Source organism: Leptodactylus fuscus, chromosome 6, assembly GCF_031893055.1.
Source record: "Leptodactylus fuscus isolate aLepFus1 chromosome 6, aLepFus1.hap2, whole genome shotgun sequence".
NCBI lineage: Eukaryota > Metazoa > Chordata > Amphibia > Anura > Leptodactylidae > Leptodactylus > Leptodactylus fuscus.
This window is the reverse complement of record NC_134270.1, coordinates 142,750,574-142,812,680: the sequence shown is the minus strand read 5'-3', so window position 1 is coordinate 142,812,680 and position 62,107 is coordinate 142,750,574. Positions and strand designations below refer to the sequence as shown.

General features: G+C 44.7%; 1 protein-coding gene across 1 annotated transcript; it reads left to right on the top strand.

The window, feature by feature from the left end:
• The first annotated feature begins 10,385 nt into the window (after positions 1-10,385).
• LOC142208784 (protein-glutamine gamma-glutamyltransferase E-like) lies at positions 10,386-59,121 on the top strand. Its single transcript, XM_075277490.1, has 13 exons — positions 10,386-10,443; positions 18,740-18,913; positions 20,598-20,825; positions 22,529-22,647; positions 33,885-34,013; positions 35,456-35,627; positions 38,702-38,837; positions 40,338-40,441; positions 41,092-41,334; positions 51,450-51,770; positions 54,137-54,294; positions 56,593-56,726; positions 58,955-59,121. The coding sequence occupies exons 1-13, from the start codon at positions 10,425-10,427 to the stop codon at positions 59,103-59,105; spliced, it is 2,088 nt and encodes a 695-aa protein (XP_075133591.1). The 5' UTR covers positions 10,386-10,424; the 3' UTR covers positions 59,106-59,121.
• Positions 59,122-62,107: the final 2,986 nt, after the last annotated feature.

Below are 62,107 nucleotides of genomic sequence, written 5' to 3'. Positions count from 1 at the left end.
CAATGAATGGGTCTAGTCCAGAGGGAGGGAGTGTCCGAACCGCGAGGCCAAACGGCCTGAAGAATGAGCATCTCGCTTCTTTTTTCCGGGAGTCGGAAGAAACGGAAAAAAGACCTGAGCATCTCCCACTGATTTCAATGGGAGCCGTCTTTCTGGTCAGGATTTTGAGTTGGATATGACCTCAAAATCCTGACCAAAAAAACTCTGTGTGAACTTAGCCTGATAGGACAGGTGGCTTCTACAGATTCAACGCAACATGACTCTTTTTTGACACTTTTAATGACTTCTGCAATCTCAATATTACAGTATTTAACCCCTTCATGATAAACATCACCACTTTGGAGCAACGGCAATGCCCTTACTGCTCCAAAAAGCTAATTTTCAAATTGAAAAAAACAGATATCTCAGCAGGGTCTTAGGCGACCCTAAGCTATCTATCTGCAGGGCTTGGTTAATACGCCAGGTTCTGGAGACAAAGCCCCTTTAAGCTTGCTATAGTTTATGTATCCCATTAAGTCTCTATTTTATCCTTCTATTAAACCTATGCCACAAACTTATATATTATTATCAGCAGGTCAACCCAGATTTCATCTTCCGAGAAGTGTCACCCACTTGTTAGTACGGACTGTTCCATAGTCCATACAGCGCTTGGACCTAAATGTGTAAGGGGTCAAACCTTATGATTCATTTTGACCCTATGAGTGGTACATCTGGAGCCCCACTCATTGATGTCGCAAACACAGAGGCAGATGAAATTGAAGAAGACAACTGTCTTGATGGGGCAACTGGATAGGTGGGTACATGACAGTTTCTTAATAAGGTTGTAACTTAAAGAACAAGACAAAACAGAATCCTTGAATCCATACAGAGTGGCATATTGTGCACAGGTCTTTATGTCCCCTGTGGCAGTGGAGGACACCCGTAATTCATGATGAGGCCGTGTCTTGTGCATTCTCGGGAAGTCGTTGCATCTAGGCAAAAATCCGTGCCTGCTCCTTGCCACAAAAGTGTTGTAATTGATGGAAAAGGTGGCGTAGGCACGGGTCCAGCCCACTATGAGAAAAGGGTGCTAATTTTTTATTGTAAGTGACGTTAAATAGTAGTAAATCATCAGTCACTCACAAAGATGGATGACCACACAGTTGTGATCCACCGGCTGGCCCACCACAGTTGCACAGTCTTACTCTATATCCCAATATATATCCCAAGGTTGCAGATGATGTCACAACACAACCCGTTCCTGTTGTAGACTGTGGTTTATGGACAGACTCACAAACAGAGCAGCATTTTCTTATGTACTCATTTGTCATTGGACATGGATCCTCACTTCGTGGCCTGCTGGTCAGCTGCTTTCTATACACGTTCTTGGGCAGGTCACCCACAGGCATGGCTCACTTATGGCACAGGACACAGTCACTTTCTCTCACAGGCTCATTTAGCTTCCCTCAGCACCAGGGCAGCCAGGGTTGTCACTCTCTGTGTCACAGAACAGGTCAGTAGTCAGTCCTCAGTTTCGCAGTATCAGGGCTGCTTCCTGCTTTTGCCCACTGACAGTCTTAGGGTGCATTCACACTACGTAACGCCAGCGTGTATCACAGCCGTACACGCCGGCGTTACAGCAGGGCTGCCGAACACTTCCCATTCATTTCTATGGGAGCCGGCATGTGAGCGCTCCCCATAGAAATGAATGGGCTGCTTCTTTCACTCCGTGCAGTCCCATTGAAGTGAATGGGAAGTGCCGGCGTATACAGCTAGCTCTGCTCATGCCGAGTCATACATGCCGGCACTTCCCATTCACTTCAATGGGACTGCTCGCAGTGAAAGAAACAGCCCATTCATTTCTATGGGGAGCGCTCGTATGCCGGCTCCCATAGAAATGAATGGAGCTGCTTTATACGCCGCTTATTCTGAACGTGTTTTACGTTCAGAATAAGCTTCAGTATACGTAGTGTGAATGCCCCCTTAGAGTCAGTGCTTCTTGGTTATGGCACCCTTTCAGGTCTTAAGCAGTGATGTAACTGTGAAGGTTGTAATCATGTAATAAGCGCCGCACCTTCAGGCGGCGCTATGCCAGGGCCTCGGGGAGGGCGGCATTTTTGCTTACCTAAGCAACAAGCTGTCCTGGACTGGCTTAGCGTCACCGTCAGCGAGCGGTGGAATGAGGAGGCCCTGTGGACGCAGCGCTGCTCCAGCGGCCACCCCTCACGCTCAGGCAGAGAGCAGGTCCTCTCCGTGCCTGCTCTCTGCCTGCTAACGCTACTCCGCCATGCCCCCTTCGCTCCGCCCCGCCCTGCTCCGCCCCGCCCCCTCCTTCCGGAGGGGGGGTCAGCTTTCTGTCATCCGCCTCAGGCGGCGAAAAAGGCAGGTTCACCGCTGCATGTAATGTATGAAAAACATTGTTATCTTTAAGAGCTGAATGATAGATGTGGCTGCTTGTGCTTAAGACTGGAGTATGCTGTTATATGATAAGATGGCGTCTGCACCCAGGATAAGACCCTATTGTAAAGAAGAGCACATGCTTGGCTCGCCGCCATGAGACCTCTCTAAGGAGACACCACGCAGGAGCGGAAGCAGCTGGCTATACAATGAACTGTTTAAACTTTCTTTTTTGTGTGATTAAGATGTATTACACCAATCAGGAACGAACACAGAACTTACTCTGTTCTTATCTCTTTTCCTTTGCCTGCTGCTATTTAACCTCACGTTGTCTTATATACTAATACCAACATTGTGAGTGGTGTCATTTCCTTACTGCCTGGCACTCAGCCTCATTAATTAGGATGACGACAGTTACCCAGGATTACTGGTCATTTGGTCATAAATACAGCCTCTGACCTTATCATAATTAAAGACTCTAGGGACCTTGTGCAAAAACCCAGCTTGGGCCCTTCCACATAACTTTTTATAACAGTCAGGAACCCCCCTTACCCCCATTTCAGTAATCTTTATGCCCATGTACTGAATTGCAAGGCCTTCCCTTCTGACAGTGGAGGATATCAGTGTAGAAACTAATGGGACCGATATCTCGAGCACCTGGGCACATAACAGCAAAGCTGAGTTCAGCACACTGTTAGCATTCTAGCGGTCAGAGGCATAACTAGCAAAGATGGCCCCTACAGTGTTCATTGCAAATATTTTGGGCTTGGCAGAGCATGAAATTTTTGGGGTCCACCATCCATGGGATATTATTATAATCTGGGATCTTTTCAGAATGATCAGAGGCCCAGGGGAGGTGACAAATGTAAAAAAAAAAAGTTGTACTCACTGCTCCTGAGCTCCAACGCGACTCCTTACTGTTTTCAGCCCTCTTCAGTGACGTCACAGACATGGGTTACCCCGGCGTTATTATACATTGCGATGCTAACCTTACACATGTGATGTCTGTGATATCTTTGCAGAGGTCAAAGACAGCATGGAGTTATGCCGGAGCCCAAAAGAGGTGAGTAACACTAGTTATTATGTTTGCTCACCTCCTGTGGGCCTCTGATCATTATACTGTGGCATTTGAAGAGATCCCAAAGTGTTTGTTGGGGTTTGCCCAACATATCTTGAAGTACATATTAATACTGTAAGAACGGGAAGCACTTAATTTGGGATTTCTTGCCTAAAAATATTGATGAGCTAAGGATAAGTCATGCATTTCAGATCTGTGGGGGGTCTGACCCCCTTTACCACCAGATTAGCTGATCTCTGCAGCTGACATGCAGAAACCAAATAGCGCTGTTCTTTTTGTAGTGGCTGAACTGAGTCACTGCAGCTTATCTCCCATTCAAGTGAATAGGAGCTATACCTGGCCTGAGCACTGTGCAGACTGTCTAGTTCCTGCTCCATTCTCCATATATCAGCTGCAGAGAACAGCTGATCGTGGGGGTACCAGATTTTGGACCCCCACAGATCTGATCTATTATAGAAATAATTCATCAATATTATTAGCCCAGAAAATCTGTTTAGACTCACCAGTGGTGTGGAAAATCTATAACTGAAGGTTGCAGAAGGAGGAGATCAGTAGAAAGCAATAGAGTGATGGTAGATGTAAGGCAACCAAATCCAAGAATCAACAGAATCAAACTAAGCTCCATGGAACTACAGATTCCATTATACACAAAAAACACTAGACAAGAACACAATCGGAATAACAGAATCTGTAAAAAATACACATGCGCAAACACCACTGTAGATAACACCACATTTGATTCGGCAGAAGATTCTCTGGTAGAAAAGGTTAATAATAACTAATAATAATCCTCTATGATTCACACATTGATGTTATCTCATGTCTGTCGCTGCCTTTGCCAAGATTGATGTTTTATATAATGGTATTTCTGTTGCATAATCACATCCCATAAATCAATGACTTTTTTTTAGTGCAGAAATACCTTGTTATACATCTTTGTTTTTGAGTTGACAATTGCTCTATGTTAGTAAGCACAGTATCAGGGCAAGCACAAGCCCTGAAGACGCCAAGGTTTCTGCTACATCCTCAGGCAATCAGGTGGGTCCTTCAGACAAGTCTATGACAATGATTCATCCACTTATTGACAAAACCTTGGTCATAGTGCAGACAGCAGGGATTTCTAAATTCAGGATCAATTATGTTATCGTGTGTCAATACAGAGTAAAACCTCTTTGAGACGCCAATTCACAATTGTATCAAAATGGGGTCTTCTAGGGGTGAAAAACTGAAAATTGGGAACAGAAATTGTGGCCTTGGTAAGAAGGTGGTCTTGTCAAAGTAGTGGTCTTCTGGAGAGGTTTCACTGTATATCAAATGCATTCTGTTGTCAGATAAAGTAGTCTTCCAAAAATTCTGATTCATGTTTTATGTGTTCTTCTTCCTATCATTATTGCCCATAGTTCCAGTAGTCACAGTGGTCACAATAGTGGCCAAATCTTATAACTTGAGATAGGCAAACCAGTTCGTAATGAGCCAGATTGAACCCGAATATTGCAAAAATTTTGGGGGTAGTAACCTGCAAACCAGTTGTTAAATTATTATACTCTGGGGTCTCTTTAGACTCCAGAGTATAATATGTGGAGACCCAGAAAAGCACAAAAAAATAACAATTATATTCAATGGTCGTCGCCCTTTATCCCAAAACGATTCAGGTACCTAATCCACCCGGACGGAAACTAAATGAATCTTGAGAGGTTCACCCATCTCTACTTAAAACCTTGAGATGGGTGAACCATAACTAAGTATAAACCTATCACTACCAAGGATGCTGACCTATGGATGGCAACATCAACCCATAACTTTTCTTGGTCATCATGGGCGTTAATATAACCCCTTCACTGTCTTAGACCACCAAGCTTAAGGTGTAGGGTTAACCCCTACACAGTCCTAGACCCCCATAGATGCTGCTGTCAACCTCTTTACTGTCCTGGATTACCATAGATACTGATGTTAATCCCTTTGCTGTACTAGACCATGAAAATCTGGTTTAAATTACTTCATCATTTTAGACCATCAAGGATTGCGATCCCCTTACTGTCCTCTGCCGCAGTTGATGCCCGTTACCTTTTTAGATTAACAAATATATTTATTTTAATCCCTGTAATGTCCTTGTCATCCAGTGAGGTTGCTATAAACATTTTCATTACCCTAGGCCAATCCATTCACTGCCCTAAAATAAACCGCTTCAATGCCCTAAATCACCTGGAGTACCAAGAGTAACCCCTATACTGCCCAAGATCCTCAGGAATATTCTCATTGACCCGTTCATTACCTTAGATTATCAGGGATATTGGAATTAACTCATTATCTACCAGGGAAGTTATCATTACCTTAGACCACTAAGGATGTTGATATTAACCTGTTAGCTACCCTAGGCCACCAAATATATTACAGCTGATGATTTTTTCACATAAACTCCCAAGGCAATAAATGGAGATCAGATTTTCCCACCATGACCTTATATCTACACCTTTGAACTTTTAAGCACATTAGGTATATATCAGTCCAAATGTAGCTGTCATTGGCGTATGTACTGGGTTAGCAGCTAAAGTGACTGCCACAGGACCTGGGACCTTAGGGGGCCTGGCAGGGCCATGATGTTTTTTTTTTTATGTTAGTAGTCCATTATCTGCTGTAGTAACCTCAGCAGCTAACGGGTCCGATTTACTTATTAATCCCCAGTCCTGCTCATGGCTGCCTCCACTTCCCCTTCTGCGTCCCATATCATGTCCTTGGGACCTCCTGGAGGGCAGAAAGGGAAGCAGAGGTGGTGTTGAGCAGGAGCGGAAATCGGTAAGTGAGCCGGCTCGCGGGAAAAGTATTTGTTGGACAAACTACATCAAATAGTGCTATTATTATACTCTGGGTTCCTTTCAATCCCCAGAATATAATGATCAGAGGCAAAGGGGAGTTGTCAAATATAAAAACCATTGAAACATTGAAAAGGGCCGAAAGCAGAAGGGAGTACGCTGGAACCAAGGAGAGGTAAGTACCATTGGTTTTTATGTTTGTCACTTTCCCATGGCCTCTGATCATTATACTCCAGGTATAAGAAGAGATTCCCCCCTCCCCAGTATAATAATAGTTTGTGGGTAGTCCACTATAGCAGGGGCGTAACTACCGTGGTAGCAGCAGTAGCAGCTGCCACAGGGCCCGGGCCATTAGGGGGCCCAGTGACAGCCGCTACCGCTGCGTTTTTTTTTGTTTTTTTTTAAATAGTCCGTTACGGGCCCCATTCACTTGCCGATCCCGGCCCAGCCAGGGCCCCACAAACACTATCATTATACTCGGGGGTCTTTGCAGACCCCCGAGTATAATGATCAGTGGACCAGGAGACGTAAGGAACATAACAAACACTGTTACTTACCTCTCCATGATCCTGCCTCCGGCCTCCCTCATTCGTGTCTGACGTCTCTGACGTCACATGACCCGGGTATGCTTCCCGGGTCATGTGACGTCCGACGTCATTAATGCAGGACAAGAGCGGCAGCCGGTAGCCGACAGCCTAGAAGCCGGGCACAGGTAAGCAACTGTTTTTTTAAAAAAATGTTTTTATTCCCCCGGGTCTCCGATTATTATACTCTAGGGTCTGAAAAGACCCCAGAGTATAATAATTGTTTATGGATGTCCACAGTGGGACATAATACTGTGTGCAGGGGTCACTATTGGGGTTAATACTTTGTGCAGGGGCCACTATTGGGGTTAATTCGGTACTATTCCGTTATCGGGCCAGCAGCAGCGCATTTCAGCACCAGCTTTCGGGACAGCAGTTCAGTTCAGCAGCGGGAATTACAATGACATCCGAGGACTGCTGGCCCGATGCTTGTGCCCAGTAGCCAGTACATCAATGACCCCCCCTCCATCTCCTCCTCCTTCCAGTGCTGCCCCCCAGCTCTCCTTACATCTACCCCGTACCCTCTCCCCGCCACATGACTAAGCCGATGCTGGCCCGATGATAGAGGCTGTGCTTGTGTGTAGTAGGCAGTACATCGATCGATGCCCTCATCCTCCTCTTCCTTCCAGTGCTGCCCCCCAGCTCTTCTTACATCTGCCCCGTACCCTCTCCCTGTAATAGGCCTCACCGTAAATCTTGAGCAATGAATGCTACTAGATAGCCGCCGGACGCTGCAGAAAGTTTGTCCCTCCGGCTCGCTGTAGCTCACCGTTCCTATAGTCGGCGTGTTTCTTGTCAGGGCCTGGATTGAGCCCCGGTGTCTTTCCTTTCGGTCTCGGTACTAGCGCTGAGGTGAGGCCTAGTCGTGTGGCGGGGAGAGGGTACGGGGAAGATGTAAGGAGAGCTGGGGGGCAGCACTGGCAGGAGGAGAAGGATGGGGGAGGGGGGTCATCGATGTACTGGTTACTGGGCACAAGCATCGGGCCAGCAGTCCTCGGATGTCATTGTAATTCCCGCTGCTGAACTGCTGTCCCGAAAGCTGCTGCTGAACTGCGCTGCTGCTGGCCCGATAACGGAATAGTACCTAATAGAGTTCTGAGGAGGGGGTCGGTTGAGGTCTTCGGCGTCGATTTGGGGGGGGGGCCCCATGTCAAAAGTTCGCCACGGGGCCCCACCATTCCTAGTTACGCCACTGTACTATAGGGCATAATACTGTGTGCAGGGGCCACTGTGGGCATAATACTGTGTGCAGGGGCCACTATGGGACATAATACTGTGTGCAGGGGCCACTATGGGACATAATACTATGTGCAGGGGCCACTATAGAGAACAATACTGTGTGCAGGGGCCACTATGGAGCATTATAGTGTGTTCAGGGGCCACTATGGGGCATAATACTGTGTGCAGGGGCCACTATGGGGCATAATACTGTGTGCAAGGGCTACTGTGGGGCATCATACTGTGTGTAGGGGCCACTGTAGGACATAATGCTCTGTGGAGGGGCCACTATGAAACATAATACTGTGTGCATTGGTCACTCTGGGACATAATACTGTGTGAAGGGGCCGCTGAGGGACATTATAGTATGTGTAAATGGGGCGTTATACTGTGTAGAGGCTAGGAAAGAGAGCGCCATGCCGTGGTGAGGGGTTGGCCCAAGTCAAAAGTTTGCTAGGGGACCCAATCTTGGTTAATTACACCCCTGGTAGATGTATAAACATAATACATGTCTTACTATATTGGAAGCATCCATACTGTTTGATAGAGATGTGGATATTTGATACAACTTTTTTCCATGTTGTACCTGCATTTCACGGACAGCACTAGCTGCATGAGAACTTCACACACTAAAGACAGTGCATCTGCATGAACTTTCCAGCCATCGATAACATTAACATATATATTACTTATTCTAATTATTATTTCATTAGAAATGTTTCACGCTTTGTGAATAAAACATGTAGTCATGTCATTGCATGTCTTATTTTGCTTCTACGGCTTTTCTAGTTAATTTGTAAATAAAAATGTATATGTACAATTTTGCATTAAAAGTATAATTTAAATAGATAGATAGCTAGATAGCTAGATAGATAAATAGATAGAGAGATAGAGATAGATAGATAGAGAGAGAGATAGATAGATAGATAGATAGATAGATAGATAGATAGATAGAGATAGATAGATAGATAGATAGATAGATAGATAGATAGATAGATAGATGTAGAATTTTGCATTAAAAATTTAATTTAGCAAATTTAAAATACATCAGTAAAGACAGATAAAAAGTATTCGCATATAACTAAATCAAATGTCACAAAATGTTAAGGCAGAAACATAATCTATGTCAACATACCGATACAATAAACTATATCATTAGGAGGTTCTTGTTTCTGTTTTTTTCCTCCGATTTACTATTATTGTGATATATTAAGTATGAATTTGTCCCTGGAGCTCAAGAGCTTCACATTACTCTTACTTGGGTTGGGTTGTGACTCCTAGGTTGCCAGGATTATAACATGACTAGCGTGTAGATCCTGGGCTCATTACTGGGCCAGAAAAAGGTTGCTGCTCCTCCATTGCAGTGCAGTTCCATGGGGTGAAAGGAGATGTATGGTTCTGTCCTGTAACCCTGAGTCTGGTGAGACAATACTGCCCTTATTTTGTTCATGTGGCTGGAAATAAGCTACATGTATAGTTAGGTTAATGTATTGTTTAGTTAGTCACTCAGACGAGCAAGTTTTTATTTAGTTTTTTTTTTGTTTTTTTTGCCTGAAGTTAAGACAGTATTTTGTTGTTTGTTTTGTGCCTGAAGTCAAGGTTTGTTTATTTCCGTTTTTTACCTAAATAAACCACTTTGCTGTATATTTTGTGGCCCTGTCTTGACTGTTTGGGTCCGTACCACTGTTTATACCAAGCTAACTTCCTCACAGTGCATTTGCACATACAGCTGAAAGCAGAAATTGCTCACTAACGGGGAATCCTGTACCAGATTCCCTGTTAGTGGGCGATCTGGGCAATGGGGAGCGTGCCAGCAGATAGTACTCTGTGTGCCCCCTCTGGTACACGCGCCATAGGTTGCCATCACAGCCCTAGACTAATAAAAAGGTGTTTTGCCTCTATCCATTAAAACTATGATGGGATGAAGTGTCCCCCTGTTCTCACTCAATATGTAGGGATCACAGAGTTGATAGGTAAGAAACATAGAAGTTGGACATTAACCTACATTTTTGGGATATACCATAAAGATCGATGGTAGGAAAACCCCTTTAAAGTGTCACTGGTAGTCTAGTCCTCCTACATGTCTAGTTCTTCATAGTCATTATTTACATGAAAACACTCGCAATAATTAATGACTTTCTCTGAGTAATCCTCATTGACATAACCTCTGTGTCAAGCCGTACACACCCAACCTTGTGAAACCCTAAAACAAGTAGATTGCACCTAAAATGATTAAGGTGAGCCATACCCAGCTCATCTACATATTTAAGGAAAGACGCTGGAGGGAGCTTGAGTTATAAGACTGGTACACCGAAGCAAGGAGCAGTCAATAGATCATCTCACCATTCGAACACAGTCATGGGAGGAAGGCTGTCAGGTACGTCTGTGTATTTTCTTAGCTTACCTTCTCTTTAAGCCTATTATGATTCTTCAAAGGAGCTAAATCTTAATGCTTGTTGGATTACATGAAGGATTACACCTTGGAAGGCTAAACCAGTCAAATCTATTCCAAACATATAATGTATAACTACATGGCCATGGACAATACTTTGTGAAGGATTACTGGATATAAAGATTTTCTAGTTTTTAAGACATATCAGAAAATCATATTGGTGAGGGTCCAAGAAATGAAGTAGACCATCATAAATCCCAATATAGACCCTTTCACTGCTCCAGCCCATGAATATTAATCCCTTTTTGATCTATGCTACTAGGAAGGCTCTTCAGTTTTCTAGAAAACCAAAGATGCATATTTTAATCCCTTTACTATCCTAGGCCATCGGGGATGTTAATTTCAATGTATTCTTTAACCAAGAATATAAAAGGACCGCTTTGATCCTTAGATCACTAGGAATTTTTGCATTAGCTCATTCATTACCCTAGACTGTCACTAAGGATGTGAGTGTTACCCCAATGCAAAACAGATAACAGTGTCCCCACTTACCATGTGCTACCTATAATACCGGTGCCCCGTTATATAATAGCAAGTTTTTACCAGGACCCATAAGGTATTAGTTATGTCCCTGGCCTTATTAGTGTAACACAGCAAGTATGGACTTCAACCCCCATAAATGGATCTGGATATTTCTTCAGAATTGAGGAAACAGTCATAGGTCAGAACACAGAAAATCAAAGTAACAGTAATAAATTACAACTATAGCTAGGAACCTTATGGCTCAGACACCTTCCTACATTGTGGACCCACTGTGCTACTGAACTGATTTGGGGATATTTCTAAGGGTATTGTGACCCACCTGGTTTCCACACTGGACTTCACTGCAGGGATCTACCAAGTTCCTACCTTTAACAGTAGTATCAGTTCAGTGGTTAATGAGCCACGTAAGTCAAGAGATGTCAATGTGTAGCACCAAAGAGGCAGGCAGACTTGAGGTCTGTGGATAAGTCAAGTTGAAGGACTCAGGGTAAGCTCAGAGTCAACACCGTTATCAGGCAGAGGTCAGGGCAGGCAGAATAGGCTCAAAATTGAGCATAAAGGCAGACGTCAAAATAGGAGTAACAGAAGCAGAATACCCCTTCACAGGAATCTACAAGCCTGGAACCATATTGCTCAGGCACAGCGTGGAGACCAGCGATTGTGACCAGGCAGTACATCAGTAGAAATGAATGTACAGCACTTGTGTATTTGCTTTTATATAGAGGTTCTTTTGGTTATTTCATGTAATTGATTACAACTATTTGTCTAGTCCTTTCTTTTGAATTACTTTGGATTTCTCTCATGTAGTATGGAAATCCTATTGATATCCTGAATGATGGGGTCTGGCTCAGAATACTAGGCTGGTGACATCAATAGAAGAGGGTCTGTGCAAGAATATTTTAACCCCTAGCTTCCAAACCGCTTACCTGATGACATCATAATAATGCCCCAGATGACATAATTCATAGCTTTGTAGAAAACACCAAGCATAGCAAGTGGGAAGTACCACTCATTTTCTAAAGTAGCAGTGGCCCTCCTTGCCAGCAGGGCCCTGTGTGCAAGTGCACTGGTTCCATATACTGTATGGTATACCTGTTCCTGCTCTCCTCCTGTGACCAGACCTTCACTTGTTAATATCCACTGGTTGCTGTGACGTCAATCTATTATTCGGCTATTTATTCAGAATGTCAGGGCCTAGTATATATGTAATTTTATGATATACTAGCCTCTGCCCGCAACTTCATCTGCGTGTTGTTGTTGGCGATGATCCGCTTATATTTAGCCTATTGCTGCTGTCTATGAACCACCTGCTTCCACGTCTCGGCTCTGCTACATCTTTGCATATGCACATATGCACAGCATACCCAGCTGTATCTACATCTCTGCATATAGACAGCATAACCAGATGTGCTACAGCTCTGCCTAAGCTCTGATACATCTGGCAATTTGGATTACAGGGGTTTTCTTATGTCAGTGTCTGAGCAGCTTCTGTGTTAGAAACGGGGGAACGGATGTTGCTAAAATTTGCCACAGTTCTCCCCTCCTCCTTCAGCAGAGCCTGAACACCACATACCCCCATCTTACTCACACAAACTCTACACCCCATATACTCCTCTTGCCCACACACAAACTGCATGTTCTATACTCTCATGACCTTCCATGAGACTCCATTTTCAGCAGCTTCCACACTATCTGGTTCAATACTATATAGCCCTGCCCACAAAATAGCATGTAGCTCCGCCCACACAATAGAGTGATCCTATCCGAGAACATCTCAAGGATCTGTGATGATGTCATCAAGGGTCCTTTAGTCTAGTATGAACATAAATTCGCTCATAGTGGTTGTGAAGCCATGTGATTTCCTGAGATAAAAAGAGTCCTATGTTTTAATTGAGGTTGAAATCTATGTATGTGGCAAATTTCAGGCAAATCCATTCAGCCCTTTTTGCGTGATTGAGGAACAAACATCCAAACACACGAACACTAATAGGATTAAGGGGTGGTCTTCTAAAGTAGGTGGTCTTTTAGAGAGTTTACTTTGGACATTTCAGCTATAGCATTGGTCTATTTTTCCATTTGCCTAGTCCTTTACTTTGAATTACTTTAGATATCTCTCATGTGCAATGGTTTCTACATCAAGAAGGGATCGGTCCCTCATAAATGACGCTCAAGTGATGAACATGCTAGAAAAGTTGCGAAGCAGGTCTAAAAGTGATTCCAGTTCAGCCTTTCCATTTTGTCAGTGCAAGCTCATAATAACCATCCTAAAGCATTATTACCACCCATAAAAGCATGTCAAGACAATATCTTGGATTGTACTGTAGAGAAAAGACACTATGCCTAAGGAAAACTTCACGTCATTGGCATAACTATATGGTTTCAGTGGCTGCAGGTGAGACTGGGTCCAGAAGCCAAAGAAGCCTAAGTCACCCTCACCATACTAGGGCTGGAAAAACTTCTTTGATCTCCTTTCTGATTTCCTCTGATGCATTGTAAATCTTGAACCCTTGTCCTCTGGTGCTCTGCTGGAGAAGATTTATGATACACAGCCTTCCACTGTCGGAAATGGGTAAATCACCCCATTCAATGCCAAACGTAGCAGAACTGTATAACATATAGTCAATGAAAGATTCTGTGGGGGACAAAAGTGAGCATGATTACTATGTAGGGTCACCAACAGGGATATGAATGGTGGGAAGCTTGTGTGCCCGGACAGGTTGTGGACAATACTGTGCCCTGACAGAGAAGGAACAGGAAATGCGAATGCTGTTAAAACATACAGATGGGGCATGGCTAATGATTTAGAGGAAAAGTTGTACAAGGAAGAAATTGTACAATTTGCACAAACTTTCTGAAATGTCATATGTCAACATGTTACATGTTAGGTATTTTGTTTGTTGGGGGTCCATGGGGTTAGAGAGCTTAACTGATCAGAGAGAACAAAGGAAAAAATTGTTTGAGTCCTGTACCCCTACAGCTATAGGGAACCTATACACTGCTCTGGTTCTACAAGAAGACCCTGAAAAATGCTGATCATAGCCAAATGGGTCTACTTCTTTGTCCCAATACTAGTGGGATCCATCCTCAAGAGGTTCATTACTGTGGATGAAGGAGCACTGGTGATGGGTGAAGACTAATATACTGTCCTGGGAACTCAACTCTTCCCATTTTTTAACCCCATATGGAACAAATTATGTGCCAGATTTTATCTAGAAAGATAGAGTTTGGAGAAATAGAATCTGTGAGGCCCAGCTACACTTAAAGGGATTCTACCATTAAAGCAACTTTTTTTCTAATTACCACGTTGGAATAGCCTTAAGAAAGGCTATTCATCTCCTACCTTTAGATGTGCTCTCCGTCGCGCCGTTCCTTAGAAATACCGGTACTTACCGGTATGCTAATGAGGTCTCGTCAGCAATGGGGACGTCCTTCTTCATCTGCCTCCTCCCCTTGTCTGTTGTCTTCTTTCTTCGTCATGTCTGACGCCTGCGCAGTCGGCTCTGACAGCGAGATCCTGTTAGAGCCGACTGCGCATGCTCGGTAAGGTCCGTACAGCCCTCCGACGCGCGAGTGAACTCATCCAGGCGTCGGAGGGCTGTACGGACCTTACTGAGCATGCGCAGTCAGCTCTAACAGGGTCTCAGAGCCGACTGTGCAGGCGTCAGACATGACAAAGAAAGAAGACAACAGACAAGGGGAGGAGGCAGATGAAGAAGAAGGACGTCCCCATTGCTGACGAGACCTCATTAGCATACCAGTAAGTACCGGTATTTCTAAGGAACGGCGCGACGGAGACCACATCTAAAGGTAGGAGACGAATAGCCTTTCTTAAGGCTATTCTGACGTGGTAATTAGAAAAAAAGTTGCTTTAATGGTAGAATCCCTTTAAGTTAAGGAATTTTCAAGGAAATTTTGAAGCTGCTGCCTTGATGGATGGTCAAGTCCTGGGCAAAGGTAGACTGGTTTATCTTAGTGACATATATATGCGGTATATTGTGGAGCCATTAGCATCTTTTTCTGGGTCTCAAACTGCTGCCTACATTGACCCAGATAAACAAGTCTATATGGGGCAAGATTTTGGGGCACTATGTATAACCTCTGGACTTGTGGTGCTTACCCTTCAGGGTTCATCATCTAGATGGTTCCTATTGAAATACACCGATCTCACCACAAACACATTTCATAGCTTTTGGTCCTGTCTTTGCAACTTCTGTGGGAAAGCAACCTTTCCCAGCATGTTCTGTGAACTCCCAAATATGAACACCTGGAACTATTTAACAAGTTTTGGTGTGCCCAAAGCCAAAAACTGAAAGATGTAAGCAAGCAATCCCAAATGATTGCAACATAGAGAAGTTCATCTGTACCCTCAGGACTCTTGGATGGCAACAGATGCTTCAGCTCCATTTACATCCTGCACAAGTTTCTGCTATATGAATCTCAAAGCAAATGTAATGTTTGTTCTCCTCGGTTACATAACTAATAATTCTAGGAGTGGATACAGAAGTAATAATCTAATCCTAATTTATAATTTATTCTTGCTTTCCTTCATATAAATCCAGACATGTCAAGGACACACCTAGAAGAAGCCATATTCGTGATATTCTGCTTAATAAGCAGCTTGTTCCCATATTGTTTAGTGTCCATACATTGAAAATAATGATCTTAATCTGTTCAATCGGCAGATGAATTTAATGCTATGACTAATATCGTTGTATCATCGTCTAATAAATAGGTGAGGGGGAGAAGAACCCATATTCTGGTCCTCCCCTCTAGGACTAAGTGGGACTTTAGTGGGAACCATGAAGTGCCTTATTTCCCTTATGGTGGCGCTGTCAAGCAACAGAACATAGTGAGGCACGTCTATTATGCTTTGAACACCAGTTGGGTGCACAGATAGGTGGAGAGTGCCCCTAAACTATGATGGGGCAAGGTGCACAATATATGAAGACTGGCATTGAATATGGCAGTCGTAACAAACCCCATTGAATGCACCATAGAACTAATCTATCATGCAACACGGTGGCTCAGTGGTTAGCACTGCAGCCTTGCAGTGCTGGAGTCCTGGGTTCAAATCCCACCAGGAACAACATTTGCAAGGAGTTTATATGTTCTCCCTGTGTTTGCATGGATTTCCTCCCATCCTACAAAGACATACTGATAGGGAAAACAAAATTACATTGTGGTCCCTATATGGGGCTCACAATCTACATAAAAAAAAAAAAAACTGATCTATCATGGCTTTTGCATGTAACTTTCTTCAAAGTGGTGTGGTGAGGGTTAGGCCATTGACATCTTCATATAAAGCAGTTCTTTGGTTTAAATGATGTGAGATATCAATGTCAGCATGGAGAAGGATGCACCTGATTTATGACAACGCATCAGTGTCAATAAGTCAGCTCCATGTTCCTTTGTACAGAGTTGTAGCTAGACTTTCCATTAACTGGGGCAAAAGTGCATTTCATTGCCCTTATTTTGTACCAAAATACATAACAGTGGCTTGTTGATGCCCCCCCCCCCCCCCCCCCGATTAGCAGTACCCGGGGCACATACCCCTCTCTGCTATTGAATGTTGGAATCATTAGGACATATTCTATCCAGTTATTTCTTACATTGTAATTATAGATCAGTCTTGCTTTGGGTTTAGTTGTTATGGTATTACCATGTTATATAATTTATGGCGCTTACAGTTACCTGCGTGTAAGGACTTGATGATAGGAACAACATATAATTATTTTGTCCTTGACTCTTAGAATACATAATATTTATTATGCATACTTATATAGCACCATCATTTTCCACAGCCCTTTACAGTCAATATGCCATATAGGTGTCACAAGCTACATTCCCTATCAGTATGTCTTTGGAGGGTGGGAGAAGACCCTCACAAACACGTGGAAAACACACAAACTCCTTGCAGGTGTTGTCCTTGGCAGGATTTGAAGCCAGAGCTCCAGCGTTGCAAGGCTAGCCACTAAGCCACCATGCAGTCCATGGTTAAAGGTTCTGCTGCAGAAACATGTTGCCTTTTATTATACAGTATTTTATTGTCACCGTACTGATTTGTAGATAGGGGTGAGCCAATCTTGAGATTTCAGGATCAATTTTAAAATCCGATTTCCGATCATTTTCCAGCCAATCGCGATCATGAAATTTCCTCAATCGCCGATCGGGATCCGAACTTTTCCAATCCTGATCGCTCAACCCTACTTGTAGACTAATAAATACCCTTAATGGCAGCACTTGTTTGTAGTTCCATCTTTTATTGTTCTTTTCCATCAGACCCATAGTTATTGAATTGAGAAACAGGACACACGACACATACCATCCCTCCAATGAAACAGGACAAGACTGTCAGACATGACATAGCTGGACAGGCACTGTGCTGACAAAGATGGCAGCTGTCAAGAAAATTCAATTCTCCATCTCAGCCTGTGTTATTAATCAGATTTTTCTAATAGTAAATGTAACTTTCATAACCCGTTAGAGTAAGCGTCGAGGCTGGGAGTAGTAGTACTTGAACTTGTCATGGTGACTAGGAACACTACCAATTCCTCCAGCTAACCTCCTGGGCTGGTGCAGTGCTGAGGGGGCCTGCAGTGCACCAGATGTAGTAGTAGCACCACTAATAAACTTACAAGGGTCACTCAGGGGCTCTTGTGGACCACCTTTCATAATAGCTCTCAGTAGTCAGACACCTATAGAGCTGACACCTACCTTTATTATCAATAGTGGGGAATTGATTGATATGAAATTGTAGGGAAGTAGGGCAGTATGGAAAATATCCTACATGGACTTACATGTCATGGGCTTGCAGCTAATTGTTTAGTGGGATTATTTCTATATTTTGCTATAGATAGAAAGAAGGATCCATCACTCCCTTAGACCTGGAGTATATGCTTTGCCATAGTGTTCCTTTGAATAGGACACGTCATCCATAGAAATGACATTCCTTATCTGATAGGTGCTGTCACCCTGAGCATTTTTGTGTTTTACTAATCCAAATCTGTTCTTCTATTCCAAAGATATAAGCACTTTTAGTGCTAATGCAAACACTAGACAAGTGGGACTGGTTTCTTTGGGGATAGGATTTCTGTGTGCTATATGTAATGTATTACCGCACACTTGGCTATTATATCCTGATTTGCATTTGGATAAACACGCATACAAAGGTATGTTATTGGGCTTTTCAGACCTGGTAACAGGAACAATATGGGCAATACTCCAGGTCTAAGAGAGTGGTCAATGACATGGGGATTCTCTTGTTGGTGATATACAGTACTGTGCAGGTTCCAGGTTCTTTGGAGGAGGAGCCTTGGAAGTGATGATATGGCCCCCACAAAACCCCTGATCGCAACATCATCCAGTCTGTCTGGGATGACAAGGTGAGACAGATGGATTGGAGCAAGCCTACATCCACAGAAGATCTGGGCTTAGTTCTTCAAGATGGCAGAAACAACCTCCCTGCCTAGTTCCTTCAAAAAATGTCTACAAGTACCGAGAAAAACTGATGGAAGGCAAAGGGCAAAGGTCACACCAAATATTGATGTGATTTACATGTCTCTTGTCTTCATTCATTTCATTTTGTTAATTGGCAAAAATAAACTATTAATCCTTCTATGTCTAAAAGCATTCTTACTTTGCATTGTTTATCCGTACGTGCCTAAAACTTTTGCACATATTTGCTGTATATGCATGTAGTAAAACCACTTATATATACAACTGTTGCTTCTCTGTTTAGCCCTACAGCTGGAAAGCACAAACCTGCAGCAAAGCAAAAATGCTGCTGCACACCGAACCAATAGCTTCATCGACAAAGATCTCATCGTGAGGAGAGGACAACCATTCAGCATTGACATAAAATTCAACAGGCCTGTTCAGTCCTCAGACAATCTCATATTAAATCTCGTGACAGGTAAAAATAGTAGTATAAAACATGTCTGTATATAACACCGGATTTATCCATAAGTCTTTGATATTCGGTATTTGTCTTCATATGGTCTGGATCTATATATTTAAGGTTATGGCTTGGTCTACACATGGAAGTAGTGGCCTGGGTCTATATATTTAAGGTAATCGCTTGCTCTACACATGGAAGTCTTGGCCTGGGTCTATTCATTGAAGGTAATGGCTTGGTCTACATATGAAGGTAGTTGCCTGGGTGTAGACATTGAAGGTGATGGCTTGGGTCTAACACATGGAAGAAGTGGCCTGGGTCTATATATTTAAGGTAATAGCTTGCTCTACACATGGAAGCAGTGGCCTGGGTCTACACAATGAAGGTAATGGCTTGGTCTACACGTGGAAGTAGTGGCCTGAGTCTATATATTTAAAGGGATTCTACCATTAAACTACCTTTTTTTCTAATGAACACATCGGAATAGCCTTAAGAAAGGCTATTCGTCTCCTACCTTTAGACGTGGTCTCCGCCGCGCCGTTCCGTAGAAATACCGGTTTTAACCAGTATGCAAATGAGCTCTCCGTAGCAATGAGGGCGGGCCCCAGCGCTGAAAGGCCGATTAGCGCATCCCCATTGCTGCCCGAGAGCTCTTTCCTGTGCCGCCTCCTTCTTCTGCAGCAACTCCGCCTCTTCTGGCTTCTCTTGCTCTTGTAGTTCTATAGAGGAGCATAGAGAGACCACCCCAAAATGGCCAGCGGCCGACTCCTGTATTGAACTGCAAGAGCAGCTACCCCAAAATGGCCGGCGGCCATTTTCGGGTAGCCGCTCTTGCAGTTCAATACAGGAGCCAGCCGCCGGCCATTTTGGGGTAGCCGCTCTTGCAGTTCAATACAGGAGCCGGCCGCCGGCCATTTTGGGGTGGCCTCTCTATGCTCCTCTATAGAACTACAAGAGCAAGATAAGCTCTTGTAGGAGACCACAAGAGCGGCGAAGACCACGTCTAAAGGTAGGAGACAAATAGCCTTTCTTAAGGCTATTCCGACGTGTTCATTAGTGGACTGAGTCTATATATTTAAGGTAATAGCTTGGTCTACACATGGAAGTAGGGGCCTGGGTCTACACATTGAAGGTAATGGCTTGGTCTACATATGAAAATAGTGGCCTGGGTCTGTACAATAAATGTAATGGTGTGAGTAATATAATGTAATGGCTTGGGTCTACACATGGGAAGTGACATGGGTCTTCACATTACGGGTGGGGTTACCTGTTCAGGCTTTCAGATGCAATTTTAGAAATCAAAATAAGGTGTGAATCATATTGAGAACAAAAGTGTAGAGAACAGGGGCTGCATCTGAAAACCTGAAAGTGTAAACAGACCTTAAAGGTTAATGGATTGGTTACGCACTGAAGGTAATGAAGGTATCATTGAAGTTCATGGCTTGGGTGTACACATTTAAGGTAATGTCTTGGGTCTACATATTGAAGGTTACAGGCTGGGTCTATACATTGCAGTTTATGGCTTGGGTTTACACACTGAAAGTTATGGCCTGGGTTTAACATTGAAGGTTATGGCCTGGATCTGCACACTGAAGGTTACGATTTGAACCTACTACACACATGGAAGGTTACATAACCTAAAGCCAAGAAGAATTTCATTTCATTAAGTACATTTAGCATTTTTCTCTAACCCTTTTTCTAGGATCTATAAGTTTGGATTTACCCATTCAAATTCCAAGTTCTAACAATGAAACAACCACTTGGAAGACAAGCTGTACCTTGCAAAGTAACACCTTGACAGTCACCATCACAGCCCCAGTCAGTGCAGTCATTGGGTGTTATGCTATGACACTAAGCTTTACTAGTGGATGGAGTACTGCTTCACAAAACCTGGGAAATGTCTACGTGCTCTTTAACCCTTGGGAAAAAGGTACAGTACTGTGTTATACTTGTATTAGCTTTAGGTATTGCAATCACTGTAGTGAGATAAATGTATATAGAAGTGAACAGATCGGTGCACAGACAACCATACTTGTGATCAGGGGTGAACCTGGGCTTTCTGCCGCCTGAAGCAGATGTCAGAAAGATGACCCCCTTCCCCCCCCAGGATGGGGCGGAGATGAGGGGGTGGGGTCACAAGAAAGGGGTGGGGTCGATCGGAAAGGGGCGGGGCCGAGCGGAGCGAGCGACGTTCGCAGGCAGAGAGCAGGCAGGGAGAGGACCTGCTCTCTGCCTGAGTGTGAGGGGCGGCTGCTGTAGCAGCGCTGCGTCCAGCAGGGCCGCCCCAATACACCGCTCGCTTCCCGTGTCGGGCTGCAGACACAGTGACGCTAAGCCAGTCCAGGACAGCTTGTCCTGGACTGGCTTAGGTCGGCAAAAATGCCTCCCTTCCGAGGCCCTGGCATAGGGCCTCGGAAGAGGTGCGGCGCTGGCTGTGATCGTGAACCCTATAAGAGTCTACAATGGGAAAATCCTTTAAAGGGACATAACATGTACATGCCCTTCCACTTAGTACATGCTACCTCTGCACCAAGTAATCTCCATTCCTTAATCTTTTGATATAATGTTGTCATACCATGTTACATAGTTCTTTAGTAAAGGAAATAGTTTGGTCCAGAGACTGGACAACTTGTATTGGCCAAATGTTCCTTACTGTGCTCCCTACAGTCCAAGTAGGGGCTTTAAGGAGGTCAGCAGCATCAGTGGGCAGGGTTGCCTAAGGTTAGTGAGTCAGCCTCAGTCCTGGCATAAAATAGGCATCAGGACTGTAAAAGTAATAAAGCCTGTTTAGTCAAGCCTGCCACTTACTGTAGGAGATACGCCGGGAGCGAAGAGCAAGTGCTGACTTCTCACCAGGCAGCATAAAGGGCTGGTAAATGAGAATACCATGTACTGCCAATAGACTTTCCTAGTAACACTTATTATTGCGTTGCTAGAGAGAACTTTAGAACTTGTTTTCTGCTACAAGAAAGTACAATAGGTTAATAAAGGATATTACAAAAATGTTCAGCAAACCCAATCCAATAGTAAGGGCTCTTGCACACGACTATGTGCAGTGTACGGGCCAGTAAAAATGGCGCAGATAACACACGGATTGGTATCTTTTCACTGTCCGGTACAGGACCTGCTCCATAATACTGCAGTTGTGTGTAAGGGCCCATAATAATTCATGTGTCCATACTTTGATCTGCAATTGTGGAACCACAATTGAGGGTCAAAAATACGGTCGGGTGCAGGATGACCAAAAAAATAAGCAAAACAACACATTAATGGGGATATCTGGTTTCTAACATAGGCCACCAATGTGAGATCTGCACTGCTCACCTCTCCACTCACTCATTGAAATCTATAAGACAGCACTGCAATACTTAAATTGCCACTACAGATTTTTTGGATACCAGTGATCTTTTGGGATCCCAGGTGTCGGCCTATCGCAGATCTAATATTGATGGCCACCGAATAACCTCTTTAGCCAATTTGGTGCACCACAGGAGGGTTTGTGCGTCTCATTTGCACCACACCAAACTGAGCAGCGTCAGATGTTCCGATGACTCTCTTTCACATTGTGCATTAAGTACATCTAGACTATTCATTGCTTTTTCCATTGATCTATTTGCTCTACATTGAACACAGGTGATCCAGTATACATGGAGAATGAAGATGAGAAAAAGGAATATGTTCTGAATGAAACGGGGGTCATTTTCACTGGCAATACAAGCAGTATAAGGTCAAGGCCTTGGGACTTTGCACAGGTAAAGTCTAGAATTGAGATTTCACAGAAATTCTAGCAAACAGATTTCAATTTTCATATATAGTGTAGGGAAGGTAGAAGCAATGGTGCAAATCCAGGCAGAGACAGGGACACAAATCTTGCAGTAAAGCGGTTTATTTAAGAAAAAACAGCAAAATAAATAAACCTTTATGTCAGGCACAAAAATGAGCAAAATAAAATACAATCTTAACTTCAGGCAAAGTAACGTCAAACAAAATCCTGCTCGTCTGAGCGCTAACTAAGCAGAAAATGCTAATTGTATGTGTACTGGAAATGAACACTATGAATAAATTGACTACTTGGTAGTGCAGGGACTCCCCCGATTGGTCAAATAGATATAAAAAGACAGGAACCCATTATTATAATTTGCTATCAATAGTGATTAATAGAGATGAGCGAACACTAAAATGTTCGAGGTTCGAAATTCGATTCGAACAGCCGCTCAATGTTCGTGTGTTCGAACGGGTTTCGAACCCCATTATAGTCTATGGGGAACAGATACTCGTTAAGGGGGAAACCCAAATCCGTGTCTGGAGGGTCACCAAGTCCACTAAGACAACCCAGGAAATGATGCCAACACCTCTGGAATGACACTGGGACAGCAGGGGAAGCATGTCTGGGGGCATCTAATACACCAAAGACCCTCTATTACCCCAACATCACAGCCTAACAACTACACACTTTACACACTCAATACCACCTCTCTGACAGTAGGAAAACACCTTGAAACATGTGTATTTGGCACTTGCAGTGAGGAGAGCTTGTCACCAGCAGTGAATTTGGCCCTTGTAGTAAGTTGAGGTTGGCACCAACATTTGTTTTGAAAATCAGGGTGGATTGAGCCTCTAACCAGCAGAGTTTGGGCAAATTCATGGTGGAGGGAGCCTCTAAAAACCCCAGTTTGGACCAATTCATGGTGGAGGGAGCCTCTAAAAACCCCAGTTTGGACCAATTCATGGTGGAGGGAGCCTCTAAAAACCCCAGTTTGGACCAATTCATGGTGGAGGGAGCCTCTAAAAACCCCAGTTTGGACCAATTCATGATGGAGGGAGCCTCTAAACAGCCCAGTTTGGGCAAATTCATGGTGGAGGGAGCCTCTAAACAGCCCAGTTTGGACCAATTCATGGTGGAGGGAGCCTCTAAAAACCCCAGTTTGGACCAATTCATGGTGGAGGGAGCCTCTAAACAGCCCAGTTTGGACCAATTCATGGTGGAGGGAGCCTCTAAAAACCCCAGTTTAGACCAATTCATGGTGGAGGGAGCCTCTAAAAACCCCAGTTTGGACCAATTCATGGTGGAGGGAGCCTCTAAAAACCCCAGTTTGGACCAATTCATGATGGAGGGAGCCTCTAAACAGCCCAGTTTGGGCAAATTCATGGTGGAGGGAGCCTCTAAACAGCCCAGTTTGGACCAATTCATGGTGGAGGGAGCCTCTAAAAACCCCAGTTTGGACAAATTCATGGTGGAGGGAGCCTCTAAACAGCCCAGTTTGGACCAATTCATGGTGGAGGGAGCCTCTAAAAACCCCAGTTTGGACCAATTCATGGTGGAGGCAGCCTCTAAAAACCCCAGTTTGGACCAATTCATGGTGGAGGGAGCCTCTAAAAACCCCAGTTTGGACCAATTCATGGTGGAGGGAGCCTCTAAAAACCCCAGTTTGGACCAATTCATGATGGAGGGAGCCTCTAAACAGCCCAGTTTGGGCAAATTCATGGTGGAGGGAGCCTCTAAACAGCCCAGTTTGGACCAATTCATGGTGGAGGGAGCCTCTAAAAACCCCAGTTTGGACAAATTCATGGTGGAGGGAGCCTCTAAACAGCCCAGTTTGGACCAATTCATGGTGGAGGGAGCCTCTAAAAACCCCAGTTTGGACCAATTCATGGTGGAGGGAGCCTCTAAAAACCCCAGTTTGGACCAATTCATGGTGGAGGGAGCCTCTAAAAACCCCAGTTTGGACCAATTCATGATGGAGGGAGCCTCTAAACAGCCCAGTTTGGGCAAATTCATGGTGGAGGGAGCCTCTAAACAGCCCAGTTTGGACCAATTCATGGTGGAGGGAGCCTCTAAAAACCCCAGTTTGGACCAATTCATGGTGGAGGGAGCCTCTAAACAGCCCAGTTTGGACCAATTCATGGTGGAGGGAGCCTCTAAAAACCCCAGTTTGGACAAATTCATGGTGGAGGGAGCCTCTAAACAGCCCAGTTTGGACCAATTCATGGTGGAGGGAGCCTCTAAAAACCCCAGTTTGGACCAATTCATGGTGGAGGGAGCCTCTAAAAACCCCAGTTTGGACCAATTCATGGTGGAGGGAGCCTCTAAAAACCCCAGTTTGGACCAATTCATGATGGAGGGAGCCTCTAAACAGCCCAGTTTGGGCAAATTCATGGTGGAGGGAGCCTCTAAACAGCCCAGTTTGGACCAATTCATGGTGGAGGGAGCCTCTAAAAACCCCAGTTTGGACAAATTCATGGTGGAGGGAGCCTCTAAACAGCCCAGTTTGGACCAATTCATGGTGGAGGGAGCCTCTAAAAACCCCAGTTTGGACCAATTCATGGTGGAGGGAGCCTCTAAAAACCCCAGTTTGGACCAATTCATGGTGGAGGGAGCCTCTAAAAACCCCAGTTTGGACCAATTCATGATGGAGGGAGCCTCTAAACAGCCCAGTTTGGGCAAATTCATGGTGGAGGGAGCCTCTAAACAGCCCAGTTTGGACCAATTCATGGTGGAGGGAGCCTCTAAAAACCCCAGTTTGGACCAATTCATGGTGGAGGGAGCCTCTAAACAGCCCAGTTTGGACCAATTCATGGTGGAGGGAGCCTCTAAAAACCCCAGTTTGGACAAATTCATGGTGGAGGGAGCCTCTAAACAGCCCAGTTTGGACCAATTCATGGTGGAGGGAGCCTCTAAAAACCCCAGTTTGGACCAATTCATGGTGGAGGGAGCCTCTAAAAACCCCAGTTTGGACCAATTCATGGTGGAGGGAGCCTCTAAAAACCCCAGTTTGGACCAATTCATGATGGAGGGAGCCTCTAAACAGCCCAGTTTGGGCAAATTCATGGTGGAGGGAGCCTCTAAACAGCCCAGTTTGGACCAATTCATGGTGGAGGGAGCCTCTAAAAACCCCAGTTTGGACCAATTCGTGGTGGAGGGAGCCTCTAAACAGCCCAGTTTGGACCAATTCATGGTGGAGGGAGCCTCTAAAAACCCCAGTTTGGACCAATTCATGGTGGAGGGAGTCTCTAAACAGCCCAGTTTGGACCAATTCATGGTGGAGGGAGCCTCTAAAAACCCCAGTTTGGACCAATTCATGGAGGAGGGAGCCTCTAAACAGCCCAGTTTGGACCAATTCATGGTGGAGGGAGCCTCTAAAAACCCCAGTTTGGACCAATTCATGATGGAGGGAGCCTCTAAACAGCCCAGTTTGGACCAATTCATGGTGGAGAGAGCCTCTAAAAACCCCAGTTTGGACCAATTCATGGTGGAGGGAGCCTCTAAACAGGCCAGTTTGGGCAAATTCATGGTGGAGGGAGCCTCTAAAAACCCCAGTTTGGACCAATTCATGGTGGAGGGAGCCTCTAAACAGCCCAGTTTGGACCAATTCATGGTGGAGGGAGCCTCTAAAAACCCCAGTTTGGACCAATTCATGGTGGAGGGAGCCTCTAAAAACCCCAGTTTGGACCAATTCATGATGGAGGGAGCCTCTAAACAGCCCAGTTTGGACCAATTCATGGTGGAGAGAGCCTCTAAAAACCCCAGTTTGGACCAATTCATGGTGGAGGGAGCCTCTAAACAGCCCAGTTTGGACCAATTCATGGTGGAGGGAGCCTCTAAAAACCCCAGTTTGGACCAATTCATGGTGGAGGGAGCCGCTAAACAGCCCAGTTTGGACCAATTCATGGTGGAGGGAGCCTCTAACCAGCAGAGTTGGTGGAAATCAGGGTGGAGGGAGCCTCTAACCAGCAGAGTTGTGGGAAAGCAGGGTGGAGGGAGCCTCTAACCAGCAGAGTTGGGGGAAATCAGGGTGGAGGGAGCCTAGTATTAGCAGAATTGTGCAACGCTTATGGTGGATGAGTATGAGGATGCGGAGGAATTGGAGAGGTTGAGTACAGACATGGAGTTTCATGTTGGGGTGCTTTACACAGGTGGGCACAAAAATGAAGGCTCTATCCAGTGGTGGTTCATTTTTATCAAAGTGAGCCGGTCGGCACTCTCAGCTGACAGACGAGTGCGCTTGTCAGTGATGATGCCACCGGCTGCACTGAACACCCTCTCAGATAGGACGCTGGCGGCAGGACAGGACAGCACCTCCAAGGCATATAGGGCAAGTTCAAGCCACAGGTCCAACTTCGACACCCAATACGTGTAGGGCGCAGAGGGGTCGGAGAGGACAGGGCTGTGGTCGGAAAGGTATTCCCGCAACATGCGCCTATACTTCTCACGCCTGGTGACACTAGGACCCTCCGTGGCGGCACTTTGGCGAGGGGGTGCCATCAAGGTGTCCCAGACCTTAGACAGTGTGCCCCTCGTTTGTGTGGACCGGTGAGAACTTGGTTGCCTACTGGAGGAACTGCCCTCCCTGCCGCCAACGTCACATGCTGGAAACATCTCCATCATATTCTGCACCAATTGCCTGTGGCAAGCATTGATGCGATTGGCCCTCCCCTCTACCGGAATAAAAGACGAGATGTTGTTTTTATACCGGGGGTCAAGGATAGCAAAGATCCAGTACTGGTTGTCCTCCATGATTTTGACAATACGCTTGTCGGTTGTAAAGCACCCCAACATGAACTCAGCCATGTCTGCCACAGTGTTAGTTGGCATGACTCCTCTGGCCCCACCGGAAAGTTCAATCTCCATTTCCTCCTCATCCTCCATGTCTACCCTTTAGCGCTGCAACAATGGGACGATTCGAAGTTGCCCGGAAGCCTCCTGTATCACCATCACATCATCGGACAACTCTTCTTCCTCCTCCTCCTCCTCCTCCTCCTCCTCCTCCATTAAACGCAGTGAAGCGGACAGATGTGTGGACCTACTCTCCAGCTGTGACGGATCGGATGCTATCCCTAACTCCTCTGTGTGATCTGAGTTATCCCTGATGTCAATCAGGGATTCTCTCAGAACACACAAGAGCGGGATTGTAAGGCTCACCATCGCATCCTCAGAGCTCACCCTCCTTGTGGACTCCTCAAAGACCCGTAGGATGTCACAAAGGTCTCTCATCCATGGCCACTCATGGATGTGAAACTGAGGCAGCTGACTTAGTGGCACCCTAGGGTTTTGTAGCTGGTATTCCATCAAAGGTCTCTGCTGCTCAACCACTCTATTCAACATCTGAAACGTTGAGTTCCAGCGTGTGGGGACGTCACACAAAAGCCGGTGTTGTGGCACATGCAGGCGTTGCTGGAGAGATTTTAAGCTAGCAGCGGCTACTGTCGACTTGCGAAAGTGGGCGCACATGCGCCGCACTTTCACCAGTAGCTCTGGAACATTGGGGTAGCTCTTTAGGAAACGTTGCACCACTAGGTTGAAGACGTGGGCCAGGCATGGAACATGTTGGAGTCCGGCAAGCTCCAGAGCTGCTACCAGGTTCCGGCCGTTATCACAAACGACCATGCCTGGGCCCAGGTGCAGCGGCTCAAACCATATTGCCGTCTCATCGAGGAGGGCATCCCTCACCTCGGAGGCAGTGTGCTGTCTGTCCCCCAAGCTGATCAGCTTCAGCACAGCCTGCTGACGTCTACCAACGCCAGTGCTGCAACGTTTCCAACTCGTAGCTGGGGTCAATCTAACAGCGGAGGAGGAGGCGGTGGCGGAGGAGGAGGCGGTAGAGGAGGAGGAGGAGGGGGTGTTCTTCTCGTGTCCCTGCCAGGAATGTTAGGCGGGGAGACGAGGTACACCGGGCCAGTTTGGGAAGCAGTCCCAGCCTCAACTACATTCACCCAGTGTGCCGTCAGTGAAATGTAGCATCCCTGTCCGCATGCACTTGTCCACGCGTCGGTGGTCAAGTGGACCTTTGTGCAAAGCGCGGAACTAAGGGCCCGCCTGATGTTGAGTGACACGTGCTGGTGCAAGGCGGGGACGGCACACCGGGAGAAGTAGTGACGGCTAGGGACGGCATAGCGAGGTGCCGCAGTTGCCATCAGGTCCAGGAAGGCGGGAGTTTCAACAAGCCGGAACGCCAACATCTCCTGGGCCAGCAGTTTAGCGATGTTGGCGTTCAAGGCTTGCGCGTGTGGGTGGTTAGCAGTGTATTTCTGCCGCCGCTCCAATGTCTGAGAGATGGTGGGTTGTTGTAAAGAAGCGCCTGATGGTGCCTTTGATGGTGCAGGAGAAGGAGATAAGACAGGAACAGGGGAGGATGAGGGAGAAGTCAACAATGTGGCGGAGGCAGATGAAGTGGTGTCCTGGCTCGTCCTCTGGAGTGCATCGCCAGCACAGTCAGCAGTGGCAGAGGCAGAGGCAGTGGCAGAGGCAGTGGCAGTGGCGTGAACGGCAGGCGGCCTTTGTCCTGCCGTTGCTGCCTGCCACTGATTCCAGTGCTTGGATTCCAAATGACGGCGCATTGAAGTGGTGGACAGGTTGCTCTTCTCAGAGCCCCTAATCAATTTCGAGAGGCAAATTGTGCAGACAACACTATATCTGTCCTCGGCGCATTCCTTGAAAAAACTCCACACCTTCGAGAAACGTGCCCTCGAGGTGGGAGTTTTTCGGGGCTGGGTACGAACTGGAACATCTTGGGAGATTCCGGGTGTGGCCTGGCTTCGCCTAAGCTGCTGACCTCTGCCTCTGCCTCTAGCTACCCTTTTTGGTGCTGCACTTGCCTCAACATCCACACTACTTTCCCCGCTTGACATCCCCCCTGTCCAGGTCAGGTCAGTGTCCTCATCATCCACCACTTCCTCTTCCAACTCCTGTCTCATCTCCTCCTCCCGCACAATGCGCCGGTCAACTGGATGCCCTGACGGCAACTGCGTCACATCATCGTCGATGAGGGTGGGTTGCTGGTCATCCACCACCAAATCGAACGGAGATGGAGGAGACTCTAGTGTTTGAGCATCTAGACACAGATGCTCCTCTGTTAGGTTCGTGGAATCGTGACGTGGAGAGGCAGGTTGAGGGACAATGAAAGGAGCGGAGAACAGCTCTGGGGAGCAGGGACAGTTGGGGTTATTGTTCTGTGAAGCTTGGGAATTTTGGGAGGAAGGAGGACAAGACTGTTGGGTAATAGGAGGAGAGGAGGCAGAGTCTGACTGGCTGCTGGACAATGTGCTGTAAGCGTTCTCTGACAGCCATTGCAAGACCTGTTCCTGGTTCTCGGGCCTACTAAGGTTTGTACCCTGCAGTTTAGTTAATGTGGCAAGCAACCCTGGCACTGTGGAGTGGCGCAATGCTTGCTGCCCCACAGGAGTAGGCACGGGACGCCCTGTGGCTTCACTACTACCTTGCTCCCCAGAACCATTCCCCCGACCTCGCCCATGGCCTCGTCCACGTCCCTTTCCGGGAGCCTTGCGCATTTTGAATTCCCAGTTAGAAATTGGCACTATATACCAGTAGCAAAAATTGTGGGTGCACGTAACCCCAATATATTCTTTGAATTCCCAGTCAGACAATGGCACTATATACCAGTAGTAAAAATTGTGGGTGCACGTAACCCCAATATATTCTTTGAATTACCAGTCAGAAACTGGCACTATATGGCAGTAGCAAGAAATGAGGGTATTTGTAACCCCAATATATTCTTTGAATTCCCAGTCAGAAACTGGCACTGTATACCAGTAGTAAAAATTGTGGGTGCACGTAACCCCAATATATTCTTTGAATTCCCAGTCAGACAATGGCACTATATACCAGTAGCAAGAAATGAGGGTATTTATAACCCCAATATATTCTTTGAATTCCCAGTCAGACAATGGCACTGTATACCAGTAGTAAAAATTGTGGGTGCACGTAACCCCAATATATTCTTTGAATTACCAGTCAGAAACTGGCACTATATGGCAGTAGCAAGAAATGAGGGTATTTGTAACCCCAATATATTCTTTGAATTCCCAGTCAGAAACTGGCACTGTATACCAGTAGTAAAAATTGTGGGTGCACGTAACCCCAATATATTCTTTGAATTCCCAGTCAGACAATGGCACTATATACCAGTAGCAAGAAATGAGGGTATTTATAACCCCAATATATTCTTTGAATTCCCTGTCAGACAATGGCACTGTATACCAGTAGTAAAAATTGTGGGTGCACGTAACCCCAATATATTCTTTGAATTACCAGTCAGAAACTGGCACTATATGGCAGTAGCAAGAAATGAGGGTATTTGTAACCCCAATATATTCTTTGAATTCCCAGTCAGAAACTGGCACTGTATACCAGTAGTAAAAATTGTGGGTGCACGTAACCCCAATATATTCTTTGAATTACCAGTCAGAAACTGGCACTATATGGCAGTAGCAAGAAATGAGGGTATTTGTAACCCCAATATATTCTTTGAATTCCCAGTCAGAAACTGGCACTGTATACCAGTAGTAAAAATTGTGGGTGCACGTAACCCCAATATATTCTTTGAATTCCCAGTCAGACAATGGCACTATATACCAGTAGCAAGAAATGAGGGTATTTATAACCCCAATATATTCTTTGAATTCCCAGTCAGACAATGGCACTGTATACCAGTAGTAAAAATTGTGGGTGCACGTAACCCCAATATATTCTTTGAATTACCAGTCAGAAACTGGCACTATATGGCAGTAGCAAGAAATGAGGGTATTTGTAACCCCAATATATTCTTTGAATTCCCAGTCAGAAACTGGCACTGTATACCAGTAGTAAAAATTGTGGGTGCACGTAACCCCAATATATTCTTTGAATTACCAGTCAGAAACTGGCACTATATGGCAGTAGCAAGAAATGAGGGTATTTGTAACCCCAATATATTCTTTGAATTCCCAGTCAGAAACTGGCACTGTATACCAGTAGTAAAAATTGTGGGTGCACGTAACCCCAATATATTCTTTGAATTCCCAGTCAGACAATGGCACTATATACCAGTAGCAAGAAATGAGGGTATTTATAACCCCAATATATTCTTTGAATTCCCAGTCAGACAATGGCACTGTATACCAGTAGTAAAAATTGTGGGTGCACGTAACCCCAATATATTCTTTGAATTACCAGTCAGAAACTGGCACTATATGGCAGTAGCAAGAAATGAGGGTATTTGTAACCCCAATATATTCTTTGAATTCCCAGTCAGAAACTGGCACTGTATACCAGTAGTAAAAATTGTGGGTGCACGTAACCCCAATATATTCTTTGAATTCCCAGTCAGACAATGGCACTGTATACCAGTAGTAAAAATTGTGGGTGCACGTAACCCCAATATATTCTTTGAATTACCAGTCAGAAACTGGCACTATATGGCAGAAGCAAGAAATGAGGGTATTTGTAACCCCAATATATTCTTTGAATTCCCAGTCAGAAACTGGCACTGTATACCAGTAGTAAAAATTGTGGGTGCACGTAACCCCAATATATTCTTTGAATTCCCAGTCAGACAATGGCACTATATACCAGTAGTAAAAATTGTGGGTGCACGTAACCCCAATATATTCTTTGAATTCCCAGTCAGACAATGGCACTATATACCAGTAGCAAGAAATGAGGGTATTTATAACCCCAATATATTCTTTGAATTCCCAGTCAGACAATGGCACTGTATACCAGTAGTAAAAATTGTGGGTGCACGTAACCCCAATATATTCTTTGAATTACCAGTCAGAAACTGGCACTATATGGCAGTAGCAAGAAATGAGGGTATTTGTAACCCCAATATATTCTTTGAATTCCCAGTCAGAAACTGGCACTGTATACCAGTAGTAAAAATTGTGGGTGCACGTAACCCCAATATATTCTTTGAATTACCAGTCAGAAACTGGCACTATATGGCAGTAGCAAGAAATGAGGGTATTTGTAACCCCAATATATTCTTTGAATTCCCAGTCAGAAACTGGCACTGTATACCAGTAGTAAAAATTGTGGGTGCACGTAACCCCAATATATTCTTTGAATTCCCAGTCAGACAATGGCACTATATACCAGTAGTAAAAATTGTGGGTGCACGTAACCCCAATATATTCTTTGAATTCCCAGTCAGAAACTGGCACTGTATACCAGTAGTAAAAATTGTGGGTGCACGTAACCCCAATATATTCTTTGAATTCCCAGTCAGACAATGGCACTATATACCAGTAGCAAGAAATGAGGGTATTTATAACCCCAATATATTCTTTGAATTCCCAGTCAGACAATGGCACTGTATACTAGTAGTAAAAATTGTGGGTGCACGTAACCCCAATATATTCTTTGAATTCCCAGTCAGACAATGGCACTGTATACCAGTAGTAAAAATTGTGGGTGCACGTAACCCCAATATATTCTTTGAATTCCCAGTCAGACAATGGCACTATATACCAGTAGCAAAAATTGTGGGTGTATATAGCCCCAATTCTATTGCTAGGGAACTTGCAGGGTATTTCTGAGGTGAAGGTGGGGGGGCACACCGTTGGAACGGGTATCGGGGTATATATCGGGTATACGGGAATACACTGACAGTGTATTCCATTCAGGATCCTGGGAAAGCTGGGTTGCGGCGATTGAGCCCGTCAGTGCCACGTTACACTGACAAGCTTCTCCCTGGAATTTAGCTCTTACAAGAGCTGTTGGTTGTCTTCTCCTTCCTATCCTAGCCTGTCCCTGCCTACCCAGAATCTAAGCCCTAGCTAGCTGGACGGAAACCTCCGTCCTCGGTGAATTGCAAGCTCAGAATGACGCGAACCTGGGCGGCGCTGTTCTTTTAAATTAGAGGTCACATGTTTTCGGCAGCCAATGGGTTTTGCCTACTTTTCTCAACGTCACCGGTGTCGTAGTTCCTGTCCCACCTACCCTGCGCTGTTATTGGAGCAAAAAAGGCGCCAGGGAAGGTGGGAGGGGAATCGAGTAATGGCGCACTTTACCACGCGGTGTTCGATTCGATTCGAACATGCCGAACAGCCTAATATCCGATCGAACATGAGTTCGATAGAACACTGTTCGCTCATCTCTAGTGATTAACTGTGATGGGGGGTTCTATATAGAGCCCAGGACCTCTTGTGTGTTTGTGTATTATGGTTTCTTTCTGCAGTATCTCACCAGATATATTTTTCTATTCATTTGCAGTTTGAAGAAGATGTTTTGAAAATCTGTTTAAAAATACTCGACAGTAGTAACTACCATAGGAGAGATCCTAAGAAAGATGAGAGTCTGAGAAATGACCCAATTCATATCGGAAGAGTGCTTAGCGCCATGGTAAGGAGTTCCTAAATAATCTGTAAGGCCACTAACTAGCTGGTTCTGATCCACTGCTGTAAAAGGAATAAGAGCTTACAAAACTCTGAACAGTCATCATTGTGTCCAGACTGCCTGGGTCTGCTTAGTAGAAATATATCACACTTGCTATTCTCAAACATCCTTTAAAGATTAAGTGGTTTCTACTGACAAGTAGGTGATAGAGGGATAAAAGCTGAGTTCTGTAATATATAGATTTATAGGATAGGATAGAGGGGAGACCTGAACGCTTTGATATATAGGTATATATGATAGAGGATAGAAGCTGAGCTCTGTGATATATAGGGTTATATGATAGAGGATAGAAGCTGAGCTCTGTGATATATAGGGTTATATGATAGAGGATAGAAGCTGAGCTCTGTGATATATAGGGTTATATGATAGAGGAGAGAAGCTGAGCTCTGTGATATATAGGATTATATGATAGAGGAGAGAAGCTGAGCTCTGTGATATATAGGGTTATATGATAGAGGAGAGAAGCTGAGCTCTGTGATATATAGGGTTAAATGATAGAGGAGAGAAGCTGAGCTCTGTGATATATAGGGTTATATGATAGAGGAGAGAAGCTGAGCTCAGTGATATATAGGAGTATATGATGGAGGAGAGAAGCTGAGCTCTGTGATATATAGGGTTATATGATAGGGGAGAGAAGCTGAGCTCTGTGATATATAGGGTTATATGATAGAGGAGAGAAGCTGAGCTCTGTGATATATAGGGTTATACGATAGAGGAGAGAAACTGAGCTCTGTGATATATAGGGTTATATGATAGAGAGAGAGAAGCTGAGCTCTGTGATATATAGGGTTATATGATAGAGGAGAGCAGCTGAGCTGTGTGATATATAGGATTATATGATAGAGGAGAGAAGCTGAGCTCTGTGATATATAGGGTTATATGATAGAGGAGAGAAGCTGAGCTCTCTGATATATAGAGTTATATGATAGAGGAGAGAAGCTGAGCTCTGTGATATATAGGGTTGTATGATAGAGGAGAGAAGCTGAGGTCTATGATATATAGGGTTATATGATAGAGGAGAGAAGCTGAGCTCTGTGATATATAGGGTTGTATGATAGAGGAGAGAAGCTGAGGTCTATGATATATAGGGTTATATGATAGAGGAGAGAAGCTGAGCTCTGTGATATGTACGGTTACATGATAGAGGAGAGAAGCTTATACATCATAGAGGTCAGCTTCTCTCCCTCTATCATATAAACTTTTCTTGGTTGAGAGTGATATTTGTGGGTTTTGTAGTCTACCTAGCCATGGCTACTGACCTCAGCATAACCACATCCCTCTGATATGGAAGATCTCCTCTTATGCCTTTTGGATTATATGACACCCTCATCCAGTATTAAATGTATTTACTTCCTCATTGTAAATCCTGTTTACATTGTTATGTTTAGATGAATGTTCAAGATGACAATGGAGTCCTTGTGGGGAACTGGAGTGGTGACTATGAAGGAGGAGAGAGACCAACCAAATGGAATGGAAGCTATGACATCCTCTGTCGGTGGATGAAAGATGGACCTGTCCAATTTGGGCAATGCTGGGTCTTTGCAGGGGTACTCTGTACAGGTCTGTACACTTTATTTGCCAATACAGTGGCTTAGACTATCTTTCAGCCTTCAGTCAGAGGTATAGATGTGTCCTTGCTTACCATTTCTTATGGCACAAGATGTATGATTTGAGATAACCGTTGATACACAAAATAAAAACATCCGCATTGTGGGTAACATATAAGTTGCCTTTTTCAGTACTGGTCCTTATGATGCTTATCTTGGGATATCTCAGTTCGAAGTAAAAAGGTAAGGAAGGACATATACAGTCCTATGAAAAAGTTTGGGCACCCCTATTAATCTTAATCATTTTTAGTTCTAAATATTTTGGTGTTTGCAGCAGCCATTTCAGTTTGATATATCTAATAACTGATGGACACAGTAATATTTCAGGATTGAAATGAGGTTTATTGTACTAACAGAAAATGTGCAATATGCATTAAACCAAAATTTGACCGGTGCAAAAGTATGGGCACCTCAACAGAAAAGTGACATTAATATTTAGTAGATCCTCCTTTTGTAAAGATAACAGCCACTAGTCACTTCCTGTAGATTTTAATCAGTTCCTGGATCCTGGATGAAGGTATTTTGGACCATTCCTCTTTACAAAACAATTCAAGTTCAGTTAAGTTTGATGGTCGCCGAGCATGGACAGACCACTTCAAATCATCCCACAGATGTTCAATGATATTCAGGTCTGGGGACTGGGATGGCCATTCCAGAACATTGTAATTGTTCCTCTGCATGAATGCCTGAGTCGATTTGGAGCGTTGTTTTGGATTATTGTCTTGCTGAAATATCCATCCCCGGCGTAACTTCAACTTCGTCACTGATTTTTGAACATTATTCTCAAGAATCTGCTGATACTGAGTGGAATCCATGTGACCCTCAACTTTAACAAGATTCCCGGTGCCGGCATTGGCCACACAACCCCAAAGCATGATGGAACCTCCACCAAATTTTACAGTGGGTAGCAAGTGTTTTTCTTGGAATGCTGTTTTTTTGGGACACCATGCATAACACATTTTTGTATGACCAAACAACTCAATCTTTGTTTCATCAGTCCACAGGACCTTCTTCCAAAATGAAGCTGGCTTATCCAAATGTGCTTTTGCATACCTCAGGCGACTCTGTTTGTGGCGTGCTTGCAGAAACGGCTTCTCTCTCATTACTCAACCATACAGCTTCTCCTTGTGCAAAGTGTGCTGTATTGTTGACCGATGCACAGTGACACCATCTGCAGCAAGATGATGCTGCAGCTCTTTGGAGGTGGTCTGTGGATTGTCCTTGACTGTTCTCACCATTCTCCTTCTCTGCCTTTCTGATATTTTTCTTGGCCTGCCACTTCTGGGCTTAACAAGAACTGTCCCTGTGGTCTTCCATTTCCTTACTATGTTCCTCACAGTGGAAACTGACAGGTTAAATCTCTGAGACAACTTTTTGTATCCTTCCCCTGAACAACTATGTTGAACAATCTTTGTTTTCAGATCATTTGAGAGTTGTTTTAAGTAGCCTATGATGCCACTCTTCAGAGGAGATTCAAATAGGAGAACAACTTGCAATTGGCCACCTTAAATACCTTTTCTTATGATTGGATAGATCTGGCTATGAAGTTCAAAGCTCAGTGAGGTTACAAAAACAATTTTGTGCTTCAGTAAGTCAGTAAAAAGTAGTTAGGAGTATTCAAATCAATAAAATGATAAGGGTGCCCATATTTTTGCACCGGTCAAATTTTGGTTTAATGCATGTTGCACATTTTCTGTTAGTACAATAAACCTCATTTCACTCCTGAAATATTACTGTGTCCATCAGTTATTAGATATATCAAACTGAAATGGCTGTTATAAACACCAAAATATTTAGAACTAAAAATGATTAAGATTAATAGGGGTGCCCAAACTTTTTCATAGGACTGTACATATACCTCTGACCAAAGGCTCACAAGCAATGTTGGCAGTGCATTACGTTGGCAGATAAGCCTGTTAATATGGGTCAACCTGGTACATTTTGAGGTCTGCATATGGAACCCCTGGCTGCATAAGTAGGCAACACGTAGGGGGCACTTATTAGTTTATTTATGCCAGTGTTCAGACTTTTTGCAAGTGTCAGGGGAAGGCAGTTGCGCACTATGCAGGAGATTCCACAAGATACTAAATAGTTGGCAGCCATAGTTTGTTGCATAATTCTGGGAACACGGGCAGATTTACTTACCTACATGCACTAGAAATTTGCCAGAATTTGCACCATAAGTTGCCAATCTACCATAGCCTTGCCTGACAAGTGGGCAGGGCTTAGTGAAAAAGGGGTAGTGCCTTGGATGCCCCAATGTGTTGAGTTGCAACCAAATTCTCCCACAAATTTCTGTTTCAAAGTAAGTCAACTAACAGGTGCTGTAAATCTAGACTAGACCCCCTGTAGATGCAACAAATTTATCATCTAGCAACCGTTACTGTGATAAATCTGACACATTTTAACATGTACCTCAAATTATAAAGCAGTTCTTTTAGCAATGAATAGTACAGGTGAATATGAGAAACTTTGTAATATATCTTAATAAAGAAATAAGTTTCCTTCTCCCCTTATCAAACTGAGCTACCTTTTACATAGAAATCTATGGAGAGGGGAAGGAGAAGGAGGAGGCTGATGGAAGACATACAAATAATTACTGTTGCTAAACACTGATACAGTGATACAGTGAGATCTTTAAACAATGCAAACTTTCAATTTAAGACTGTACCCATGCACAGAATGAGCCTCCTCCTACCCTCTCCCCTCTCCATAGACTTCTATGTGTGAGCAAGATACAGATCTAAATAAATAGGTGAAGCTGAGCATAAGGGGGAGCAGTCTAATAAATGGGGAAGGAAACAGATTTCTTTAATAACACATATTACAAATTTTTCCAATATCAACGAGTACTATTCATTCATGAAATAAAGTTTTGTAATTATGGGTTGAGTTTAGTCTAAGTTGACACTGTCTAAAAATTACAAAGGATTAGTAAATCTGCCCCATATGGTTTACTTTTTACCTGAAGTTGTTTATTTGTGTGTGTCTATGAAATTAACCTTTTTTGTCCATTTCATGATTCAGGGCTGAGATGTCTTGGTATACCCGCAAGGGTTGTCACAAATTTTGCATCAGCTCACGATACAAATGAGAATCTCATTGTTGACCGCTACGTTGATGAGGATGGAGTAGAATCTCCAGAAACATCTGACAGTATATGGTAAGAATGGGAAAGGTGGAGCATCACTAGACTATGCTATCATGTCATGATTGATAGGGGTCCTGAGAATGAAAGGGATGCAGTGCCCATGTAAGTGACTAAGGCCAAGCAATACCAGATGGCTATGGCCAGTGGCGTAACTACCGTCGTAGCAGTGGTAGCGGCTGCCACAGGGCCCGGGACATTAGGGGGCCCGGCGACAGCCGCTACCGCTGCAGTTTTTTCTTTTTTCTTAATAGGCCGTTACGGGCCCTATTTACGTACCAATCCTGGCTGGGCCGGGATTGGTAAGTGACACCGCGGGCCCCACAAAGACTATCATTATAATGATCGGAGGCCGGAGAGAGGTAAGAGACATAAAAAACACTGTTACTTACCTCTCCACAATCCGGGCAGGCTTCAGGCCTAGTTGTCCGACGTCTCTGACGTCACTTGAACCCGGCCTGCATCCGGGGTCATATGATGTCCGACGTCATTGAAGAAGGACGACAGTGGAGGACTGCAACGGAGACAGGGGACAGGTAAATAACTGTTGTTTTTTTATGTTTTTATTCCCCATGGGTCTCCGATTATTATACTCTGGGATCTGATAAGACCCCAGAGTATGATAATTGTATATGGGTGTCCACAGTGGGACATAATACTGAGTGCAGGGGCCACTATGGGGCATAATACTGAGTGCAGAGGCGTCTATGGGACATAATACTGTGTGCAGCGGCAACTATGGGGGATAATACTGTATGCAGGGGCCACTAAGGGACATAATACTGTGTGCAGGGGCGACTATGGGGGATAATACTGTGTGTAGGGGCCATTAAGGGATATAATACCGTGTGCAGGGGCCACTATGGGGCATAATACTGTGTGCAGGGGCCACTAGGGGCATAATGGCGCGCGCAGAAATGCGGAGGAGGGTGTCGGTCGAGGTCTTCGGCGTCGGTGTCGGTCAGGGGCTATGTCAAAAGTTTGCCACGGGCCCCGCCATTCCTAGTTACGCCACTGGCTATGGCGCTGCTGTGGAAGCAAAACAAAGAAGGGAATGCAGTTCGTCCAGCTGGTCTATACCTATAGTATGGAAGCTTTATGCTACATCATTATTTTATTATAGATTTGCAAGGCAGGACTGGTTTTAAGGGCAGGAACACTGAGCAATTTCCCATAGAAGGTAATCCCTTGGGCACACTGAATTCCAAAACCTAATCAACCTACAGTAGTAGTATTTTAAAGGGTATGGCGGTATTATTTAGGATCTGAAATCCAGTATTATACATGTGGAAATTATGTGAGAGCTTTATACTATGTACTTTGTAGTATACTATGTGGTCAGAATATGGCAAGATCGCCTTGGCACTATATTGTATGGTGGCTCGGTGGTTAGCAGTGTTGGGAGGAGTTTGGATGTTCTCTGCGCGGAGCGGGGGTGGGGGGTATTGTAGCCCCTAATTCCACAATGTTATCTATCCTTTGAGTCCCTTGGCTGTCATTTGTTTGCATTGACAGGAATTTTCATGTCTGGGTTGAAGCTTGGTTCGCCAGGAGTGACATTGGTGCCCCTTATGACGGATGGCAGGTGTTGGATGCCACACCACAGGAAGAAAGTGAAGGTACAAGAATGGTAGTACTGTGATCTTATATCTAAGTAGCCGTGTTCTCCTGACTTTTTAAAGGAGGTCTCTACTAAGGTTTCATGGGGTAAATCAGTCGTTCCTGCTGAATACATTATAAATGCACCCAGAGGCTGAGACCACCACAAGTCTTTATATTAACTATATAGCAATTTTATTCAGACATGACATTGTTCGATTACTTTATGTATAGAGCTGTTATATGATCATTGTATTTTGGAATTATTTGAGCACTGTATGGTAGTTTTACATTTTATGGTACGGCAATTGTTTAGAACCAGATCTATATAGTATACATTACTGCAGTGAGTTATTCAGGCAACTATAAAGTGCTATATGGCAAACATATAGGATTCTGGACAGATTAGCATTTATAATAAGGCGCTGTATGGTTATTTGCACACTGTATGGCCATGCATGATAATAGGGGAGCTGGACAACAAACAATAGATACCACAAAGGATATAATCTGACATGAGGCAGGACCTGGAGTCGCCAATTGTCCACGCATTGATAAGCATTTTGGTGGTATAATTTGGGAATAAATTGGGTGTTCTTACTTCAGTTTCTTAACTGCTGTCTTTTCCTATTTAATAATATTGGAATCTTCTGCCTCTTTTCTGTAATAGGGATATATTGCCTTGGACCCTGCTCTGTGGAGGCTATTAGACTAGGAGACGTGGACCTTCAGTATGATGCACCTTTTGTCTTCGCTGAAATGAATGCTGACGCAATAGACTGGGTGATCTACCCTGATAAGACCAGGAAAAAAATTCGCTCCAACGCACGCGCAGTAGGGAAATTAACCAGCACCAAGGCCATTAATTCTGATGCCCGTGTAGATGTGACAAACAAATACAAACATCCCGAAGGTAAGGATTTCTCCTATTCATGTAACTGCAACAACGGAGCCATTGTTTTTGGCATTACATAACCTGGAAACAAGTGTTAGATGGAGTGTGTTAACAGACCCCAACATTTCAACCCAGTCTGACAGATACATAGGTTAGGGTCACCTGAATCAAAATGTGTTATTCCCTTGTGAATCACTACCTCTGTTGTCGAGATATCAATGTTTTTGTCAATATGCAAATGAACTCTTTGGAACAATGATGGCATGGTGTTGCTCTAAGAGGGCCTCATTGCTCCAAAGAGCTCATTTGCATCTTGACAAATACAGGGCTATGTATGCAATGGAGGTAGCGTTTCACAAGGGGAAACCTCTGTTTGATTCAGGTAATCCTAACCTATCTATCTGCGGAGCTGGGTTGCTAAGGTTGCTGTTTTGATGACACTCCCTTTAAACTTGTCTGCAGTGCCACCACAGGGGAAATGAAGTATTACTCAACTCTATTGAACTCAAGTTGCTGTTTTGTAATACACTGACTACCAATAAGTATTTGGACACCTGTGGTCTGAGTGGCACGAGCGGCAATTACAGCCTCAACCCTCCGGGGCTTTCCACAAGTCCTTGTATGACGGCTAGTGGTATTTTATTCCATACAGCTTGGAGAAGACAGGTAAGTTCTTTCGCCGAATTTGGACGGTTGCTGTACCACTTAGTTCGGCGATCCAACTCGTCCCAGAGTTGCTCGATAGGGTTCGAGTCTGGGCTCTGGGCAGGCCAATCCAAGTGGTTAACCTGATTGTCACTGTACCAAGCCATGGTAGACCTCGCTACATGACAACTGGTGTTACCATCCTGGAAGTAACATTGGTCCAACCCACAGAACCGCCATAATGAAGGAAGCACACTGTTATCTAAAATAGTGCTATAGGAGCTGGCGTTGAGTTTACCATGCACTGGGACCAAGGGTCTCAGTCCATGCCAGGAGAAACACCCCCAGACCATAACTCCACCTCCACAGAACTTTACTTGGTGTCCAAATACTTACTGGTAGACAGTGTACTTGGTCATGTTGACTCCTCCAGAGTGGAAGATGCTCTTTGTGGTTTTTGTAGGTTCCTGGTTAGGAAATGGCAGTTCATTGATAGGGAACTTATTTCTTCTATAGCAGACAAGTTACTGCAAGTAAAGAGAACAGGGTTGTACCATAGAATGGAAAAAGTTCATTAGTCAATATATGTCTTTGAGACTCCAAGTTGTTAAAAATGACCAATATAGTCATATTGTGTTTTAGGCTGCATTCACACTGAGTAACGCTGGCGTTTTTTGTGCTTATTTTTGCACATAGCGCCGCGTTAACGCCGCGTTTGCGCTGGTCAACACCACCGCAAAATAGCGCTGCGCAAACGCGGCGTATATGCGGCGTTAACGCGGCGCTAACGTGGCGCTATGTGCAAAAATAAGCACAAAAAACACCAGCGTTACTCAGTGTGAATGCAGCCTTAGGTGGACAATCAATATGGCTGCCATTACTGATTTCATAGGGGTTGTTATATAGTTTTGTAAGATTCACAAGCGGCTTAGTTATACAGCAGGGGTCAACAACCCCCGGCACGTGTGCCTAGAGTGGCACGCGAGGCTTATTACAGTGGCAAGCGCAGCGCGAGTCCTTGCCCAGCTGTTTCAATTGGACCAAACATGATTGAAACAAAACTACTATTATACTACAAAAAGTTCGAAAAAATCAGTTGCCACTCACCATATGCGCCTGGGAAGACTTCGGGGTGTGCGATTCGTGCTCCGGGACTCAACGGAGCTGGGTAATATATAGTGGAAAAAGAAGTACGTATCCACAACCCGGCTTCTAAAATTTAACTTTTAATTCATAGTTCTTATTAAAAATACAAAGTGAAGAAAGTAAGAAAAAACATACTGAGTGAAAATAATAGAAAGCTGTAAAAATACGCAGCCAACGCGTTTCGGGATGAATAATCCCTTAGTCTTAGCATAAATCCATCTTGTGCTCTGATGCAAGATGGATTTATGCTAAGACTAAGGGATTATTCATCCCGAAATGCGTTGGCTGCGTATTTTTACAGCTTTCTATTATTTTCACTCAGTATGTTTTTTCTTACTTTCTTCACTTTGTATTTTTAATAAGAACTATGAATTAAAAGTTAAATTTTAGAAGCCGGGTTGTGGATACGTACTTCTTTTTCTTTTTTTTTTTCTATTCAAAGGTTTATTGGTATTTTCAAAACATTTGTAAAAGAACAAAGTAGAACACAAAGCATCTAAATATACAATTGTGTAAGTGACACAATTCCTTGTCAATAATACAAGCATTTTCAAGCGAAAAGTCCATTGTGAAATAAGCAAATGAAACAGTGAAAGACGTCAATCAGAGAATGACGCCCAGTAGTTGTCAAGTTGTCAATACAGAATGCAATACCACATAACAAATAATGACCATGTGTAATTAGATATAACAACAGTAGAAGGATTGCGTCGGAGACCTGTCGGAAAAAGTGAAACCTTGTGAACTACATGTAAGAAAGAGACGAGGATGAAGAGGGAGGGAAGAGGAATAGAAATAATCTTAGAAGGACAAAAATAAAAGAGGGCAAGGGAAGGAAGAACTTAGAGGAAGAAGAGCATTTAGAAACCATGAGGCATACAATCAGCAAAGCTCAATGCTTGTGGAGGATCCAGGGAGTCCACGTCTTCACAAAACGTTCATGTGTTCTCGCAGACCAGCACATTAACTCATCAAAACGGGCTAATTGATTAACCTTATCCACCCATTGCGCGAGCGGGGGAGCCATCGAGTTCATCCAATATAAGGGGATAAGCGATTTCGCAGCGGACAGGAGATGTGTGACTAATCTGTCCTTTCCAGGTTTGTAATCTCCGGATGGAAGGAAGAAGAACAGCGTTTCAGGGGTGAGTTGGAAATATGGGTAGCTCACAGCACGTATGACATCTTGGACACTCTTCCATAAATCTTGAATTGCTGGGCATGACCACCAGATATGCAGATATGTGCCGGTGTGGGAGTGACATCTCCAGCAGAGATCAGAGGAGTTCAAGCCTTTGCGGAACAGCCATGTGGGAGTCCTATACCAACGAGAAACCAGCTTAAAATTGTTTTCTTGTAGCCGGACACATGGAGAGAAGCCATGCGATTGTGAAAGAGCCAAATCTACTTCCTCATCAGTAAGGGAAATTTGCAATTCAGATTCCCAGGCTTGAATGTAATTGGGTCTGTAAGCCAGGTGTGGGTCCACAAAACGGGCAAGGCAATGTGAGATTTTCCGCAACATAGCAGTCTTAGAGAGAAGCAACTTCTCAAATTCTGTCAGAGTCTGTCTTAGAGTGTGTCGGCGTTGCAATTCACTGAGGGCTGCCCGCAAATGTTGTTTATGTAGAAAATTAGGCTTAACATCAGGGACCAATGCACAAATATCGTCAACCGACAGTACACCCTCTGGAGTAATTACGTCTTTGAGAGCAAGGCAATTAAGCTTATCCCAAAAGTCTTTGTAAGGCTTGTGTACAAATCCCACCAGATAGGGTAGAAGAGCGAGAGGCATAACAGGTGAAGGCACAGGCAGCAGCTCTTCCAGCATGTCCGCCCATTGGCCACGAGCAGCAGGCAGCAGAGGACAATAAGTCGTGGGGGAGAGACGATGCGAGCGGGGGAACCACAGATGAACATCAAGAGGAACGTCCAGCCCTTCTCGCATTAGCGTGGTAGGGACAAGAGATGTGAGTGGGAATGCAAGTTCTGCCCACCAAGTGAGTTTGACCGAGGTGTGATACTTCTTAATGTCTGGCAAGCCAATGCCACCCTGACGTTTGCGTCTGACCAGTTGCTGCCAGGAGATTCTGGGCGTTTTATGTCGCCATACGAATCCAGTAAACATACGCCTAACGGACTGGAAGAATGCATCAGGTAGGTCAATAGGAAGCATCGCCATTCGGTATATAAGTTTGGGGATCAAGTACGTCTTCAGTAAATTCTTCCTTCCAAACCAGGAGAGAGGAAGATTGTCATAGCCAGTCAGAGAGCGTTTCAAATCCTCAAGGAGGGGTGGGAAATTAGCACTATACAAGTCCTCCAATCTCGGGGTTAAGTATATTCCCAGATATTTAAGCTGCTTGGTGGTCCACTGGAAGGGCGTCAGCCGCTTCAGCATAGCAACTTCGGAGGGGGGTAGTGTGATATTCAGCACTTCAGACTTTGAGAAGTTAGCTTGATAGCCCGACAAAGTCCCATAAAACAACAGTTGGTCCATCAAGGCCGGTAGACCGGTAGAAGGATTCGAAATAAGGAAGAGCACATCATCCGCATATGCGGTTGCTTGAAGAGATTGGCCATGTACAGAGACTCCTTTAACTTCCGTGTTCTGCCTCACCGCTTGTAACAGCGACTCCAACACCAAGACAAACAAAGTAGGGGACAACGGGCACCCCTGTCGGGTACCATTGGCAATGGTGAAGCTATCAGATAATATGCCATTTACCTTCAGTTTTGCCGTTGGTTGGGCGTATAAGGATAGGATCGCCTGTATAAACCTATCCGGGATAGCGAAACGTGCCAGTGCTTCCTTCATAAAATCCCACGCCACCCGGTCAAAGGCCTTCTCGGCATCTACGCCGAGAAGTACCAGCGGGAGGCCTTTCTTACGGGCAAGATAGATCAATGGCAACAGTTTAGCAGTGTTGTGCTTCCCCTCCCTCCCAAGCACAAAACCTGACTGTTCCTCACGTACCAACTGCGGAACTAATGGTTTAAGCCTATTTGCGAGAATTTTGGCCCAAATTTTGATGTCTGTATTTAAAAGCGAGATGGGGCGGTAACTGCCACACAAGGTGGGGTCTTTCCCCTCTTTCAGGATTATTGCAATGTGGGCTTCCTGTGACTGTCGTGGTAAGGATTCACCGGTCAGTAGCGAATTACAAAGAAGCGTCAAACGTGGCAACAGGGGCTTGGCAAACTTTTTATAATAGAACAGCGGCAGGCCATCAGGACCAGGGCTTTTCCCTGTAGGTATGCTTTTCATGACATCCTCAACCTCCTCTATAGAAATCGGTTTCAGTAGCAGGTCAGAGGTGTCAGCAGGCAACGAGGGTAAGTGCAGGCCCTCCAAAAAGTCTCTGATCTTCAACTGTCTGTCAGGGCCTGTAACAGAAGTCGGGGGCAGATTGTACAGTCCCATGTAGTAGGAGACAAACTCAGAGGCAATGTCACGGGTATCCACTCGACTTTCCCCATTGCTGGTCCGGATAGAGGAGATAAAGGACTTCGCCCTCTCCTTCTTGATAAGGTGAGACATCAATTTACCGCCCTTATCTCCGTGGGCATATAAGAGTTTCCTAAACTGCATATGCTGCTTCGCGGCTCTAGCATTCAAGATATCTAGCAATTTGCTTCTAAGAAGAGTTAGTTCCGCAAGGTGCGATAGCACTAAGGATTGTTTGTGTAGCCTCTCCACTGAGGAGATTCGGGACAAGAGGTCGTCGAGCTCCTTCTGTTTCTGTTTCTTAACTTTAGATGCCAAGGCAATGATGATCCCTCGCATATATGCCTTATGCGTCTCCCAGACCATTGGGAAACTCACCTCTGGGGTGGTATTGATAGAGAAAAATTCGTCCAAGTGGCCGGAGAGAAACTGCACGTTGTCCTCTGAGTCCAAGAGCATCTCATTCAGGCGCCACATCCAGGCAGGTTTGGGTAGGCGTATGAGTTTGAGCACCATAGATACAGGTGCATGATCGGATATAGTGAAGGATCCGATCGTCGACGATTGTATCTGGGGAAGAAGACAGTCTGAAACAAAAACGTAGTCCAACCTGTGATAAGTAGCGTTAGGTGTCGAGTAGAACGTGTAGTCTTTCTCAGCAGGATGTTGGAGGCGCCATGCGTCAACTAGCCTCAGGTCATGCAGCGTGGACAACACTCTCCGCATAGCTTTTTGTGAAATAAGTTGACGGGAAGAAGTAGAATCCAGAGCGTGATTGAGGGACATATTAAGATCGCATCCCAAGATCACAACACCCTCCGAAAACAATTGTAGCGTCTGCAGTGCGGACAATAACCAAGCCACCTGTCCCGTATTAGGGGCATAGAGGTTCGCCAATGTATACTTTTCAGAAGCGATAGTCCCTTTAAGGAATAGCATACGCCCCTCCGAGTCCATATAGTGAGCTGTGCAGATAAATGGAAGATCTTTGTGTATCAACGTAGAAACACCCTTAGAAGCCGAGGAGGGGTGTGGGTTGTGGAAACATTGCGTAAATTGTGTCCGAGGGAAGGATGGAATGCGGGAGCCCTTGAAATGAGTTTCTTGTAAAAACACTAGGCCCACCTTCTGCTTCCGGAAAAACGAGAACACATGTCGTCTTTTCTGCGGGGAATTCAGGCCTTTGATGTTATAGGAGATGCAGTTTAGCGAGGCCATGCCTGGTGCAGGACGGGAGAGATAGTAGCAAGGGGAAAGGGGAAGGGAAGGGAGGGGGGGGGGGCGTAGAGCCAAGTAGTGGGTGAGGAGAAAGAGGAAAAAAGGAAGGGAGGAAAGGGAGAGCGTGAGAGGAGAAGGACGATAGGGGGGGGGAGAGAAGAAGGAGCAAAAGATAAAAGGAGTAAAATGAATAAGAGCAGCAGCAACTCAAAAGAGAAACTGCCCGACAGGAAAGGTCCAACAAGTAATCCAGCTAACACTCACGTCAAGTAAAGAAAAATTTCGTCTAAAAAGACAATATGACAACAATACCGGCGGAGGTAAAAGAAAGGTCCTGATCGGAACGGGACCGTTTCTGCTCAACAAAACTTGGTCAAGGTATGAAGAAGTCAATAATTACAGAAAGTAACCAACAAACTATAGATGATCATGCAAGGTCATAACAAGGTCATAACAAGGCAGATGAGAAAGCGTACTAATCAAAGCAATACTAGCAGCCTAGCTTCAGGCACACGCAATCAGTAAGCCAAAACCAGAAGAACAAACGTGTCCATGGGACACCGAACTCAAATAAGACCGCTATGTAGCCCTAGAACAAGTGGAGGGGGAAAAAAGGGGAAGGAGGGGGGGGGGGAAGGGGGGAAAGGGAGAAGGGAGAAGGGAGAGGGGAGGGGGGGATGGGGGGGGGAGAAAAAGGGGGGGGGAGGGGGAGAGAGGGTAGGAAGGGGGGGAAAGGGAGAAGGGAGGGAGGAAAGGGAGAAGGGGAAGGGGGGGAGAAGGGGGGAAAGGGAAGAGGAGGGGGAAAAGGGGAGGAAGGGGAGAGGGGGGGGAGGGAGGGAGGGAAGGGAGAAGGGAATGGGGGGGGGAAGGAGGAAAAAAGGGGGGGGGGAAGGGGGAGAAAAAGAGGAAAGAAAAAGGAGAAGAGAGGAGGGGGGGGAGGAGGAAGTGCAGGGAACAGGGAGGAGAAGTAGGGAAGAGGGTACACACATGACGTAGAATACAGAGCACTCAACACCTAAAGACCGTAGCCACTATACAAGTGTGAAGGAAAGGACTCAGTAAGAAAAAAGGCGAAGTGAAAGAGAAGCATGAGGGGGAGGGGGGGGAGGAGGGTAAAGAATGGGGGAGAAACAATACAGGAAAAAGGAATGGGGAAAAGGGAAAAGGAAGAGAGATCAAAGACTAAGAGAGAGGGAAGGGGAAGAGGGGAACAAGGAGGACAATAGGAGAAGTTAGAGAAAAATGAAGAAAGTCTAAGGCACCTGCAGCTTCTGGCAGTTCAGAGACCGAGGGGTAGCTGTAAGGGATATTCAGTCCTTCATAGGGGTTGATTTAGAGGCTGGAGTCCCAGACAAATGAAGCAAAGCTTTCCGGGCCTTTGGAGATCTGTATCTGGACGCATGTTTGGAGAGGTCCGCAGAATAGGGTCGGAAAAGAGGCACTTGAATCGGGTCTTCCTGCACGGGCAACCAGGAGGGTATATCTATCGGCGGAATGTCCAGCACCTCCCATAATGAATCCAGATCTTGTGGGGAATGTATAGCATACCTTCGGCCATTTTTTAAAACCGACAGGCCAAAAGGGAACAGCCAGGCGTACCTTATGCCTCTGCTCTTCAGCTGATCAAGAAGTGGTTTCAAGACCCGGCGTTTTTGTAGCGTTGAGGGTGCCAAATCTTGGTAGATCCGCAGAGGGAGCCCATCATAGGACAGGTCGGTCTTGTCTCGCGCAGCCGCGAGTAGCTGAGAAGTGTGCGCTGAAGACAGTAGGGCACAAACTATATCCCGCGGCGGATCCTCCGGTGCAGGTTTAGGCCGCACGGCCCTGTGCACACGCTCCACGCACATAGTAGCCGCAGCATCGCCACCTACCAGGGAGGAGAAGACATCCGCTACGATACCCTGTAGCTGTTCAGGTAAGTAGGCCTCTGGTAGACCTCTGATACGTAGGTTGCGGCGCCGGTTGCGATTCTCCAGATCTTCCATCGCTAGGTAAGCGTTGTTGAGATGTGCTGTGTGTGTCTCTAAGCGCTCCGAGACATTTGTCGCCATCTGCAGTACCTCAGACTGATTAGTCTCAACGGCGTCCACTCTCCTAGTGATCAAATTAAAGTCCGCTCTCAGAGCTGCCAGTTCTGCCGACACAGGAGCTAAAGCTTGGGAAAGAACCCGTTTTAGATATCCCTTTGAGATGGGTGCAGGATTATCATCCTGAACAGATCCTTCTCCATCAGAGTCAGGGGAGAGTTCTTCCCGCCTTCCGGACTCGGCGGGCGCCATCTTCCTCGGCCTAGCCGGGGAACCCAGGGACTGTTTCTTAAGGAATTTCTGCATTCCAGCTTGCGAATTCTGCTGACCTTTCGAGTCCGAAGACTCCTTAGCTCTCTCTCCTCCACCCTTGACCATTCTTTAGCGATAGATAGCTGTATATGAGCAGGTTAACGGGTCCCAGCGACGGAGCTCTAGCAACAAGCGTCCATCACTATACGCGGTCAGGCCACGCCCCCCCTTCTTTTTCCACTATATACTATTATTATACTCTGAGGTCTCTTCAGACCCCAGAGTATAATAAGTGGAGCCCCAGGAGAGGCAATGAAACATAAAAAAACAATGTTACTCACCTTCACTGCGCTCCACAGCCGCTCTGTGCTCTACATGCGCTTCTGTCTGAAGTCAGCGACCACTGATATGACCTCAAGGGTCACATCCGGCATCATTGCTGACTTCAGGCAGAAGCGCCAGCAGAACACAGAGCGCAGGGAAGGTGTGTCACCTCTCTTAACCCTCCACTTACTATTCTCTGGAGTCTGAAGAGACCCCACAGTATAATAGCTAGTGAGTGGGAAAATTTGGAATATCCTAACAGTTGGAATATTATACTGTTTGGAGGGGCTGCTATGGAACATAATACCGTGTGCAGGAGCCACTATGGGACTTATACTATGTGCAGGGGTCACTCTGGGATATAACACCATGTGCAGAGGCCGCTATGAGACATAATACCATATGCATGCTGCCATACGGTGCTCCTGGACACATACATTTACCACTAATTGGGGATGTACATGGACTTTCATTGCTTCTAATGGAAAAGTACAGCTGCGTCCCCAGGAAATAGTAGCAAGCGCATGCGTCCTGAAGCATCTGGTGGCAGCACTTCTGTTATGGTTTGAGGTATATGACTTTAGTTTAGGGGTCGTCAGACTTACAATTATTAACCGGCGCTCTGAGGACCTCATCTTTGATTTTTTTTTATTTAAATCGGCACGTCAAACAAAAAAGGTTGCCTACCCCTATTATACAGTAATACATCCCATATAGGTCTAGTGTTTTGAGACACAAATATAACAACTAAAATGTGGCAATAGAATATAAGGTAAAGAAAATAAGAATAAAAAGTTGACCCTTATTATACAAACCTGTTATACTTAAACCATGTAACAGGGTCAAAGGTGGGAGTCATTCAACTATGGGGTTGAAGTATACCCCATAGGTGTTCGGTGTAGGATGCACCAACAAGCTAGGGCAGGCTATGGTACCTAAATTTCCAAAAAAGGAAGCAATGGATAAGTCAACACTATATGAAAAAGACCTCATCCCCAAATGGCCAAATGGGATCATAGGATCACGTCTATCTTATATGATATATTAATGTAGTAAATTCTGTGCATTTTTAGGCAGCACCAAAGAAAGAGAAACATTTCAGAGGGCTCAGGAGAAGCTGGCCGGAAGAGGAATGGGAGCTAGAAGAAGCACTGTCGCATTCTCAGCCACTGACACAGCACCGCCACCAAAACCGGATTTCAATGCCAATTTTAAATATAACAATGACATACAGATTGGTCAAAATGTCACATTCAGCCTGGATCTGAAAAATACCATTGATAAAGAGATGACTATACAAGTAAAATTGACTGGCTCTGCTATTGTATATACTAATGCCTCAGTCAAGGATGTGCTAACCAGTGCTCAGTCTGTGAAACTGGGGCCAAAAGAAGGTGAGTTTCTCTGTTTTTCATGTGTAAATTACGAAATTTACAGGATTTATATTTTAGATATTTGAGTAACAATGTATTAGCGCATTCCTTAAAGGGTTGTAAACTTTGGACAATTCCTACTATAAGGGTCCCTTGACAATAAACCAAACCACCGCAGGGTGCATTCACACAGAGTAACGTGCCGCGTGACCTGGCACGTATACGCCGTGTGAGATTTTGAGCGCCGTATACGCTCCCATTGATTTCAATGGGAGCCTGGATCGTATACGCCGTGTTATTTTGCGGCCGTGATTTTGCGGCCGCAAAATAACGCGGCGTATACGAGACTAACTCCCATTGAAATCAATGGGAGCGTATACGGCGCTCAAAATCTCACACAGCGTATACGTGCCAGGTCACGCGGCACATTACTCCGTGTGAATGCACCCTGAGGCTAAATTCACAATGAGGTTTTTGGTCAGGGTTTTGGCAGAAATCCGCCTCCAAACCCTGAACCAAAAAACGCCTCACCATTCAGAGTATACAAAATGCTTCTGAGTCTTTTCCGCTAGCGTTTTTTTCCACTAGCGGCAAAAAAAGAAGCGAGATGTTCATTCTTTTTGAAGCCTGAGCATTTTCCGGCTCACGGCTTCAATGCAAGTCAATGTGAGTCGGTTTTTCCTGCTCACGTTCCTGCTCACCCGAGGCGGAACCTGAAGCGTATTTGGCAAAACCCTGATCAGGAAACACCAGGTGTTAAAATAAGACTCCCATTGACTTCAATGACATTTTACACGTGTATTTTGACGTGTATTTTGATGTGTATTTTGACGTGTATTTTTACACGTGTAAAAAAATGTAATTGAAGTCAATGGAAGTCTTATTTTTACACGTGTATTTTTTACACGTTTATTTTGCCAAAATACACGCGCATTTACTCCGTGTGAACAGCAGAGAGAAAAGGGCTTGCAGGGCGGAAACCAGGTGGACCCCATTATAGTCTATGGGGTTTGTAGGTTTCTACATGCAACCGCTTTTTAAGCAGACAGGGTCTCAATCTTTCAGATTCGCATGCGGACCCAAAAGATGGAATCCCGAACGCTACTTTGAACCTAGCATAATGCAGGACAGAACAGGTCCTCCAAAGCAAGAAACTCTATACGTTTGTAGAGCTCACTTTTATTCCCAGACACAGAACTTTGTGATGTCAATTTTGCGGCAGAATCCACAGCAAAATTGTGCAGGATGCTACGTTAACATTCATGATAGAAGTGGCAATTGCTGCATCCTTCCATTTAAACCCAAAGAAGGCATATGCCATACAGAATTTGAAGCTGATTTTGAAGCAGAAGCTACCTCAGGCTGCTTTCACACGGAGTAACACTCCGCTCATTCTGACACGTAAACACTTGCCAGAGTGCGCGATGTAAAACTGAATCCCATTGAGTTCAATGGGTTTGGTCTTACGCGCGCTACCCATTAAACTTAATACGCGCGTATCACATTGAAAGCAATAGGTGAAAAAAGCCTCCCATTAAGTTCAATGGGTAGCGCGCGTAAGACCGAACCCATTGAACTCAATGGGATTCAGTTTTACATTGCGCACTCTGGCAAGTGTTTACGTGTCAGAATGAGTAGAGTGTTACTCCGTGTGAAAGCAGCCTCGAAATCCACTCCAAATTCTTTCTAAAGGCTACGGCCCCATCGGACGTCCCACAATAAATTGTGGCGCAATTGCATCGTGGTTCTTCCCGAAGCGCTTTACACAGAAAGTTCGCAGAGTTTTCCTCCGCGGACTTTCTGTTGCAATTATACCTATGGGGAAACCGTCGGCATTTCCGTAGTTATAATTGACATGCTGTGATTTCCAAAACCACATCAGTTTTGGAAATCGCGGCTTGTCCGCACGGTGGTTTTTACCACAAAGTGGGCATGGGAGTCACTAGAATCCCATCCACTTCACCTGTACTGTAAAACACCGTGATTTTTCCCACGGCCTTTCCACCGCAGGCAAATCACGGTGTTTCCGTCCCGTGGGGTCCAGCCTAAATGTTCGTCTTACCATACAGCTACAGCTGGTGATACTTGATCAGTGGAGAGCTTCAGCTTGCATGACAACCATCCTTAGCTGACCGCAAGGACAGGTTGCAGTAGAGTCTATCCAAAAAGCACTACCTCCATAGACTTCTGTTGTTCAAGAATACAAGAAGTGATAACATACTTATTTTTCCCTCCGACTTGGATTTTACGAAAATGTCCCAGTCTAGGGTTTCATGTTTTCTTTCCCTTTTTTGTGGGTTCGCCAAGGGGTTTTGCAATCTGCTATAACATAGGGAGCTATAACAGTTTTCTCTTGAAATAAAGTTCTTACTTTCCACTTATTTCAGAGAAGAGCATCCCATACACTATACCATATACTGAATATGAAAATGCCTTGACTCCAGACAACATGCTTAAAATGATGGCAGTGTGTGAAGACGAGAAAGGGGGTAAACTCCTGGTAGATTCAGTGATCATCCTGAAGAATCCACCTATTATGATGAAGGTATTCTAATGTAATATGTTACATATATATATATATATATATATATATATATATATATATATATATATACACACACAGATTACACACATACTGTACCAGTAGACAGTGACATAACTAGGAATGGCGGGGCCCCGTGGCGAACTTTTGACATGGGGGCCCCCCCGACACCTAAGATCTCGACCGAGTCCCTCCTACGCATTCCTGCGTGCTCTATTATGACCAATAGTGGCCCCTGCACAAAGTATTATGTCCCTTAGTGGCCCCTGCACACAGTATTATGTCCCATAGTGGCCCCTGCACACAGTATTATCCCCCATAGTGGCCCCTGCACACAGTATTGTACCCCATAGTGGCCCCTGCACACAGTATTGTACCCCATAGTGGCCCCTGCACACAGTATTATGTCCTATAGTGGCCCCTGCACACAGTATTATGTCCTATAGTGGCCCCTGCACAAAGCATTATGTCCCTTAGTGGCCCCTGCACACAGTATTATGTCCCATAGTGGCCCCTGCACACAGTATTATCTCCCATAGTGGCCCCTGCACACAGTATTATGCCCCATAGTGGCCCCTGCACACAGTATTATGCCCCATAGTGGCCCCTGCACACAGTATTATGTCCTATAGTGGCCCCTGCACACAGTATTATGCCCCATAGTGGCTCCTGCACACAGTATTATGTCCTATAGTGGCCCCTGCACACAGTATTATGTCCCATAGTGGCCCCTGCACACAGTATTATGTCCCATAGTGGCCCCTGCACACAGTATTATGTCCCATAGTGGCCCCTGCACACAGTATTATGCCCCTTAGTGGACCCTACAGGACTAAATACTGTCACGTCACCGCTGACCGCTATACCAGGACAATTGTGGATAAAAAAAATCTGGTCCTGTGCATTACAATTTAGTAAGTCCATGTGCCTCATATTAATAGCAGTTAACCCCATCATGTCCTTCACATTAACCCCTGTGTGCCTCACCACAAGAGTTACTGATATGTGAGAGACATGGAGGTAATAATAAAGTATCTTCATCACTATTACCCCCATATGTCTCACATATCAGTAACTCTTATGGTGAGGCACACAGAGGTTAATGTGAGGGACATGATAGGGTTAACTGCTAGTAATATGAGGCACAAGGAGTTACTAAAACAAAAGTAATAACCCCAAATGCCTGATATTAATAAGTATCGTAACCCCAGTATGTACCTGTGTATCTTTAGTTTCATTTTCCTTCTTCCTTTCTTCCTCTTCTTCTCTTGCAGGACGGCAGGAGCTCGTCAGGGATAAGCCCCGCCTCCTGGGCTCTCCTCAGCCCTCTCATTGGTGGGCAGAGGACCGGCAGAGAAAGGGAGGGGGGAGAGAGGGAGCGTCCTGAAGCGCTGAGAGGAGCCAGACCTGCAGCTCCTGTGTGTCAGCCGTTGCTGCAGCTTCGGGGCCCCCTGTTGGTGGAAAGTATTCCACCAACAGGGGTCCCCGATCATTATACTCGGGGGTCCGAAAAGACCTCCGAGAATAATGATAGCAGCGGTAGCAGCTGTCACCGGGCCCCTGATGTCCCGTGCCCTGTGGCAGCTGCCTCTGCTGCCTCTGTGGTAGTTACGCCACTGCCAGTAGACATATAAACCTCACCAGGCAAGGTTATCTAGGAAGGTGACATTTCAAGCAATCAATGGGAATCCAAATGCACAACAGTGATAACAGTGATATAAATATATATATATATATATATATATATATATATATAATCCTGTATACTCTCTCCTCAACGTCTTCTGTCAGTCGTCATTACATTACAGTGCACTGTCTATATCAAGTTACACCAGCAAGAAATGCCTGCTGTTGTCACTTGCTCTGCAATAAGAATAGAATAGCAGTAAATAAAGACAACATTCCTTGTTCTCTGTGTAAACAGGTCTCCTGGGGAAGTATCTGCAATAAGAGACCAAATTGGTGTCAGCAGTCAGAAAGGGAGAGAAAGATGAACAAATTTTCTCCCAATGAAAGGTTGAATAGCAGAGAAGAAGTCAGGTGTAACTTCCAGCTGCCCCACACATCAGCTGGGGCAATACAGAGCCTAAAAAAGAAAAACCCGAAAAAAAACACACACCAAGTACCATCTTAGGCAATGAATGGGTTAGCAAGGTTTATAATACAGGTTATGGAGCCTGCTACAACTAGTGGGAAATAAGATTAACCCTTGAATTTAGCTTTTTTTTTTAAAATAAAGTAACCAGGTTCAGTTTCTGAAATACACGCCATGAGGTTTGATGTTTGTCTCATGTATTTCAGGTCATAGGAAAAGCCCAGCTGAATAAACCTGTAAGTGTTGAGATTACTATCACCAATACCACCCCAGAAGAGGCCCATGACTGTGTTATGACCATTGAGGGGAGTGGGCTGGTAAAGGACAAGCTCATCATAGAGTAAGTACAATAAGGTTTCATAGCCATCTTGCTTTTTGGAACATGCTCAGCTATATCTTCTTGATGCCAAAAAAGTCACATGGATAAATTTAAGCGGATCTGACTTATTGTAATACAGGTGAAGGTTTCAAAGATGGGGTTAGGTAAGTGTAACTACATGAGGATTCGCTAACAAAAATTAAAATTACCCTCAACCATTGCCAGAAGCAGCAACTGCTACCGGGCCCAGGAGCCTCAGAGGGCCCAGGGGCTTCTCTAGAACATAACAAGAGACCAGGATACAGATATATACTGTATAGCACATAAGTGGGTCCCCATTACAGATTTTGAATTGGAGCTCAGGACCTTCGTTTTACGCCTCTGATTTTCAGTGTCATCTGCTGCTATCTATGACCAAAGCAGGCCAAATTGGCCCCAATTTCCCACTATAGATTGTTCATTTCCACAGTTGCCATTTGCAATGGTCCTGTCCAGTAAAAGAAACATTTCTGTTCTGATGCAATTTTTTACATGGACATCAAATAAGTGACAGATGAAGAAGATGCACTGATAGTAGACTATATGTCATCTATGCTCTACACCTTCACTGGCTCCTAATAGAACATCCTATGTCCATATGCCCAGTTACATCACATAGATATCTCAGTGGGGAAACCCTAATAATAGTCAAAAAAGAGAGACCCTGCAAAGAGTGACGCCTGCTCTGGAGGACTCCTCATGACCATATGCCCATAAATGGGTGCCCTGTAATACCCCATTACTCTAGCTTTCACACTGGTAACAGCCAAGGTTGGTTGGTTGCTGGAGGTTTCAGCAGTGGTACCTGCAACAATCATCTGATCACCATGGGGTCCTCCTTCAAGAAGGTCAGTTTAAGGTAGACAGTTCCTGTTAATATTGTCTAAAATATGCACATATAATGTGGAAACAATCTAACGTGTTTAGGGGCTAGAGAATAACCAGGGTCACTAAGATCAGGGCTGGATGTCATTGGGTCCGATCCTTTTATCTAGTAATACGACAAACCACTGCTAGAAGTATCTGGTAGTATTTTGTCTCCCTGTCCGTACTGAAATGTGGGGGGAGGAGAGGGGTAATATCTGTTGGCTCTATACAACCGTCTAATGCTTATGGATAGCTTTAGACTAGTGTGAGCATATGAGTTCTATAAAAATGGATTTGTTATCAGACAAATATGCGGATATTTTAAAGGGGGTGTTAAGATATTGGAAATATAATGGTGTTTCTAAGAACAGCACCACTTTTGTCCATAGTCTGTGGATGCATGATCTGTCAATGTTCATGTGTCCATCTTGAAGATGTCATGTCAGAGGAGCAGCATCGTCCCCAAGCCTCTCTGTGTTGTCATACATGCCCCCATGTCTCGGTTTGTCAATCATATATATAGTACATACATATACAGTAATGAACTGTAGAGGTGTCAAGATACTTAAAGGGGCTCTATCAGCAAAACCTAAAAAAGAATGATCTACTTACGCATCGTGCACACTGGTTGGGCATTCAGGGTGTGTCTTCTTCATCCACGCCTCCTCTTCCTCCGATGTCCTTGGGTCCCGTCCTCCTCCGGCGTTCGCTAACTGGAGGAGCTAAAAAAAAAAGGCCTGGGCGCATGCGCAGTAGCCGTAGTAGAAGCAGCATACTACTGCGCATGCGCCCAGGCCATTTTTTTTTTATCACTGTCAGTTCGCGAGCCCCGGAGGAGGACGGGACCCGAGGACATCGGAGGAAGAGGAGGCGTGGATGAAGAAGACGGCACACCCTGAATGCCCACCCAGCGTGCACGATGCGTAAGTAGAGCACATTCTTTTTTAGGTTATTATTTTAAAATGGGGGGGTAGTTTAATATAACATTTACGGTGCCTGAATAGCCTTTTTAAAGGCCATTCACACATATGTGGGGCTCTATCAGCATGATTTTGCTGATGCCCCTTTAATGTTCTTGTCATTATATGTGGAAAACTTCTAACATGCCTAACCATGATGTACCCCTGGTGTATATGCATAGTCTATGTCAGCAGTATATATAGTTAACTCCTTATATCTCATACACATGTGGAGTTGCAATATCAGCTTAAGGCCATGGACAAGACTGGCACAGTTTCTATGAAAAGGGATCATCTGACCAGAGCCCATTTTTGACCACTTGCAAAGAAAAAAGTCCATAAGCTGTATCTTATATATGTATATATTGTTTTTTTTCTCTTCAGAGTGCCCAAACTGAAGAAGAACCAAAAATCCGTCAACAAAGTGAACGTTGTACCATACCGAGATGGACCAAGATGTCTCATGGCGGACTGCTCATCTGACAAATTTACTGATGTTAAGGGGTCATTACCAATACATGTTGCTTCAACCTAGACATTACACAATGTATTACAAGGGGTTAGTCTTATATACATAACTGAATAAGTGTGCGTCTTCCTTTTAAAGTGGTTGTGTCATCAATACAAATGGCAGAAAGTAAACTAGAATATCACAATCACCTGATCATAATAGCACCCCCTGGTGTTCAAAATGTATAGGGTTGTGCATGTTATTCTAGTGAGGCTCTGTCAGTCATGCATGTCCTGTAGAATACAGTACAGCTTCTGCGGTATCCTCTGTGAAAGAAGCAGGGATATCATTTAGCCTTACCATTTGTATGCATGGCACAACCCCTTCACTCCTTTATGAATATGGTGTGACAGAGGTATCTTGTGGGGAAAATGATTAACAATTAAAGGCACAGATCATGCATGTAAATAGCGACAAGAAGAAGGGAGAAAAAATGATTTAATTGCTGTAGAATTAAGTTACCTGAAATATGTTTTCCTATTGGGCTGGATACATGTATATTAAAAGTTGAATGATTTGTAATAAAATGAAAACTACAAAATAATTTATGCTTTTGAGAAGTTTTTGTGTGACTGTCAATGGAATCAGGGATCACTAAGAATCGTGTGCCAAGAAGGTACCGTATATACTCGAGTATAAGCCAACCAGAATATAAGCCGAGGCCCCTAATTTTACCACAAAAAACTGGGAAAACTTAATGACTCGAGTATAAGCCGCGGGGGGAAATGCAGCAGCTACTGGAAAATTTCAAAAATTAAAATGGTCGGAGTTTTTGGGTGCAGTAGTTGCTGGGTGCTGGGGAAGGGGAGGGGGTGTTTTGGTTGTCTGTCTGCCCCTTCCCTGAGCTTGAGGACTGGGTTTTTTCTTCCCCCACTTGGAATTCAGCCTGGCTGAATATAGGGGATCTGCAGTGCTCCTATTAACCCCTTCCCGACAGAACAGGAGCACTGCAGATCCCCTATATTCAGTAGACCAGGCACTATAAGGGTGAATTCACACTGAGTAAACGCTAGCTTATTCTGAACGTAAAACACGTTCAGAATAAGCGGCGTCTAAAGCAGCTCCATTCATTTCTATGGGAGCGGGGATACGAGCGCTCCCCATAGAAATGAATGGGCTGCTTCTTTCACTCCGTGCAGTCCCATTGAAGTGAATGGGGAGTGCCGGCGTATACGGCAAGCTCTGCTCATGCCGGAGCGTACACGCCGGCACTCCCCATTCACTTCAATGGGACTGCACGGAGTGAAAGAAGCAGCCCATTAATTTCTATGGGGAGCGCTCGTATCCCCGCTCCCATAGAAATGAATGGAGCTGCTTTAGACGCCGCTTATTCTGAACGTGTTTTACGTTCAGAATAAGCTAGCGTTTACTCAGTGTGAATGCACCCTAAGACACAGGGATACCTAATATGTATGTGTTTCACAGTCACTTTCTACTTTTGTATGTATTCTAGGGTGATTTAGAACTTTTATTTTTTTAAATCTTTTTTTTTTTTTTTTGCACTATTTTATGGGAGATTCTATACATTGATATTATGGCTGGCCATAGACCAGACAATTTTTTTTTTTTTTTTGTTGCTGACTCGATTATAAGCCGAGGGGGGCTTTTTCAGCACAAAAACAGGGCTGAAAAATTTGGCTTATACTCAATATATACTGATGCTATAATGTAACACTAGCAGCTCAGATGCTTATTAGTTGAATGCACATGTAATGGTTGAGAATTCACTGCGGAATAATGTTGCAACAAAGGATGGCACTGACACCATCATCAATAGTGGAGAAACTTGCTGTTAAACAGGTGGCCTTTTGGACAATACAAGGATACAAACAACCTTCCAAGGGGACCTTTCCCCACTTTCACCAACTCTTCACATCCTTCAAGAAAGCCACTCCATTGATTTCAGCACCGTTGGCATTTTTTCCTCTAGCCCTTACCATTTCCAAGAAACCGGTGTTGTTAGTTTTAGCACCAATATGCTAAGTAGGCTTTCTACAGTCCCAGACTGTCGATTCCAGCCAAATATTGCCCATCTGATTGTAAAATCTGATTTACATATTGGTGGCTAAAACTAACAACACAGAAAATGTAGGGGTAAAGAAAAATTTTTGACTGTATTGGAATTGGTGGAGTAGAACCTATTGATGGATGCAAAGAGTTAGAGAAGAAAGGTTCACTTTAAACCTTGCAACCTTAACAGAATAATAGGAGTTTCTATGACCTAAGTTGTCGCTGCAGTGAGTGCTGTGCACACAGAGCTTACAGTGTATGCCATCAGGTCCATGTACAAAACACAATTAAAGTATAAGTTAAGATAAAATAATCCTTAATAGTCCCAACATGGGGAAATTCAGTGTGATACAGCAGTATGGATAGTACAGTAGTATATAGCAAGAAAGAAACACATACAAGCTCATAGCAGATAGAGAGATATTAGGAGTCATAGCAACTAAAAAGAAAGAAAAGAACTTCAGGATCATTCAGTTCTCTGTGCAAAGTGATGTTGATAATACAGCCCGACCGCGGTTAGGGACACGAGGAGGGGGCACAGCATGTAGACATAACAGGCAGAATCTGCTTTTTGCAGAGGTGGGGAACATATGTAGCTATCACAATAACATGTGATAGTTCCTTTGGTAGATAGTAAGATCTCATGCTCACATCTGATAGTTCAATATCTTGCATCAGCACTATTTTTCCATAACCGCAAAAATGCCCCCAAAAAAGTGCACCATCTTTTATCGCAAGCCCTCCTTCTTACCGCTGTCATGTGTTTGATCTGCCCGAAGAAGTCTGAAGCCATCCAAGGAGACGGGGTGGTGATTATTCCTCCATACTATTGGCTCTCTTGCCATGCTTCCTTAAACTCGTGGGGGAGGATGGTAACAAAGGCTGTAACAAAGTCTCCGCATATTCCCAGGAAGAAGAAATTCCAGTCAACAGACTGCAGGCATCTTCCAAGCATAATTAATAGATGCCAAAAACATTTCCTTGAAAGAAGGAGTCCACAATATCATGCTTTGTCT

Coding starts and splice junctions, on each gene's coding strand:
- LOC142208784 (XM_075277490.1), top strand. Junction 22,648..33,884: donor GGCCTTGGGACTTTGCACAG/GTAAAGTCTAGA, acceptor ATTCATTTGCAG/TTTGAAGAAGATGTTTTGAA. Junction 51,771..54,136: donor GAAACTGGGGCCAAAAGAAG/GTGAGTTTCTCT, acceptor CACTTATTTCAG/AGAAGAGCATCCCATACACT.